The 72,089-nt window shown below is 35.7% G+C and overlaps 2 protein-coding genes across 2 annotated transcripts; both read left to right on the forward strand.

Annotated features, from left to right (window-relative positions):
• Positions 1-29,984: 29,984 nt before the first annotated feature.
• On the forward strand, positions 29,985-30,389 carry LOC139842085 (uncharacterized mitochondrial protein AtMg00810-like). Its single transcript, XM_071832262.1, has one exon. The coding sequence runs from the start codon at positions 29,985-29,987 to the stop codon at positions 30,387-30,389; it is 405 nt and encodes a 134-aa protein (XP_071688363.1).
• An 18,332-nt stretch (positions 30,390-48,721) lies between these two features.
• Positions 48,722-51,986, forward strand: LOC139842087 (uncharacterized). The gene is made up of 6 exons (XM_071832263.1): positions 48,722-48,893; positions 50,740-50,940; positions 51,124-51,310; positions 51,385-51,590; positions 51,693-51,791; positions 51,923-51,986. The coding sequence occupies exons 3-6, from the start codon at positions 51,158-51,160 to the stop codon at positions 51,984-51,986; spliced, it is 522 nt and encodes a 173-aa protein (XP_071688364.1). The 5' UTR covers positions 48,722-48,893; positions 50,740-50,940; positions 51,124-51,157.
• The last annotated feature ends 20,103 nt before the right edge of the window (positions 51,987-72,089 follow it).

Here is a 72,089-nt window from a genome sequence, read left to right on the forward strand (position 1 = left end):
AAAATATTGCTTTCATTTTTTTTTTAAATACTTTCTATACATAGAAAGTTTACCAAAATATAGACATATCCCAAATATATATGACAACTTATACAAAATGACTAAATCATCAATTTATTTAATAACAGATTATAACAATAATATTTGAATGCAATGTCTTTTTGAAAATATGGCATAAAAGACTCCATGCAGCACCTTGAGCAAATAGCAAGCAGACAGCGGAAGCACTTTTGAAAAACCTGAGAATAAACATGCTAAAAGTGTCAACCAAAAGGTTGGTGAGTTCATTAGTTTATCATAAACAATCATTTTCATTATTTTAATAGACCACAAGATTTCCGTCTATAAATATATGTACACTCGCAAGTGTATAAAAGTATTCTATAAGTTGTAGGCACCAGGTAACAAGCCTTAACGTTCATGTTTTACCCTCTGAAGTACACCAGATCAGGTGTGTTTAAAATAACCTCGAAGTACTAAAGCATCCCTGTGACGAGCCGGAAATTTTCGATCAAATTTAAACTTTAATCTTTATATTATTCCAACACGATAAGCAAAGTTTGTTAAGTTAAATCTCAAGAATTTTAAACTGTGTTCATACATTCATTATAACCTCGACCAAATTCCGACAATTCACGAACCGTTATTTATAAATAGATATGTATATGTATATATATATATATATTATAACTTGAGAATATTAATAAAGTATTAAACGTATAATACTTTACACGAACGTATTTGTTTCAATATAATTTTCGACGAAATTAAAAAATATATATTAAATGATTGAATTATCAGAAACATTGAATTATGATTACAAGTCTCTGTTGAGAGGTCCACTATGATTTGAGAAAATCTATTCCTCTTAACGATATTCAGAATAATTTATAAAGCTATTTATAAATAAAAACAAAAAGTGTCATTTACGAAAGTTAGACAAAAGTTAGTGGAGAATTGGTTTCCATAATATTCTATTAATCTATTTTCAAACGTACAAAGACGTTTTCAGTTTAAAAAGAACTTTATTATTAAAACGTATATAACTTTTATAAATATCTAGAATCACTTTTGACAACTCACTACTTAACCAGTATAATAAATATAACGATATTTATATTTTATTTCATTAAATATATATAACGATTTAAATTAATATTATATATATTTATACGCGTATTATACATACATAGTTTTTATACTTTTACTTTACCTTTACTTTACTTTTATTTTACTTTAACTTTAATAATTCATACTTTAATAATTCACTTTAATAATTCATACTTTAATAATTCACTTTAATAATTCATACTTTAATAATTCACTTTAATAATTCACTTTAATAATTCATACTTTAATAATTCACTTTAATAATTCATACTTTAATAATTCACTTTAATAATTCACTTTAATAATTCATACTTTAATAATTCACTTTAATAATTCATACTTTAATAATTCACTTTAATAATTCAAAAATCTATTATAAATAGAATTCAATAGGTTTCATTATTTTATAGAAACTTGAAAATATATTTCTCTAAACTCTCTCAATCGAATTACATATATATATTTTCTTTGTATTATTTCAAGATATTATTAGTATACATAAAATACTACGACGGAGTTATACTCAGACGATTTCAAAATAAGTTTTCAAATGGGATAGAGCTAAGGAAATTATGGGTTATAGCTATGGAGGTTATGGGTATTGATCGAGGGTATTGCTCGTGAGGTAAACCTAACGTTTATCATTTTCGTTGCGTCTACGTACTTTCCTGCAATATTGAATCACAATATTGATACGTTCGTGAATCTGAGACAAACCCTGCACTTGTTCAATGCCGTCATATACATAATTGCTACGAAATACAGTATTGTGAGTTTCATTTGCTCCCTTTTATATATATTTTTGGGACTGAGAATACATGCGCTGTTTTTATAAATGTTTTACGAAATAGGCACAAGTACTAAAACCAATTCTACGTGGGTTTAAACCAGAAATATACCCTTAGCTTGGTAACATTAAACTACTTGTCTATGTACGGTAGGCGCGAATCCTAAAGATAGATCTATTGGGCCTGACAAACCCCATCCTGACTATGGGATGCTTTAGTACTTCGAGGTTATTTTAAACACACCTGATCTGGTGTACTTCAGAGGGTAAAACATGAACGTTAAGGCTTGTTACCGGGTGCCTACAACTTATAGAATACTTTTATACACTTGCGAGTGTACATATATTTATAAACGGAAATCTTGTGGTCTATTAATATATTGAAATGATTGTTATGATAAACCTATGAACTCACCCACCTTTTGGTTGACACTTTAAAGCATGTTTATTCTCAGGTATTAAAGAAATCTTCCGCTGTGCATTAACTCATTTTAAGGATATTACTTGGAGTCATTCATGGCATATTTTGAAAGACGTTGCATTCGAGTCATTGAGTTCATCAAGATTATTATTAAGCCAATTATAGTTGGATGTATTATGAAATGGTGTGCATGCCGTCAACTTTCGTTGTAAAGAAAGTTTGTCTTTTAAAAATGAATGCAATGTTTGTAAAATGTATCATATAGAGGTCAAATACCTCGCGATGTAATCAACTATTGTGAATCGTTTATAATGTATATGAACGGATCCTTTCAGTTGGTATCAGAGCGGTGGTCTTAGCGAACCAGGTCTGCATTAGTGTGTCTAACTGATAGTGGTTAGGATGCATTAGTGAGTCTGGACTTCGACCGTGTCTGCATGTCAAAAGTTTTGCTCATCATTTTTGTCGAAAATTACCTGCTTATCATTCTTAGTCTAGACACATCTTATTGCATTGATAGCATGAATAGTGTATAGACAAAATTCATATCTTAACGCATCTGCTAATTCATATCTTAGCGTATCTGTTACTGTAAACTTTGCCTGACATATTTCGTAAATTCCTCCGTAATCTACGAAACTTTTTGCTCTATATAATTAGAATACCACCCGATAGCCGAAAAATCATTTCATATCGAAAAATTCTTTATTCAATTGTACGAAATGGAATTCGTCATTAGTTCAAGTCCCTCGGATTCCGAAATGGAATCCCACTCAAGTTCCGAAAGCAGTGTGACCGGAATGGATCAACCAATTAGTCATCATCTATTCTGGATGAATTGGGGATGGGTTCGTAGCCTCCTTAATCATTGGAGACAAGAAGAAGGTGATCCCTTCCATCCACCACATTGCCCTCTTGGTGAAGAACCTGAAGCACTTACCGGCGAACCTATCCGAAACACCATTTTCTCTCTTATTTCTAGAGTATCTCGTCACGATTACATACTACACCAAATTCTAGATTTTATTTATCCGCTCATCCAAACCGACAATCACCCCGGTGTAATAGAAGAAGTCAACGAGCTTCGCGCTCGGGTAGTGGCTTTGGAGAATATGCTGCAAAGGTTACAAACACCAGCAGCATAAACAGTACCACCATCAGCAACACCAACAGTACCATCACCACCACCACCAACAACATCCACATCCCACACCGCAACATCATAATCTGTATCTCAAACATCAACGTTATACGCCCTGTAAATATCTAGGAATATCAACAACAACAAACGATGAAGTATTAATTCATAAACTTCATTGAAGAGATATCTCTGCGGCAGTTATGTAATCTCCAAAATCTTAGAGATTATTTAATTCTGACCGTAAATCGGATGAGTGAACGGAGATGGTAGAGTAGAAACTTTGATCAAAAATGGTGTACGATTTACAAGCTAGAATTGTTTTACCAACAGCATCAACAGGACCGTAGCATCATCAACACAGTCAGTGCCGTCAGTATCGTCAGAATCAACAGCACCTGTAACATCACAAACTCTGTCAGTTCAAGATTTATTGTGGACATCATTACGAATCAACAACAAATATATTGTATCAACGAGTTATGAAGTATTAACTCATTTCCAATCGAAAGATTTATATGTATATTTTATATGTATAAATTTTTAAACCATAATAAATCTTCCCGTACTAAGCTATTATGTGTGAATCTTAACTACTCAGTTAATTCATATTACAAATATGCAATGATGTACGTCCTTCGTCCGTAACTTAACCATCGTTAATTACAATCTCTGTCTCAATTCAATAAAAATCCAATTCATAATAAATCAAGTGTATTATTCGAATATATGTTTGATTTTACACTTTCATTATCGATGTACTCGAAACTTTTCAAATAACATCATTCGTACCTTGCGAAGTTCACAAGAATTTCACGAAAACCAACAAATAACAAAGTAATGATTCATAATTTCAATATTATTGAAGAAATACTTATGCAATTTATAAAGTTTTAGGGATTACTCAATTCTAGTTCCAACCATAAAATAAATGAGTTTAATTTAATATTAACTCATTAAATCTATATTACATCTAAAGAAAATATACACATATATTTTCATAAAGACTGTAATAAACTTCTTTTGTACAAAATATTAATTGTGAAAATTTTTTAACGGGTAGGTAATATCCGAGAGATATATAAATTCACAATTAATATATTACATTTTTCGAAACTGATTCAGCAATCATCAACTATACTCCCTACTTTCACAACAATATCCATTCTTTCATATAAATCAAAACAATCATACTCATTCAAATTCAATTACATATTCTGATTTTGAAATCGCATAATTCAATTCGAAATATAACCAGTATCATCACTCTTAGATTCCTATATCTTTCAAAGCTATACTTTGACTTCAAAACTGTGTTAGAACATCATATGTATTAACGATTACAATATGTGCTCAAACCCTACGAAATTCCTGGAGACACTTCAACTAAGGAACAATCGAGATGATGATCCAACCACATGTTACCCACAGTTATACACCTGAAAAACTCTCAAAACCCAAGTCATAGTTCGACACGTATCCGTGTTAGACCCTTTGGCATTTACTAGCTAAAATAACTTTTCAATTCCGTTTCAAAATAGACAGTTTTGTCACAGCTCCAGCAAGTCAACTTCGACTTCTCAATCAAAACAGTCTTATTATAACCTCGATAGATACGTTGCCCTTTCGCCAACGTTACCGGGGGAATCGTTTATATTCACCACATTAGCAATAAACTTACCAACAACTTCACTGATATTTGACTTTCCAAAAAAAAAAATCATTATAATTATCGAAACCCTATCATATACTCATTCGTACCTTATAACAAGAATTGCCATACCAATTATTGAGAATCAGCAATCAGTATTTTGAAACCTCGCAGCATGTCTACATCAACAATTACATATACACACAATGTCTACCTCCAAGACTTACATTCTTTGAATGAGAAATTTCTGAAAAACACCCTAAACTGTGAACTAGTTCTCAAAATTTTGAAAAATGCTGATGAAGCAACAAAAACTGTAAACGACCTTAACAGTAAAAAGTTGGATGAAAAAGGATAGTATATTGGCAAAGCTTAGAAAAAGAGAAGCTTTGGAACTGGAAAACGGATTGAGCAAAGTATGAAGGAGGCTGTGGACAAATCACAAAGGCTGAACCTGCCTTCAAAGAATCCAAATGATTCAGTACTTGCTGAAGTCATTAACGAATACCTTGCTCCTGAGTCTAAACCCCTGTGGACAATATCCTTCATCATCCTTCATCATCCTCTGATATTAGACATTCTAAGATATCATCGTATCTTTCATTATAAATATCATCCATACTTCTGAAGATATTTTTATAATTATTCTTATCTGAAATCATTTACCTCTTCGCGCTATCTATATTATATCATAAAATAAACTATTTTAGTTTCTAAATTCTGAAACATTCAAGTTTAAAATAGGAATATTCTTGAAGAAGTGTTGGGAGCTGAAGCATGAGTTAGTATAATATAATGACACTTGATCAACGTGATTATATTACAGTAATTCATGCTGAGTTTCTAAATGGAACATGATGATTCACAGATCATAACGTCATCATGTGCTATGTTACACGACTCTTGTATTCTCTTTGATCTCTAAATATCAAGAAAATATTTCTTGATGATTCGGCCTTTTCCGAGGTATTCTGGTAATTTGACAAGTCAAGATCGTGCCATTACAATTTCCTTCCTAGAACATTAACAATGTTCATTCTGAAATTTATATCTGCGAATTCTGGATCATTACAAGCGGTGCTTAATCGCAAGAAGAAGAAACGAAAGGACAAAGCTCCGAACTAGAAATGGGAGTATAAATCATAGCAAATAGAATAGAGCATTAACTGTGGATGACAATGATTATAGAAGAAGCAAGGACTTTGAAATATAAGGGAAGATATAAAAACAACAACCCAGAAATCACAAACCGTATATATCAATGCATATAGCAATATAAAGACACGGGAGAACTAAAAACACTATAAAACCAAGAGTATAGTAGAAGTAAATAGATTCTTCCGGAGGCAGATGAAAAAGAAGAGCGACAGATATGAAAGTGAGGAGTATATCAAGAATCAGCACTGGATGAAGCATATTGACAAATACTTTAAAATATGAGTTGAGAAGGTGTGAGTTGTAAGAAAACAAATGAGGTGGATTTATAGTGAAATATCCGACAGAGAAATCAAAATGGATTATCGCATTAATTCGAAGAGGATCATAATTTCCTTAATCGCCAAATAATCAAATCCAATATAGATTACAAAGATTTTCTTTTCGGAGATCAATCGTGATGACGTCAAAAGATACGACGAATCACTATTATCTTATTTCATTCATTTACGATAACTTCACTAACACGCTTCGAGTAATCGAATTATTTTATCCATTCTTCTTGAACATGATAAAACTCTATAATCATTATAATAACATTCTCATTGTTAGTCATGACGACCTCTATCAAATTTCGGGGACGAAATTTCTTTAACGGGTAGGTACTGTGACGACCCGGAAATTTTCGATCAAATTTAAACTTTAATCTTTATATTATTCCAACACGATAAGCAAAGTTTGTTAAGTTAAATCTCAAGAATTTTAAACTGTGTTCATACATTCATTATAACCTCGACCAAATTTCGACAATTCACGAACCGTTATATATAAATAGATATGTATATGTATATATTATAACTTGAGAATATTAATAAAGTATTAAACGTATAATACTTTACACGAACGTATTTGTTTCAATATGATTTTCGACGAAATTAAAAAAAATATATTAAATGATTGAATTATCAGAAACATTGAATTATGATTACAAGTCTCTGTTGAGAGGTCCACTATGATTTGAGAAAATCTATTCCTCTTAACGATATTCAGAATAATTTGTAAAGCTATTTATAAATAAAAACAAAAAGTGTCATTTACGAAAGTTAGACAAAAGTTAGTGGAGAATTGGTTTTCATAATATTCTATTAATCTATTTTCAAACGTACAAAGACTTTTTCAGTTTAAAAGAACTTTATTATTAAAACGTATATAACTTTTATAAATATCTAGAATCACTTTTGACAACTCACTACTTAACCAATATAATAAATATAACGATATTTATATTTTATTTCATTAAATATATATAACGATTTAAATTAATATTATATATTTTATACGCGTATTATACATACATAGTTTTTATACTTTTACTTTACCTTTACTTTACTTTTATTTTACTTTAACTTTAATAATTCATACTTTAATAATTCACTTTAATAATTCATACTTTAATAATTCACTTTAATAATTCATACTTTAATAATTCACTTTAATAATTCACTTTAATAATTCATACTTTAATAATTCACTTTAATAATTCATACTTTAATAATTCACTTTAATAATTCACTTTAATAATTCATACTTTAATAATTCACTTTAATAATTCATACTTTAATAATTCACTTTAATAATTCAAAAATCTATTATAAATAGAATTCAATAGGTTTCATTATTTCATAGAAACTTGAAAATATATTTCTCTAAACTCTCTCAATCGAATTACATATATATATTTTCTTTGTATTATTTCAAGATATTATTAGTATACATAAAATACTACGACGGAGTTATACTCAGACGATTTCAAAATAAGTTTTCAAACGGGATAGAGCTAAGGAAATTATGGGTTATAGCTATGGAGGTTATGGGTATTGATCGAGGGTATTGCTCGTGAGGTCAACCTAACGTTTATCATTTTCGTTGCGTCTACGTACTTTCCTGCAATATTGAATCACAATATTGATACGTTCGTGAATCTGAGACAAACCCTGCACTTGTTCAATGCCGTCATATACATAATTGCTACGAAATACAGTATTGTGAGTTTCATTTGCTCCCTTTTATATATATTTTTGGGACTGAGAATACATGCGCTATTTTTATAAATGTTTTACGAAATAGGCACAAGTACTAAAACCAATTCTACGTGGGTTTAAACCAGAAATATACCCTTAGCTTGGTAACATTAAACTACTTGTCTATGTACGGTAGGCGCGAATCCTAAAGATAGATCTATTGGGCCTGACAAACCCCATCCTGACTATGGGATGCTTTAGTACTTCGAGGTTATTTTAAACACACCTGATCTGGTGTACTTCAGAGGGTAAAACATGAACGTTAAGGCTTGTTACCGGGTGCCTACAACTTATAGAATACTTTTATACACTTGCGAGTGTACATATATTTATAAACGGAAATCTTGTGGTCTATTAATATATTGAAATGATTGTTATGATAAACCTATGAACTCACCAACCTTTTGGTTGACACTTTAAAGCATGTTTATTCTCAGGTATTAAAGAAATCTTCCGCTGTGCATTAACTCATTTTAAGGATATTACTTGGAGTCATTCATGGCATATTTTGAAAGACGTTGCATTCGAATCATTGAGTTCATCAAGATTATTATTAAGCCAATTATAGTTGGATGTATTATGAAATGGTGTGCATGCCGTCAACTTTCGTTGTAAAGAAAGTTTGTCTTTTAAAAACGAATGCAATGTTTGTAAAATGTATCATATAGAGGTCAAATACCTCGCGATGTAATCAACTATTGTGAATCGTTTATAATGTATATGAATGGATCCTTTCAATCCCATAGTCAGGATGGGATTTGTCAGGCCCAATAGATCTATCTTTAGGATTCGCGCCTACCGTACATAGACAAGTAGTTTAATGTTACCAAGCTAAGGGTATATTTCTGGTTAAAACCACGTAGAATTAGTTTTAGTACTTGTGCCTATTTCGTAAAATATTTATAAAACAGCGCATGTATTCTCAGCCCAAAAATATATATTGCAAAAGCAATTAAAAAGGGAGCAAATGAAACTCACCTTTGTAGCCCAATAAACAATTCACGTAGATGTAACCAATACTCGGAATGCAAGTAACAGTAGACCTCATCCTAAAGAATATATGTTGGTTAATAAATATCTAACAAGCTAGGTCAGGTCATAGGGTTCGTATAGTCCTATTGCTCAAGTCCGACTCATAAATTTAGCAAAATTTAGCAAAAGTCAACAAAAGTCAACGCAAGTCAAAGTAAGTCAAATGTAAGTCAAACGCAAGTCAACATGGTTAACACAAGTCAACAACCGCATAAAATTACACAAGTTGGTCAAGTAGTCAAATATAGGTCAAACTTAAGTTATTCATTTTTACTTAGAAAAATTTATATTATTTACGTATATGTATTTTTTAGTATTTTGCAGCTGATTCTAGGTCCCACCAAATTTGATATAATACCTTAGGTCGTGACCATTGGAAAGTATGTCATCCCACCTTTCTATAGACAGTTTATTTGACAAAAATGGAGTTACGGTTTTAAAGTTATGACCTCGCGAAAACAGCAACGATTGCCCATTTTCTCGCTTGTTTTATACCTGTTTAGACTCAACAAAATTATACAAATAATATATCGTTTTAAAGCTTGTCGCAAATACTTTCAATACCAAATAATATTTTTTATCTAAACTTAACTGATTTCAACTTGCGAGTCCTCATAGTAGGTCCGAGAGTCATTTTGACAATTTTGTTAAAATACTAAAATTTTCGGTTGATGATCCAAATTTGAATCCGGCTGACCTGACTTAACCAAATTTTTATCACAGCTCAAAAATGACATTTTAGATGTGTTGGTGACTTTCGTTTTCCAAAATTATGCATATGGGTCAATTTATGCACGTTTGACCCGAATGAGTCATAAAACTTTCTTTAAACCAAATTTGACCCAAACTCATTTTTAAAGCACCAAAACTTGCACACATACTTAAATCAATATACGGGATGTGTTATATACCTTTGGTTCTCAAAATTTCGCATATGGGTCAAAGTAGGCTCGTATGACCCAAATGGGTCATAAACACCCATTTTGACCAAAACATGCCACAACTTATTTTTTTTTAAACACCACAACCATTAAATTTACTTAAATCGACGTTTGGGACTTTTCTACACTGACCGTTACTCATTTTGACCCATTAAACCCATTTGGTCAAACAAAGTCAATTGCACATAATATTTAGCTTAAATAATGTAGTCAACTTCCAGAATTTTTATAAAAATAAGTACAGGTCCGTTTGACTTGAAATACGCGTCAAAATCTCCATAACTCAAAGTCCTAAAATATATCTAGAGATCAGACTCTAAGTCCTAATAGAAAAATCGCAGCAGTCTCAAATGCGCCCGATAGTTTTTTCAGAAAATTTTTAGCGCGCGCCAGTTTTGTAAATTCTGCCATTTATTCTAGAAGAATGAAAACGACGAACGGCCAATTGAAGATGGCCACAAACATCTCAAATAATCACTGGTAAATAAATCTAAGCAATTCATATTGCCAATTCGTACAGTTTTACAAAATACTAAGGACTTCCTGATTTGGATAGAATTTAGACATGTTGTTTTTTAACACATATAACGTATAGCAAACAATGGTTTCAGAAGCTAACATACAAATGACATATGTGTACCAACATGTAAATAACCACATACCAGAAGCACAAGTCCTAAGTCCATCTACAAATCAAGTTATGTCATTCGCTGCAAATTTTTGAACAGATTCAATTCGTTTCAGGAGGTCATATTCGAACGCATATAGCCGGACATCTAGGAACAATTAGCATGCATAATCTACATAAAAAGTGAAGTACTAATCATATACTTTTCAAAAATCCTCAGCTCATAATCCAAAAATCAATTTAAATGGCGTTTTTCATCTGTTTAAAACGTTGATCAACAAAAGTCGGGTCTAATAATCAATTAAGCATAACGGGAGTTCTAAAAATCCAATTAACATGATATACGAGTCTATCTCGAGTGTTTTTCACTTGTCTTTCCAACCATGTAACATACATAAACCAATTCATCACCAATCAATACCAGTTTTCAGATTAATGCATAAAACACAACGATAATTCAATTGATCATATCTTGAGCTATACATAACGAAAATATGCGATTCAAAAGAGCAAACTTAGTAATTTTTCACAAGGATTTTGTAACACCCGTTTTCAGTTACGGGTTATTTCGAACGACATTCGAAATACGAGGCATGTAAGTGTATATTTGGATCCCAAATAAAGTTGGAGTTGATGTTCTAAAACCTTACCATTGGATAGTAAATCTCATTACGTTTCCAACGATATTTGATTCGTCAAAAACGGAGTTACGGTTTGAAAGTTACGACCAAAACAAGTTCAGTTTCAGACTCAGTTCATTGGGACTCCGTCCAGACTTTGGGACGCCGTCCAAAAATGAAGGTTAGGACGCCGTCCAAGCTTTTTGGATGCCGTCCAGAAGGCCTGACGGGCCAGCAACTCTATTTTACTCAAATTAAAAGGGGTATTTGGGTCTTTTCACTTGGGGTCGGTTTGGGATCATCAAAAATGATCTAGAACTCCATTTGGAGCTCATTCTCACCCACACAAAACACTCTCATCTTATTTTAGAGAGATAGGGTTAATTTAGAGTGAGAAAGCTTGGTTTGGTGAAGAAGATGAGCGTTTCGGGTCAAAGCTCGAGAGTTAAAGTTGTTCCTTTCATTCACGGCTACATTTTGGTAGTATTGGTAAGTCTCAACTCCGAATTTCATTGTTAAGATTCTTGTGTACATTTAGGGTTTGAGCTTGTTATTTGTAAAACCCTTTTAGATGATGAAGAGGGTTTATGGAAACCCACTATTTTGATATTTTGCGGGTTTTGGGTTGGTTAATGATTTAAGCATGTTTAAGGTTTGTAAGTGGGGTATAATCACTAGTATTAGTGATTTTAGGAGTGTTGGAACTTGTAAGACCCATTTGGGGGTAAAATGGGTGAATTTGGGTTATGTTGAGTTAAGGAAAACCCTAATAGCTATGATCTAGGGTTTGGCCATGTGAATTAAAGTTGTAAGTGTTAAATTGTGTTGATTAGTCATTAATACACTTGTAAATGATGGAAGAATTGTAAATGGGTCATGTTTGGCTAAAATGGTATGTATAAGTGTTGAAATGGGTCAAATGAGTTAAGGTTGACCTAATTGGGTGAAATGGGTATGAAACACCCTAAGTTTGTGCTAATTGGTGTTAGTAGACTTACATCACTAGTTTTAGTAATTAAAGATGAGTCTTGGCCATTTTATGGGCGGTTTTGGGTGTAAGTGAGTATTGTGGTTAATTCCACAAGTTGTGTATTGAATGTGTACTTATGTATTAGGTACCTTGCTCGAAGCATACGGAAGTGCTAAATCACCACCGACGTGATAAGGTGAGTGGAATAATTATATGTGTAGGTATATAATGTATCTATTTGTTGTAGCGTGAAATGTGTAGTGTCGAGGTGCTAAGACACCATGTTTCACGTGAAGAGTGTAGCATCGAGGTGTTAAGATGCCACTCGGGTGTAGCATCGAGGTGTTAAGATGCCACCTAGGAGTGTAGTGTCGAGGTGTTAAGACACCACTCCATAAAATAATGAGTGTTGCATCGAGGTGTTAAGATGCCACTCGGGGTGATGTGCCGAGGTGTTAAGGTGCCACCCTAGGGGTTAGTGGTGCGAGGTGTTAAGTGCCCTGACGGATGTTGTGAACACCGATGGCGTTTTTGCGAGCGCCGTTCCCTTGTACTATTGGTTAACCATGGTTATTTGTGTTGTAGCGTAAGCATATTATATTTGTTCATATTATATATGCTTTTGTTATGCTAGCTTGATTATTGGAGGTTATAGCTTGTAATTGTGATGATAAGCTAATTGTGTTGCTAGCATGTATGCGGTATGTGAGTAAGTGTTTGCAAGTAGGTATATTATATATGTATGTGTATAATTATTGCATTCACTAAGCCTCGGCTTACCCCTCTCGTTGTTTACCTTTTTACAGGTATTGTGTTATTGATGCTAGCTAGTTGTTAGACTAGACGTGCAGGAGCGGTTGGGCTTGATGGGGTAGCTTTCGGATAATTGGACGCGGATGGGGGTTTTGGTAGTCCCCGGGATTATGCTCTTGGTATCGGGTTGGGTTGTAGAGTTCTAATCCGTCTAAAGAGATAAATGGGTCGAAACTGCTACCTTATTTGTAAAACGGGTCATTGTGAGCCCGGGGTTGTAAAACTTGTTTTTATGGTGGCAATATCTTAGTTTTACTTAATATGTCATATTGTGAAAATGGTTTCGTTGAAAAATGTCGGGGAGCGAGTTTTTCGCTCGCGTGTAAACAAAAACTGATCAGTACTTTTTAGTTCATTGGGATGCCGTCCCAAATCCTTGGATGCCGTCCTAGTTGTAAAGGCTGGACGCCTTCCCGATTTCTGGACGCCGTCCAGATGGGCAGTCACAGAAATTTTTTTTTGTGTCGTGTTTTTGGTAAATCAATGTTGGGTTGTTACAAGTGGTATCAGAGCATAGTCTAAGGGAATTAGGTGACCTTGGAATAGGTGCCTAGTCTTAGACTTATTGGCGGTTGTGCGTTATTTGCGGGACTTGTAGGATTACGGATCGGATTGAGATTTGTTAGTGCCTTAGAGTAGGTGACTAACTATGACTTGTTTTTGTCCAAAGTGTGATGATGTGGGGCCTTATTTCGCGTGTAAAATAGTGCCTTAGATTGCTAGTTCCTAAGGTAAGTAGGCGAACTTGGACGTTGTTTTAGTGATAGTCACCTAGGTTGTAGGTTGACTTGTCGTTGTTGTGTACTTGTGTACGTTTATTACTATTGTATATTGGTGTATATATATATACAGGTATCTAATTGGTGCGTTGTCTTAGAGATGAATCTATTGGAGAGATTCAAAGGTTTGGCGGTTTTGATTGATCGAGTTCACGGTAAGGACTTTGGTCATTCGGGTACTAGGAGTTATCGCGTGTTATTTTGTGTGAATGTTGCGTCAGTCCGGGTAAAGTACTTTGCGTGACCATGTGGAAATGGTAAGGTACGCATTTGTAATAGTAACCGATCACCATTATTACGAAAGTGTATCTTGACATCAAGCATGACATGACGAGTATCGAACGGAGGAAACGTGGCATGGTTGGGGTAGATTCGGGATAAATGAGGAATCTTTATTGGTTCCTAAGTGATAGTTTTCTCGGGTGATGTGCTTGTAGTCGCATCGGGTTTGTTGCGAGTCGTGAAGTGTTACGATGGATTCGGTTAATTAAGTGAGTGAGCCAACTCACAAGTTTGGTGCGTGCTTAACCACCCTAAGTAGTGGGTGCATTATTGAGATTGTTATTGGTTTTATTTACCCATCGTAACAAGGAAGATCGATTTACGTTTGCGTGTGTGCGACGAGGACTTGAATTCTGTAATGGAATGCGACAAGTCTAATGATTGTAGTTTTGAGTTACACTCGGTAGAGTGTGTGGTTAGAGAATCGTGTTAGGATTCTTGTTGTGAGTTGCCTTGGAATTGGCGAATCGAGGAGTCTTCGGGTCGTTAAACTCATGGGAGTGGGACCCGTGTAATGTTGATTGCGTTAGTGTGTTGTAGATTATAGGGCAACATTCCTAATTTAATATCCCTTGTAGTAGTGGTTTTATCGAGATGTGGAAGGGTGTAAGACTTGGTGTTCTCAAGCATCTCCTTAGTGTTAGATGAAGGGTTTCGTTAGGCTATATCGTTTTGGCCTTGTGAAAATTGCGGGTAGCGTGTGATCGCTTGGGACTTTCGATAAGACAATAGGCCGTAAGGTTGTCGGGTAGGTATGACTTCGGGTCATTATTATAGAGAGATGGGTGACATCGGGTGTATGGAACCTAAAGATCGATTTTCTAAAATTCATTTGATTGTGGTGGGAGTCTGCATGACACTGCGTCAGGTGCCTTTTTATACCTGCTAGTGTAATGTTCAACTCCGGTAGTGGTGTGATCACTTTGTGCTTAGGGTGCCCGTGAGATACCCTTGGAAGCATCGGAGATTATAATAGTGATCGACGGGTGATGGTAATTCGACGGTTGCGAAAGTCAAAGTTTAAGAGCATTGTGACGAATACTTCTTATGAAGTGACGGGTGAGCGAATCTTGTTGCTCTTAAGTGATAGACGGGTAGAGATGACCGATGAGCCGGTGACGGACTTAATGGTCGGTTAGTCCGAAGGATATGATGAAGTGTTGACATTGTGGTGGACGCAATTATGGTGTCGGAATTGGTCACTCTTCTCCATGAGAGTGAGCAATTGTTGAAAAAGTTCGTTGAGTGGAAGGTCGGGTGATCTCGACTGAGAATCACGACTAAGTAAGCGGCGTGACATATGCCTAGGCTTAGAGGCATATGTAAGACTTTGGTGGAGTTTGCTTTTCGAACGATTAAGGTAGTTAGTTGTGAATTGTGGTATGAAGGTGCGATTTCATCGCGTGTACGACGTCTCAAGTAATTGTGCATGTCGGCTCTGAGAGCCTAAAGCGAATTTGCGGTGAATTGATGTTTATGACCAACGGTGAGAATGGTCAGGTGTGACGTGGAATTACAATTCCGCGGGATGTTATCATCTTGGCGGTGAGAATAGGGAGATAAATCCTAAGTGGGGGAGTTTTTACTGCCGCCCGAGGAAAACTCCAATGGTGTTATGTATAGTGAAATGTTGGAGCGTACCATGCTAAGCCGCAATGGGTATTCGAAGCTCCTAACGAGGAAGAGTGACGGGTTGCTAATGTCGACTCGAGATCGTGCTTTACGATTGTGAGTTACAACTTGAGAATGTTATGCGTGAAGATTGTGATGATGGGATCGAAGGAAGTGTAAGACTTCCTATGTAAGGTGGTCGTGTAGTACCAATGTGCGGTATGAGACCAAATGTGAAGTTTGAGATCCCGGAGTGAGAAAATGAAGTGTCGTTGCGGGTGCTCCCGTAGTGAAAAATCTGGGTTGTCGTGAAACCCGGACAGTATAATTGAATGAGAACGAGTTCGATATCGTGGCGAATATCGTATTTTTCCTGTCGGGAAATGCAATCGTGAAGATTGTCAGTGGATTATTCCACTTTATGGACGAATGTGAGGCGGAGAGTGTCGATTTTATTATTCCACTTTATGGACGAATGTGAGGCGGAGAGTGTCGATTTTGACTGTCTCACATCGAGACACGCATATGTTGTTTGTTTGCGAGAGTGTGCTCCCTAGTGATGCGACTGTTAGTTGCATTGAAATGTTGAGACCATCCTTAACGGACGGTCTAGGTAGGAAAGTTCACCCGGCGTGGTGAATATTTTTGTAGATCGTGTGGCGAATTGCGGAATTTTGTGATGATAATTCGCCTCGACGGGATTCTAGTATATGATTAGTCTCCATGCTAGTACTAGGAAGCCGTCTGGTGTGGTTGTGTCGTAGGGTTTAGAGGAGGAACCCTCATCGAGTGTTGATGTTTTGCTCAGCACATGGTGTATTATTGTTGTCCTGGATTAATCCAGTGACGGATTGGTCGTGTGCGGATTGACTGATTGAGTGATATTGTTACGGATGTAGCTTGTGGCGAGTTGTAGCCGAGAGAACTTGAAGGTATATGTAGTGATTTTCGTATTTTCCTATATGGAAACTCTGGACGTTGAGTGTATGAGTTATCGTTTGTTGCGGTAGTGCACGCTAGTGATTATTAGCGCGTGGTTAGATCTTCGGATTTGTAGAAGATGTTATGGATGTCGGGCTTGGTTGTGTTTCGTAAGATCGTGAGACGTGACGACGATGTTTGTCGGCAAATTGTTCTACTCTTAGGACGATTGTGAAGTGTATGGTATGAGTTTGGATACTCGGCGTAGGAGCAACGGTTACGGTTGTTTCGACTCGTGGGTTGATTACCCAATATTGTTGTATTATGATGCATTAGTGCACGAAGCGAGAGTGCGGATGCAAGTACTACTTGTGTGACTCCACATTGGAAGCGGAGATGTTCGAGGGAGAACTGCTTAACTTCTATTATAGGTGCGGATCACGAGGACGTGATCCAGTTTAAGTGGGGAAGAGTTGTAACACCCGTTTTCAGTTACGAGTTATTTCGAACGACATTCGAAATACGAGGCATGTAAGTGTATATTTGGATCCCAAATAAAGTTAGAGTTGATGTTCTAAAACCTTACCATTGGATAGTAAATCTCATTACGTTTCCAACGATATTTGATTCGTCAAAAACGGAGTTACGGTTTGAAAGTTACGACCAAAACAAGTTTAGTTTCAGACTCAGTTCATTGGGACTCCTTCCAGACTTTGGGACGCCATCCAAAAATGAAAGTTAGGACGCCGTCCAAGCTTTTTGGATGCCGTCCAGAAGGCCTGACGGGCCAGCAACTCTATTTTACTCAAATTAAAAGGGGTATTTGGGTCTTTTCACTTGGGGTCGGTTTGGGATCATCAAAAATGATCTAGAACTCCATTTGGAGCTCATTCTCACCCACACAAAACACTCTCATCTTATTTTAGAGAGAGAGGGTTAATTTAGAGTGAGAAAGATTGGTTTGGTGAAGAAGATGAGCGTTTCGGGTCAAAGCTCGAGAGTTAAAGTTGTTCCTTTCATTCACGGCTACATTTTGGTAGTATTGGTAAGTCTCAACTCCGAATTTCATTGTTAAGATTCTTGTGTACATTTAGGGTTTGAGCTTGTTATTTGTAAAACCCTTTTAGATGATGAAGAGGGTTTATGGAAACCCACTATTTTGATATTTTGCGGGTTTTAGGTTGGTTAATGATTTAAGCATGCTTAAGGTTTGTAAGTGGGGTATAATCACTAGTATTAGTGATTTTAGGAGTGTTGGAACTTGTAAGACCCATTTTGGGGTAAAATGGGTGAATTTGGGTTATGTTGAGATAAGGAAAACCCTAATAGCTATGATCTAGGGTTTGGCCATGTGAATTGAAGTTGTAAGTGTTAAATTGTGTTGATTAGTCATTAATACACTTGTAAATGATGGAAGAATTGTAAATGGGTCATGTTTGGCTAAAATGGTATGTATAAGTGTTGAAATGGGTCAAATGAGTTAAGTTTGACCTAATTGGGTGAAATGGGTATGAAACACCCTAAGTTTGTGCTGATTGGTGTTAGTAGACTTACATCACTAGTTTTAGTAATTAAAGATGAGTCTTGGCCATTTTATGGGCGGTTTTGGGTGTGAGTGAGTATTGTGGTTAATTCCACAAGTTGTGTATTGAATGTGTACTTATGTATTAGGTACCTTGCTCGAAGCATACGGAAGTGCTAAATCACCACTGACGTGATAAGGTGAGTGGAATAATTATATGTGTAGGTATATAATGTATCTATTTGTTGTAGCGTGAAATGTGTAGTGTCGAGGTGCTAAGACACCATGTTTCACGTGAAGAGTGTAGCATCGAGGTGTTAAGATGCCACTCGGGTGTAGCATCGAGGTGTTAAGATGCCACCTAGGAGTGTAGTGTCGAGGTGTTAAGACACCACTCCGTAAAATAATGAGTGTTGCATCGAGGTGTTAAGATGCCACTCGGGGTGATGTGCCGAGGTGTTAAGGTGCCACCCTAGGGGTTAGTGGTGCGAGGTGTTAAGTGCCCTAAAGGATGTTGTGAACACCGATGGCGTTTTCGGGAGCGTCGTTCCCTTGTACTATTGGTTAACCATGGTTATTTGTGTTGTAGCGTAAGCATATTATATTTGTTCATATTATATATGCTTTTGTTATGCTAGCTTGATTATTGGAGGTTATAGCTTGTAATTGTGATGATAAGCTAATTGTATTGCTAGCATGTATGCGGTATGTGAGTAAGTGTTTGCAAGTAGGTATATTATATATGTATGTGTATAATTATTGCATTCACTAAGCCTCGGCTTACCCCTCTCGTTGTTTACCTTTTTACAGGTATTGTGTTATTGATGCTAGCTAGTTGTTAGACTAGACGTGCAGGAGCGGTTGGGCTTGATGGGGTAGCTTTCAGATAATTGGACGCGGATGGGGGTTTTGGTAGTCCCCGGGATTATGCTCTTGGTATCGGGTTGGGTTGTAGAGTTCTAATCCGTCTAAAGAGATAAATGGGTCGAAACTGCTACTTTATTTGTAAAACGGGTCATTGTGAGCCCGGGGTTGTAAAACTTGTTTTTATGGTGGCAATATCTTAGTTTTACTTAATATGTCATATTGTGAAAATGGTTTCGTTGAAAAGTGTCGGGGAGCGAGTTTTTCGCTCGCGTGTAAACAAAAACTGATCAGTACTTTTTAGTTCATTGGGACGCCGTCCCAAATCCTTGGACGCCGTCCCAGTTGTAAAGGCTGGACGCCGTCCCGATTTCTGGACGCCGTCCAGATGGGCAGTCACAGAAATTTTTTTTTGTGTCGTGTTTTTGGTAAATCAATGTTGGGTTGTTACAGATTTCATTTATAATTATTTCATAAACTGAAAATATCATTTTCATATCAGTAGCATATTAATCAAAAACGTGATCATTCATAAAAACGAGTTAAAACTTCAATTAAGCATAACATGAGCATACGGTAACGAAAATTCGAAATTCCAAAGTCCAAAATTATTAGTTTTTCAAGAGGATTCTGATTATCTCATAATATTATACATTCAACAAGTTCAAGTTTCTGACCTCACACAAAACAAATTCGTGATTCATCAAAAAGTCATCAAACAATCAAATTAACGAATACTATCATGCATACATACAAGGACTTGAGCACTAGACACTATATCTACCCTAAAATGTAACAAAAACATGAAAACCCAAAAATTAGAGTTTTTAAAACTTACCCTAATCAAGAAATTGTTGGTATAGATGTGTAGAGCTCTTCGAGAGGAGTCCGAATATGTAAACGATTTTATGATCAAGTGATTATTGAAGGTGTTCTTGAGGATGAAAGATTGATGATGATGATGAATAGTAGTGGGTGTTCTTGAGGAGGGGAAGAATATGTACGTATGTGTGTGTTTCATGAAATGAATTAGGGTTATAAATAGATAGATATGTCAAGGGTATATTTCTATCTCAATAATAGATATCACGGATGTAATAATTAATATACACTGGTATTAATGTGTAGTCACAGGTAAATAGATATATCACGGGTATAATAATTAGATAAACACGGGTATTACTGTATAGTCACATGTTATAATTAAATTTTTATCCTTTAGCTAAGATCCAATGTATTTTATCTTAATATGATTAAATCTTAATATGATCCAATATATATATATATATATATATATATATATATATATATATATATATATATATATATATATATATATATATATATATATATATCGATATTGTTTGAAACCTTTTAAACTCTTGACGTCATACCTGGTTTGTGTGTTTCATAAAATACTTATTTATTATATTTTTAAATTAGATACTGAAAACATGAATGTTTAAACTAATTTTCTCGGGTTTAGTTTAAGAATATCCTAATTAATAAATTTGATTTTTCAAAACTCAATTATTATATAACATAATAATTATTAAAATTAATAATCATACTTTTTGTTGTCTTAAAATATATTTTTCTCGTTTTCACTAACCTTAGTGTTTTTTTTTAAAAAAAATCTTATCAATATTAATAATAGTATATTTAAAAAAACATACAAAATTGTAGATTTTAAGTACTGGTTGTTAAGTTTTCAACGAAAAGTTAACGAAACAAAGTCGGGTTATTACACTTGTAACCTGTATTTCCGACTATAAACTTATAATTTTTCTGTATACATTCATAAACTTAAGTTTAATATGAAACCATAGCAATTGGATTCACTCAAAACGGATTTAAAACGAAGAAGTTATGGGTAAAACAAGATTGGATATTTTTGCTTGTTGTAGCTACGTGAAAATTGGTAACAACTCTATATTAATCATATCCTAGCTAACTTGTATTGTATTATACATGTATTCTAATATATTATGTAATCTTGGGATACCATAAACACGTATGCAAATGTTTTGACATATCATATCGACCCATCTATATATATTATTTGGAACAACCATAGACACTCTATATGCAGTAATGTTGGAGTTAGCTATACAGGGTTGAGGTTGATTCCAAAAATATATATACTTTGAGTTGTGATCTAGCCTGAGACGTGTATACACTGGGTCGTGGATTGGGTCAAGATAATATATATCAATTTATTTTTTGTACATCTAACTATGGACAACTAGTTGTATACTAACGAGGACAGCTGACTTAATAAACTAAAAACATTAAAACTTATAAAAAATGTTGTAAATATATTTTGAAAATACTTTGATATATATGTACATATTTGTTATAGGTTCGTGAATCGACCAGTGGCCAAGTCTTACTTCCCGACGAAGTAAAAATCTGTGAAATTGAGTTATAGTCCCACTTTTAAAATCTAATATTTTGGAATGAGAATACATGCAAATTTATAAATGTTTTATGAAATAGACACAAGTAAATAAACTACTTTATATGGGTGAATGATCGAAGCCGAATATGCCCCTTTTTAGCTTGGTAGCCTAAGAATTTGGGAACAGACCCCCAAATTGACGCGAATCCTAAAGATAGATCTATCGGGCCCAACAAGCCCCATTCTGGAATTTGGAATGCTTTAGTACTTCGAAATTATCATGTCCGATGGGTGTCTCGGAATGGTGGGGATATTCTATATGCATCTTGTAATGTCGGTTACCAGGTGTTCACCGTATGAATGATTTTTATCTCTATGTATGGGATGTATTGAAATATGAAATCTTGTGGTCTATTATTTCGATTGATAAATATATAGGTTAAACATATAACTCACCAACATTTTTGTTGACGTTTAAAGCATGTTTATTCTCAGGTGATTATTAAGAGCTTCCGCTGTTGCATACTAAAATAAGGACAAGATTTGGAGTCCATGCTTGTATGATATTATGTAAAAACTGCATTCAAGAAACTTATTTTTGATGTAATATATTCTTATTGTAAACCATTATGTAATGGTCGTGTGTAAACGGTATATTTTAGATTATCTTTATTTGATAATCTACGTAATGCTTTTTAAACCTTTATCTATAAAATAAAGGTTATGGTTGTTTTAAAAATGAATGCAGTCTTTGAAAAACGTCTCATATAGAGATCAAAACCTCGCTACGAAATCAATTAATATGGTACATTTATAATAAATATGAACGGGACATTTCACTTGCCAGGGTGATAACGAAGTTCACAATCATAGTCGTTCAGCGTCTCGATCCATCGACGCTGTCTCATATTCAGTTACTTCTGATCGAATATGTGTTGGAGGCTTTTATGATCGGTGAAAATAGTGCTCTTAGTTCCATAAAGATAGTGTCTCCACAGTTTTAATGCAAAGACAATGGCTCCAAGCTCGAGATCGTGCGTTGTGTAATTTCGCTCGTGAATCTTCAGTTGTCGGGAGGCGTAAGCGATAAACTTTGTGCGTTGCATCAGTACACAAGCAAAACCACTTTTCGAAGCATCGCAATAAACGACGAAATCATCACTGCCTTCAGGAACTGATAAGATAGGTGCGGTGGTTAACTTCTTTTTCAAGGTTTGAAATGCTAATTCCTGTTCGGGTTCCCAAATGAACTTCTTCCCTTTGTGAGTCAGCGCGGTCAAAGGATGCGCAATCAGAGAGAAACCTTCAATAAATCTTTGGTAGTAACCGGCGAGGCCTAAAAATTGGCAGATATGAGTCGGAGTAGTGGGGGTTTTCCACTTGCTGATAGCTTCAATCTTTGCGGGGTCTACTTTGATACCTTGATCACTCACAACGTGACTTATAAATTGGACTTCCTTCAACCAAAACTCACACTTGGAGAATTTTGCATAAAGTTGCTCTTGTCTCAAGAGTTCCAACACTAGACGAAGATGTTGCGCATGTTCTTCTTCGCTTTTGGAGTAGATGAGGATATCATCTATGAAGACGATAACGAACTTATCCAGGTATGGCTTTCAGACACGATTCATGATATCCATAAATACGGCAGGTGCGTTGGTTAAATCGAATGGCATCACGAAAAACTCATAATGACCATAACGAGTTCTGAATGCAGTCTTCATCAGATTGCTCTCTTTCACCCTCAACTGGTGATAACCGGATCGCAAATCGATCTTAGAGTAAACGCTTAATCCTTGTAGTTGATCAAAAAGATTGTCAATTCGGGGAAGAGGATACCGATTCTTGATCGTCAATTTGTTGAGTTCACGGTAGTCGATACACATGCGGAATGATCCATCCTTCTTCTTCATAAACAAAATAGGTGCGCCCCAAGGTGAGAAACTTGGTTGGATAAATCCACGGTCTAGCAGTTCTTGTAGTTGCCTCTGCAACTCTTGCATTTCGGAAGGTGCGAGTCGATAAGGTGCGCGAGCTACAGGTGCAACTCCTGGCACTAAATTGGTCTGAAACTCTACTACTCTTGGTGGCGGTAATCCAGGAAATTCCTCTGGAAAGACGTCGGGAAATTTGTTCACAATTCTTACATAATCCACGCTCTTCACCTCAGTTTCTAATGTTTTCACATGTGCCAAAATAGTAAGACGTCCTTTCTTCATGATATTTTGCGCTTTCATGCAACTAATGAGATTCAGTTTCGAGCTACATCTCTCTCCGTAAATAATCAGTGGCTCACCGTCTCCGTGTGGTATACGAAGAGCTTTATCTCCACAGATAATGTCAGCCCTTATCTTGGTCAACCAGTCCATACCGACAATAACATCAAAGCTTCCCAATTTAATGGGTATCAAGTCAATCTCGAAATCCACACCAGCTATGTTGATAATAGCTCCTCAGCTAACTTAGTCAACTTTCTCAAGTTTTCCATTGGCTACCTCTACAAGCATACTCTCCTTTAAAGGAACTAACGACCAATTTATCTTAGAGCAAAAGTGTCTACATACATAACTTCTATCGGCACCAGCATCAAACAGAACAGAAGTTAATAGATTGTTGATAGTGAACATACCTGTCACCAAGTCAGGGTTCTCACGGGCATCCCTTGCGTTTACATTTAATGCTCTTCCACGCGGTGGTCCGCCGTCCTTTCACTTATTGGGACACTCATTTCTGAAGTGGCCCGTCTGTCCGCATTCATAGCACTTTCTCGGTCCCGTGGGGTTCGGCTTCCCAGTCATGGTGGTGATCTTGCAGTCCTTGCCAATATGTCCGGTCCTTTTGCACTTTTCACAGACAACATTACAGTACCCGGTATGGTGCTTGTAGCACCTCTTGCACTGTGGCAGACTAGCCTTATAGTTGGGGTTCGAGTTAGTGTTCGGATTGGGGTTCCTCCCATCGTTGTGCCTCTTAGCGGGGGTTTAATCATAGGCTCTCCCCTTGTTGTTGTCCCACTTACGCTTCTCACTGCTAACCCCCGATTCGGATTTTACCTTTTTCGGTTCATCGATGATAATTTGGTTCATTAAGGTGTGCGCCATGCGCATTGCTTCCGGGACATCAGCTGGCTTAGAAGAGGTGACATTTCCCTTAATGGTCTTAGGAAGTCCCCACAAGTACATTTCCATTTGCTTAAACTCCGGGGTAACCATCGTGGGACACATTAGAGCTAATTCCAGATACCTACGGTTGTAACCATCAAGATCGTTTCCCACAACCTTCAACTGCCAAAACTCAGTTTCCATTTTCTGGATCTCTGTTAGGGGACAGTACTCTTCAATCATGACCGCCTTGAATTCTTCCCACGGCGTAGCATACGCCTTATCAATACCCTTGGCTTGAGTAAGTGTGTTCCACCAGGTTAGTGCGCCGTCCAACAGCGTACATGAGGCATACTTGGTTTTGTTCGTCTCTGAGCAGTTGCTTACACGTAACACAGATTCTAATTTCTCAAACCACCTAGTGAGACCAACTGGCCCCTCAGTACTACTAAAGTTGTGGGGCTTGCAGCTTTGGAATTCATTATAAGTACACCCATTACGAATGGGCTGGTTAACTGGTGGGGCTTGGGGGTTCATTTTCGCTAAAGCTGCGGCTACTCGTTCAGTGATCATTTCTTCGATCTGTGCTGCTGTGGGCGTTGATCTTCCGTTGGCCATTGATGTTCTAAACAAAAATTTTGACTCAAGTCAAAATCGAGTATTCAATAAATAATAATACAGTATATGGTAACCAACATGGAGTCAACACATCACATGTTTATTAAGTAATGCAACTAGGTACAAATACCACAGAATCATCATACAATAATGTAAATAGAACACCGTACGAAAACTAAACAACACAAAGTTCCATTCATTGATAAAAGTTACATACATTCACATAAGATTCGTACAATACATGAGTGAAACATGAAACTACAAATGGGATTACATAAAGAAATCTAATACAAAAGCCCTATGGTGACGGTGGGTGAAGGATGTCCATTATGTGGGACATCTGGTCCTCGAGCTCAGTGACCCGAGCATGGAGGATCTCCACTTCCCTCGTCAGTTCCTCGACAGAGGGAGATGGTGGGGCAGGCGGTGCAGTCGGTACCGGTGGTGCAGATGGTCTGGCTCCAAAAGTAGATGGCGTATAGCGGTAAGGCTTACGGATGAAGGGATCAGCAGAATACGGCACAAGCCGCTTACGGGCAGTAACTCTAGTCCTCATTCCATGTGTGTTAACGGACGATCTCCCTCCGTTATCCTTAGGAATAACAGTACCGTTGAAATGATACTGCTTATTCGACGGGGTAGAGGGTGGCTGCACGAGTGCTTCCTCGGGATCCTCGTAGAAATCCTCGTCACTGGAGTCATCAGAGGATGAGTCGTCGGGTGATGAGTCATCGGAATCATCTGGGGGTGGCTGCACGGGTGGCTCTACTCGGTCGGCTATCATCAGTCGGTATCTTAAAGGCGGGATCGGCACGAGACGTCCATCAGGAAGGCGTCGGCACCAATGGTTATGCTCATTATGGAACGGACCTTCCCCAAGTTCCACGGGAATCACAGCACCACCGGAATGGTGCTGTGGCTCCGAGGGTCCTGGGACAAGTGGAGCTGGAATCTCCTGTAGGTCGTCAGCTCCATCATAGGTGATCACTGGGTCGGGTGCATGGCTACTGGCTCCAGAGGATGAAGTGCCAGAGTCACTGGAGGGTGTCGACGACGGGATCTGAGAATCGACAACAATGGCAGGCGAGGTGGAGGATGAGTCTGAGTCACTCTCCAAAATGATAACAGGCGGGACATCCGACATCTGAACAAGGAAAAATAACTTTTTCCATGTCAGTAAGTCATATAGCAAGCACGTATTAGGCAAAGTAACTACGACAGTCTAGATCATCTATAGCAGTAAGTAGCATGGCAATAACGACAAGTATCATGCAATCGAAAGCAGGTAATAGCATGCAGTAGTGAAAGCAGGTAACAGTATACGGCATATAGCAGTAAAAGTAAGCAGCAGCATGCAGCAAGTTTCGCAGAAACAGGTAAACTAGCAAGTTGTAGATTAGTCCTAGTAGTGAATCCTACTCGGTCGGGTCTTAACTCACTAATGCAACCTAATTCCCTACAACCAACGCTCTGATACCAAATGTGATGCCCCGTACAAAACCATCGTGTACGAATCATCAAAAACAGGATCATTACAAGGTCAAATACTATATGCGGTTTCAAAATAAGTTTGCATTCATGATAAAAGGTGACGTTTTAACCAACGTCAAATGTTTAGCATCCGAAAGTATACTTCTACGAATAGCAAGCAAAGATAATAGTACATGACCCATAGGTCGTTACAAATACATTGTTTCAAAAATAACATTGTTTGAATGCAAATTAAATGTTTCATGCGGTGACATATCTAATAAGCGCAGCGGGAGTCTACAAAGCATGGCAACTACAGCGGAAGCAAGCAAACCTTAAGCACCTGAGAAAAACATGCTTAAAAACGTCAACACAAAGGTTGGTGAGCTATATTTTAAGTATAACAGTAATGTAAGGTAGGCCATAAGATTTCAGTGCTTCAAACAGCGTTTCAAAACAGTATGATAAAGTATATGTTTAACCGTGGGCACTTGGTAACTAACTTAACGTTTATAACACCCCCTAAAAGTACACTTGGCGAGTGCGTAAGTTTACGAAGTATTAAACACCCGTTAAATGCTAGCGCTACTAGCCTGAGTGGGGATGTCAAACCCTATGGATCCATATCTAAGATTCGCATTCACCGGTTCAAAGACCAATGACTAAACATTACCGAGCTAAGGGGAAAATTTATGCCGTTGTATAACCCACACATAAATAAAGTTTAAGTACTCGTGTCTAGTATGTAAAACGTAAAATGTGCATGTATTCTCAATTCCCAAAATAGTTAAAGTAAAAAGGGATGCTATAACTCATAGTGGAAAGTAGTAAAAGTCGATACACGGGAATAGTAAGCAAGTGGTTGGTCCGGAAGGTCCACAACCTAAGCCAAAAGTTACTAATTCAGTAAATCGTTCCCAAAGGTTTAAATGTATGTAAATTAGGTCTTAATTACCATCATCATTCATCATTAAACAAAAAGTGTAAAGTAAGTTTTAAGTCAAGACTAGGGTTTGAAATAAAGGCTGACTTCTTTCAGTAGCCACGACCTCTATACAAACTGAAATGAGGTGAGACCAGTGGCCATGGCTCCATATATAAGTCCCCTAGAGGCTGACCAATTTCCAAAAATATGTGCCAAACTCGTCTTCGTTTGACCGTGGTGACGGTTTAAGTGCGAGTAGGTCAGAAATTTCAGCACAGCGTTAATAGGGTGTAGTGACTTTCGGGAGGCCATAGATCCTAAACTGTAACTCGGATTAAGACGAGGTCTAAACGGAAAATCATATAATTGAACCAAACTAACTAAAAATCAGCTTTCCAGTAGCCCAGGTAGTCTTATAAGTTCTAGAAACAGTAGCTAAAGGTGTTCCGATGGGTTCTTGGTGCTTGATGCGCATCACGGTTCTCATCCTTGATGCGTATAGCCTCAAGTGTACCACTCGTTGATGGGTTTGCGTCAACTTAACCAAGATTTGACTATCATAACACTAGTGTAAGTCTAAGATATGTAGCACAACTCACTTAAGAGTTGTATGTAGTTTGATGAACCAAAGTTACATCAAGATATTAGATCCGACACATACATGAGTTATAAAAGTAATATTAAGCTACAAACTTGAAAGTAAACTAAATAAACAAGATCTTAAGTTGTAGAACTTAGATCTTAGCTAGATCTTAATGATCCTAGACTAGAAAGTCCATATCTAGTGTTCTTAAGTTAGATCCTAAGTTATAGAACTTGGATCTTCACTTTAATGAAACCATAAGTTATGAAACTTAGATTTTCAACTTGAAAAATGTATGTAAGCTTGTAAGCTCTTATTTACAACAAAATTAGAAGACCATAAGTTATATAAACTTAGATCCAACATAAGTATATGAAGTTATAACTAGAAAGTTATACTTTCATGTTCTTGAACTTATAAAGTTAACTTTAGTTCAAGAAAAATGAGATCAAGATTAACTAGTAAAACTTGACCAACAAAACAAGAATCACTAATTTAAAACATGTACAAAGGAAGAAATAAGTTAAATCTACAAGTAATAAGTTCATGGCTGTTCATACTTTGGAAGATTCAAGCCAAGGCTTTGATCTTTAAGAAAGTAAACCTTAAGTTTACAAACATGAACACATGTATGATAATGAAACTTATGAACTTTAAATCTTTAAGACATTTAAGTGTAGAACCATAAACTAGAAAGTTTAGATTCTTGTTCTTGGTTCTTTACAAACAAAAGATGGAAGTAGCCAAGATTACATGTAGATACAAGTTAGAGAACTTGATCTTTAACAACAATAAACAACAAGTAAGTAAACAACAAACAAGAACAAGTAAATTAATGATGATGGTGGCGGTTTTGTTAAAGGAAAAAGAAGAGGAATTAAAGCTTTGTTACTTACAAGTTAGAGAGAAAAATGAGAGAAAAGTGTAAGTATTTTGTGTGTGTGTGTGTGAAAAGTGAAGTGAAAGGCTAGTAAATAAGTAACAAAATTTTGAAAATGGAACTCCCCCACACACAATATGGTGGACGGTTTTTGGAGCTCAAAGAGGAAGGGTCTAAATCTACTTTCATGCATGGGAGAATGGTGTGAGCTTGAAGTGGTATTAAAGTTAAATGGTATGGGAATGTGGTGTAAGTATACATGTAACAAGTCTCCAACTAAATCTTAATTAATCAAACTTTATCTTAATGAAATACTTGCATAATAATGGGCTAACTAGTCCATCAAGAAAGTAGGGTGAGCTTCTAAGTCCATGTACATTAATAAAGGCCCAAGTCCAAGTATGTAACAATTAATTAAATAAAGCCCAAGTAGTTAACTACTAACATTAGTTAATTAAAAATGATTAATAATAATTAATCATGAACGTTTCGAAATATTATTCGTGTAAAGTACGTGTGTCACAAAGACAAGTCGGGCCATGAAAAGTTAAATACGGGAACAAGTAATACTTATAAGAACACGTTTATTAAAACACAAGCATTAATAATAAATTATTAATAATTAAACGTTGGAAAAATCCAGGGTCGTTACATATGCAGTTCAGCAGATTTGTCTTTTTATGCATGATCCTCGAGAGCAACATTTACACGCTCTCAAACAGATACTTCGTTATATTCAGGGAACTACCGATCTTGGCCTGCAACTCTATGCGTCATCTCCTACCACTTTAGTTGCATATTCTGATGCATATTGGGCTGGTTGCCCGACCACCAGACGCTCCACGTCTGGTTATTGTGTTTTTCTCGGCAGCAATCTTCTTTCCTGGTCTTCCAAGCGGCAGCTCACGCCATCCCGATCCAGTGGCAAAGCGGAATATCGCGGAGTTGCTAATGCTGTTGCCGAAACATGTTGGATTCGTAATCTACTACGTGAGCTTCACTGCCCGCTCACCTCGGCTACTTTGGTTTACTGTGATAATGTCATCTCCGTCTATCTCTCCACTAATCCGGTTCAACACCAGTGAACCAAACACATAGAGATTGATATACATTTTGTTCGCTACTTAGCCGCCCAGGGACAAGTTTGGGTATTGCACGTTCCGTCGAGATATCAGTTTGCAGACATCTTTACCAAAGGCCTCCCGTATGCTCTGTTTAACGAGTTTCGTTCCAGTTTGAGTATCCGCCGCACTCCCACTCAAACTGCGGGGGGATGTTAGCATATAGATTATATTAGCCCATGTCTTATATATTGTAATGGGTTTAGCCCACTTATATTTAGGGCTTTAGTATTGTTTAGGCTTTATATAATGGCATGTATGCACTATCAAATCATCAAGCAATAATATTATGTCTATCTTCTTTTAAGAGAAAATTCATGGCAGTGATGAAATTGTGTTTTTAATATGTAGCCAACGGGGGTCGAACTCCTGACCTCTCATAAAGGAGACATGCCACCAACCGTTGAACCACATCACAACTTTTAAAATCCCCTTAAATGGCTAAATCTTTCAATTTTAAATCTAGATTATAGCTTAAATAATATAGTTTGCAAAGTCACTTATGGCACACTGATTATTTTAGAGAATAGTAAACACATATACATAATTTTTATTACCTGACTTGAGTTGACCTTATTTAATCTAAACCAGTTTTATACAAAGTTCCTTTATCGACAACTCTTATGAAATTACATTGAACTTTGGTGAAGTCATGGTCTGCCCCGAATATAAATGGCACTGGTGAAGGTACCGAGTATCGATTTGATTCAGTTGGCCAGATAAGCTACACGATTTGATCTAAAAGCATGATTTGAATAATTTATATTGTAGGAGTCACAACCAAAAAACTGTGTTGTAGTTTGTTTCATCTTATAAATTACATATGTGCAGGACACACATGTGTTGTTATGGGATCTTGAAGTTAACTAACAAGCGGCATTAACTAAATAGAAATTTGTGATGCAAAGCAAATACAATATTTAGAACCAACACTAACTATTTTAGATAGCTGGATACCTGTTGGCTCATTTTTTAGGTTTGTAATGAGCCTGCTGTAAGCATACAATTGATTAAAAACTATGATATTGTTAAAATACAATGCAAATTTAGAATAATATGGAATTAGTAAATGTATATGGGTAAAATATCTATATATTAATATGTATAAGAAAATATCTAGATATTAGAATATGAGAGAAAAATCTAGAAATTGAAATGTAAAAGAAAAATCTAGATATTTGTAGGTTGTAGAAATATCTAGATATTTATATATCCATGGAAATATCTAGGTTCTAGAATGTTCCATGGAGTAGTATAAATATGGGAGGAGATTTCATTTGTGTTGTGTGAAGTTGTGAGAGTGAAATAAGAAGTGAGTTGTGAAGAAGAGAAGAAGAGTGTGAGTTAGCAAAAGTAGAGAAGATAAAGCTTGTAAGTAATATTGTAATTGTAATTTAATATAAGTGTTTTTGTTAAGTTTCCCGATCAAGCCTTAGTTTGTGTTTAAGTTCTTAGTGCACTTTTGTTGTTCTTATTATATGGTCGGCTCAGCCGCCTAAGTAATACATGGTCGGTTATACCGCCTAAAGATATATGGTCGACACTGTCGCCTAAGTACATTGTGCACTAAGGATTTATAAAATTAAAGGCTAACCAACGTCAAAGTGTTGGTGTAGTGAGTCTAGTATAGTCTAGATCCTCTATAGTGGTGTGTTGGGCTCGTCGAAGCTTCCAACAATTGGTATCAGAGCGGGTCGTTTGGGACCATTTCTAGTGGAGGAAATTGGTAAACGTTGGACGTTTACAACGGCTTGTTTTCACCAAGGCTCTAAGGAAGATTCTGTCGGAGCACAGTTAGGAACTGTGAAAGCTCATCGGTCAGGGACCAAGCTTATTGGACGTTGGACGTCATGATGGCAGATCTTGCAAGTACGAGCAGTGGAATCAAGAGTCTCAATAACCACAACTATGGTTATTGGCGGACTTGCATAGAATCCTACCTACAAGGACAGGATTTATGGGAAATAGTTGCTGGCAGTGACACAACGCCTCCACCGAAAGAAAATGCTGAAGCCTTGAGAAAATGGAACATCAAGGCCGGGAAGGCTTTATTTATATTGAAGACTACAATCGAGGAGGATCTATTGGAGCACATCCGTGACGAGAAAACACCAAAGGCAGCTTGGGAAACTTTTGAAAAATTATTTTCAAAGAAGAATGAAGCACGCCTCCAGCTCTTGGAAAATGAGCTCGCGGGTATCTCACAAGGAAGTCTGTCTATTTCTCAGTATTTCACCAAGGTGAAATCAATTTGCTGTGAGATATCTCAACTTGCTCCTGAAGAGAAAGTGAGTGATGCAAGGATGAAGAGAATTATCATCCACGGCTTAAGATCCGAGTATAATGGATTTATAGCCGCTGTGAGAGGATGGCCTACTCAACCATCATTAATAGAGCTGGAGAATCTATTGGCAAATCAAGAGGCATTAGCCAAGCAGATGAAAGAAGTAACCGTAAAAGACGAAGAAGATGCACTCTTCACCAATAAAAAGAAAGCAACATCTCGAAGACAAGAGGCGATGAAAGAAAGTAAGACATATGGGTGGAAGGGTCACCCAAAATCAAAAGGCAACGCTTCAGGGGAAGCTCAACAAGGAAGAAGAGATCATCGCCAACAATACGGGGAAAATGATAAGAGAAAGAATGGTGAATGCTTCAATTGTGGCAAGAAGGGTCATTTTGCTCGAGAATGTAGATTCCCCAGAAGGCGAACTTTCGAAGAAAATGTGGCCGCCGCAAGAGATGAGAAGAAAGAGGTCACATTCGAAGCAACCATTAATGAGGAAACATGGGATGCAGAAGCAGGACTCTCCGTTGAAGCTGACATGGATGATCAAGCTCTTGCAGCAACCTTAAAGTCAAAAATAAACGACAAAGATGATTGGATCATTGATTCTGGGTGCTCAAATCATATGGCCAATGATGAGACGAAGCTGCAAGAAATGGAGGATTACAAAGGAAAGAGAGTCGTGTTGACAGTCGACAATTCAAGGTTGTCTATTTCTCACATTGGAAAGACAATAATTCCAAATGAAGGCGACTCTCATAAGCTCCAACTCGAGAAGGTGTATCTTGTCCCTGGCCTAAAGAAGAATTTACTGTCAGTACCACAATTGACAGCAGAAGGGAACTATGTGCTCTTTGGACCAGAAGATGTGTCCGTATTCAAGAGAGTAAAGGTGGTTGGCAATCCAGTTATGCATGGAAGAAGAATAGAATCGGTCTATGTATTATCTGGTGAAACAGCTTATGTGGATAAGACTCGAAAAAATGAGACGGCTGATCTTTGGCATGAACGTCTTGGGCATGTGGGCTACAACAAGTAAAAGGAGATGATGGTAAAACGCATAGTAAATGGGCTTCCTCAAATTGATATTCGAACAGATACAATATGTGCTGGATGTCAATTTGGCAAAGCTCACCAATTGCCATTCAAGGAGTCAGCGCATCAGTCCAAGACACCACTAGAGCTCATACACTCAGATGTTTTCGGCCCAGTGAAACAAACATCACTTGGAGGTATGAAATATATGGTGACATTCATTGATGACTTCTCAAGATATGTGTGGGTTTATTTCATGAAGGAGAAGTCGGAGACTTTTCTGAAGTTTAAAGAGTTCAAGAACAAGGTAGAAAGTGAGCTCAATACTAAGATTCGATGCTTACGCACAGATAATGGAGGAGAATATTTATCAACTGAGTTCAATATCTATCTTAAGAAGCACAAGATCAGAAGGCAATTAACTTGCCCTAATACTCCACAACAGAATGGAGTGGCAGAACGTAAGAATCGTCATCTTGCTGAAACCTGTCGAAGTATGCTTCATGGTAAGAATGTACCAGGAAAATTTTGGGCCGAATGCATGAGGACGGCTTCATACGTGATTAACAGACTCCCACAAACAAAGTTGGGATATATTTCACCATATGAAAGATTATGGAAGATCAAGCCAACCATCAACCATCTCAAGGTTTTTGGATGTGTATGCTACGTCTTCGTACCAGATCATCTACGAAGCAAATTTGATAAGAAGGCAATTCGGTGCATTTTTGTCGGTTATGATGAATCAAGAAAAGGATGGAGATGTTGTGATCCAAATACTGGGAAGTGTCATACTTCAAGAAATGTGGTATTTGATGAAGCTTCTTCATGGTGGTCACCTCAAAAGATAGAGATTCCAGAATCTCATGGATTAGAAGAAGTTCCAGAAGAGAAAGAAGAACATAAAGAGCACATATCGTATCCAATTAAAGAAGGAGATGGATCGTACTCTAAGGAAACGAGTCCATGGAAAATAGGGGTACATCAATCTACATTCGAAGAGGTTCGTCCAAGCCAAATGGATGCCGAGGAGCATGTGCAAGAATTACGGAGATCAACAAGGCCGAGGCAACCTAATCCGAGGTATGCCAATGCTGCTCATGTGGATGAATTAATACATATTGAGCCTTCCACTTATGAAGAAGTAGCACAAAGTCAAGAATGGCATAAAGCGATGGAAGAAGAAATTAATGCACTAAAAGAAAACCAGACATGGAGTTTAGTTCCAAAGCCAAAAGATGTAAAACCAATATCTTGTAAATGGGTTTACAAGGTGAAGACTCGATCAGATGGCTCCATTGAAAGGTATAAAGCTCGACTTGTTGCTAGAGGTTTTTCTCAACAATATGGGCTAGATTATGAAGAAACGTTTAGTCCAGTGGCGAAGATCACAACAATTCGAGCTCTACTAGCTTTAGCCGCTAGCAAATCTTGGAAGCTGTGGCAGATGGATGTCAAGAACGCTTTCTTACATGGAGAACTTGACAAAGAAATTTATATGGAGCAACCAAGAGGCTTTGAGAACAAGTCCCATCCTGACCATGTCTGCAAATTAAAGAAAGCACTATACGGCTTGAAGCAGGCTCCAAGAGCTTGGTACGGGAAGATTGGCGAGTTTTTAGTAAAAAGTGGTTTCACAGTTGCTCCTTCAGATTCTAGTTTATTTGTGAAACAAGATCAAGGAAAACTAGCCATAGTGCTAGTATATGTGGATGACTTAATCATCACGGGAGATCACTATGAGGAGATTCAAAGAACAAGAGAGAATCTGTCTATCAGATTTCATATGAAGGAGCTTGGAGAACTCAAACATTTTCTTGGACTCGAAATAGAGCAGAAAAGAGAAGGATTGTTTTTGGGACAACATAAATATGCGCGAGATCTTTTACAAAAGTACGGAATGCTTAATTGCAAACCTATCTCAACTCCGATGGATCCGAATACAAAACTACGAGCAGATGAAGGAAAAAGTCTTCAAGATGTTACCATGTATCGAAAGATGGTCGGAAGTCTTATTTATCTCACACTAAGCCGGCCAGACATATCTTATGCAGTTGGAGTGGTTAGTCGATACATGAGCAATTCGAAGAAGCCTCACCTTGATGTTGTACGACGCATCTTAAGGTATGTTAAAGGCACTATTAACTTTGGCATTTTGTACAAGAAAACAAAAGAATGTCACGTGACTGGATATTGTGACGCCGATTACGCTGGAGACTATGATACACGACGGTCAACAACTGGATACATGTTTAGTCTTGGATCAGGAGTAATATCATGGTGCAGCAAGAGACAACCAACAGTGTCCTTGTCAAGCACTGAAGCAGAATATCGATCGGCATCGTCAGCAACACAAGAAATTACATGGTTGAAAAAACTAATGGAAGATCTTCATCAATCAACAGACTATCAAGTAGAGCTTTTCTGCGATAACCTATCAGCTATATGTCTAGCAGAGAATCCAGTCTTTCACGCAAGAACAAAACATATAGAAGTACACTATCACTATGTTCGCGAGAAGGTCCTTGAAGGGGAGATCAAGATGGTGCCAACAAAGACAGATGAACAGGTAGCAGATATATTCACCAAGAGCCTAAGTAAACCGAAGTTTACAAAATTCAGAGAAGCACTTGGAATGGTCTGCAAGACATCGTTGGAAGAAAATTTGCATTGAGGGGGAGTGTTAAAATACAATGCAAATTTAGAATAATATGAAATTAGTAAATGTATATGGGTAAAATATCTAGATATTAATATGTATAAGAAAATATCTAGATATTAGAATATGAGAGAAAAATCTAGAAATTGAAATGTAAAAGAAAAATCTAGATATTTGTAGGTTGTAGAAATATCTAGATATTTATATATCCATGGAAATATCTAGGTTCTAGAATGTTCCATGGAGTAGTATAAATATGGGAGGAGATTTCATTTGTGTTGTGTGAAGTTGTGAGAGTGAAATAAGAAGTGAGTTGTGAAGAAGAGAAGAAGAGTGTGAGTTAGCGAAAGTAGAGAAGATAAAGCTTGTAAGTAATATTGTAATTGTAATTTAATATAAGTGTTTTTGTTAAGTTTCCCGATCAAGCCTTAGTTTGTGTTTAAGTTCTTAGTGCACTTTTGTTGTTCTTATTATATGGTCGGCTCTGCCGCCTAAGTAATACATGGTCGGTTATACCGCCTAAAGATATATGGTCGACACTATCGCCTAAGTACATTGTGCACTAAGGATTTATAAAATTAAAGGCTAACCAACGTCAAAGTGTTGGTGTAGTGAGTCTAGTATAGTCTAGATCCTCTATAGTGGTGTGTTGGGCTCGTCGAAGCTTCCAACAGATATAATTGAATAAATCATAAGACTAATTGAATTATAACGCAAGATTAGATAGCTAAAAAGACCGAGTTTTTGACTTGCTAATTCAGAGTCTTGAAAGAAACTTAACTAATAATGATGATACAATGAATTTATCTATGAACAACTTGGTTCAATCCACCCATGAGGGCGCAGAAGTCGTTTATGCATGAATAAATCCCCGCAACTTCCTTTCATGTTGTCATCGTCAAATGCATGAAACCTCCCCGTTTCAAGAGAATAGAAAAGTATGGTGTTATTTTCAGAATATGACTGATGAAAGTAGATTTTGTTCTCCATTTTTGGTGTTGTAGCTTCAATGCATAAACATGTTGTTTCACTAACATAAATCACATCTTTTCCCAAGCTCTTTAGTTTCTCAAGTTTCGATGTAGATTGATTCAACTTGTGTACTTCAACCGATTTTTCAAACACATCTACGAAAACTAGTAAAAGATGTTGATCAGATTTTGTTAGGTAATAATTTGTAAGATGTTCAATGTACTTATATGGAACGTCCCTCTCAACAGACCGCCATAAATAATCATCTTCTTCTGTGTGTCTGAAAACAAAAAGTCTTCCACGAATCAAAGTATAAATATCTAGGCCATAGAAAGTTGGAAAACAAAGCAAACTTGAATAAAAATCGTTAGAACTCAGTCTACGCCATGATTGTTCTCGACTAACAAGATGAATGTAAATATTCAATCGACCTATCGTTTTGATTACAACAACCATACAATCAGAGGAAGTAGGGGCAGCAGAAAAACAACATTTGTCTATTACATGATTGTCTAGATGCGGAAGCTTACGTATATCACTTGTGAAGGGGTTAAAGAACATTAACTCTAATGTGTTTTTAGACATCAACAACCAACCATTTTTCGAACAATGAATTTGAAGATCACCAACAAGTTCTTGTGATCTTTGTAGGAAGTACTTGTTACCCAACATCGGATCTGTATTAGTTATAATGCCCCGATCAGTGTCTAAAACCATGGACCATGGTGATACTAAGGAATATGTCTGTAATCTCGGTATTTCTGTTATGTTGCTCCATCGAATGACAGGTAGTAGCATTGCAAACTGTTTGCATGTTGCAAGAAAATTTAGGTAGTCGACATCATCACAAAACTTCAAAATCAACTCCAAGATATGAAATGGAAATCTAAATAAGAGCTCATCATTGACTACCATATCATATTCATTGTCCTCTTCTTGTTTAGATTTAACACTGCACTTCATTTCTCCATAATCACCCTGTAACCTGCAGAAATTATGACATGATACAATTTTTTTTTATTTTTTTTATTTTGCTACATATGAAACATGTTAGAGAAGGAGGTACAAATTAATGAAAAGCAATACCTGCATTCAGGCATGGACCAAAGTGCATAGTTTGTAGGTGATAGACCTGTCTGTGGCATATGAAAGATGGTGGTAGTTCTACTTCGAACATTGTACGAATTTATAATTTTGTTCATCTGGTCAAGAATGTGTATATAACCCTTTAACTCACAGGGAATTGCAGGACTGCAATTCACATAGTTATTATCAAATAGATCAACGATAAACATAGCGTCTTTGAGGTCTTCCATTTTTTCCCACAACTTACTCGCCATATCCAATTTATACAAATACACAGAAACAATCTCCCACCTTTTCTTAATTAAATAAATGAAAAACAGATGGTCACACGAACCTTTTAGAAAACAAGAACTTTTAGAGTAAGGAATCTCGGGTTCGGGTCGTGGAGGTAGTTTCACTAAAGGTATTAGATTGATACAAACTATCTTATCCCGCATGCCAATCTCGACATGAATGACAAAATTTTCACAACAACCTCTAACCCGAGAACTCAAAACATATATTTTACCATCAACATAAGTTGGAGAAACTAGTAAACCATGGTAGGATCCTGTGATGTTCCATAGTTGTTTATCATATGACATTTCAGTCCAGTTTAACTTCTTCTTACTCTTGTGGCCTAATATGCAAAAAATAAATTTAGGTTCCTTTGATGTGGTTAGAAAAAAAATAGAGTTTGGATCATTAGGAGGGGACGACAAACAACATTCAAATTCGTGTATCTGTCCTCCAGTACGAACCACCAAAGGCGGGAGTTGTATGATCTTAGATGTTTGTGGGTTCCAAAGTGACCACATGATGTTATAAAATTTTAGGTTGGACAGAACCACCCAACCATGAAAACATGCTTGGATATGTTTCCCAATCAACTCAGGGATTCGACATCGATGTGGAGATGACGGGTTGTGTATGTTGTAGAAAATCTGCTCCTCTGCCTCCACTCCTCCTTTGTAGTTGGTGGGCTGAGCAACCAACCATGGATACTTTGTATGCTGCGGAGGTAACTCATCAGATACTGAATCGCTATTAATCTGCTTCTTATTCATCTAACATGTTCATAATAATTATAACAACAATAACAATATTACATAACATGCATGATTAACGATTAAACAATATTAATAAAATTAAACTACAATGGACAATAAAAAAGATCACGCATACATATTTACAAGCAGTCTAAACAGTACTACGAGAAACAATTCAATGAAAAATATATGTGCTGTATATAATTTGATATTTTGATATTTGATATATAAACAGTGGCAGAACCAGGATTCAAAATGATTGGTGTATCAAACTAATAACGAAATCTACCAAATTACATAAATTTGTCAGGATTTAAGATTATTGATGTCACAAAATAATAGCAAAATCTACCAAGTTACAATAATTGGATTAGCGGACTAAGATTAAATATAAACATGAAAAACAAATTTATCTTCTAACACAAATGTTATGTGAAATGTTTTTTCATTAAGAAATAAACCTTCATCAAACTTTAAAACATCTTTCTGACATATGTCATATATTGGGTCAGGGTGGACCCTAAATAAATGGGAAGAACTAAAAAATAGAGAATACGTATGTTTAGGGTTTGAACCTGCGTGTGGAAATCGAAGGAACAATTAAACAGCCAGTGGACTAACAATATATTTATGTTTTAGTTTATTAAATATCATATATATATTTAGTTAATTAAATATCATATATATATTCTTCCAATATCAAATATCAAATATCATATATATATATATGGTTTTTTCGATGGTGTCATATGACCCCATCCCTTTGTACATGGCTCCGCCACTGTATATAAATCGCGGTGGTTAGCATTATTAAGAACCTGGTTGTACAATATTATGAAGAATATAATGCGACTAAATTGCTTTTGCTTTTCAGAGAGAAAAAAAAAATGTATATGCACCAAAACTTTACCTCGAGAGCTCGTAATCGGCAGGTTGTGAATAACCCTGATAATTGTTTACGGTGTGTTCTACAAAGAGAAAAAAGTTTAATATATTTAACAGATTGTTTATATCAGCTAATAAAGGATTTTAGGGTTTTTAGTTTAAGTTGTCGGGGTGTACCTATTAATTAATTAAAATTACATATACGATTCGGATTCTGTTTGGTGTATATATTTATTATATGCATGTATATTTTAAGAAAATTATTTGAAAATCAACATTGTACAGAAAAAGAAAGAAAGAATTACCTTTGATTTTGATGTCTCCATTGTACTTACGAACACGAATAAGCGGACTTTGAATCAAGACTTAATTACGGTATATTTTTTTTATAGATTTTTTGTAATATATATATATATATATATATATATATATATATATATATATATATATATATATATATATATATATATAAACTTAATAATAATATTATTTACGGTATATAAAATTTTATATTATTATAATTATATTATATAGGCTATACTTATCTTTTATTTGAAGAATACACTCCTAGATCAAATTATTTTCTAATTCAAACTCTTCTCCTCATTAACTAACTTCATATTATTTTGGTCTATTAGTGTTAATATGCAATTAGACGTGTTTGGTTATTTAGGACTTTTCTTCACATAGGTTTTAAATTAGAGGTGTTCTGTTAATTTACTATAAGGGTTAGGTTAATTAAACGTGAGCTCGTTAACTTATTTAATCGGTTAACTTATTTAGACGTGTTCCAGTTAAAAGGCTTCCTCTAACTAATTGGACGTGTGTTGCAAACTAATTAGGCGTGTTCTTTGTAACTTATTAGACGTGTTCGTCATTTAGACGCGTTTCTTGCAAAACTTATTAGACGTGTTTCCAATTAGACGTGTTGTTTTTTCAATCGTGTTCCTAGTAAAAGTTATTAGACATGTTGTTAACTAGACGTGTTCCTTGCAAAACTTGTTAGACGTGTTGTCAATTAGACGTGTTCCTGGTAAAATTTATTAGACGTGATTACCAATTAGAGTTGTTATACTTATTTAGACGTGTTGCAAGTTTCTAATTAGACGTGTTGCTTCTATTATTTAAACGTGTTCCTTTTTTTTTGTAAAAACCTTAATTAGACGTGTTCCTTTTGTTAAATTAGACGTGTTATCTGAGGAACAAGTCTATATGAGGGGCACTGTTGAAAAGTGCAATCAAATACCAATACACCAAATTATAGAAGTTAATCATCAACCAAATCACCAAGAAACCAAATCTTTACAAGAATCTTTTACAGAAAACAGAAATTCAGAAATCTCAACCACTACAATTAATATCACAATTACTTAAACTCTATATGAATCAGAAACTCTATCATCAAGATGATGTAGAGCCAAGAACACCGAAAACTCTAGGGTTGAGAACAAAAAACGAATACAGAGAAAAACTTGAGAAAGAACAAAATACGAATGAATAAATTAATTAAAAATAACTTAATGACTTGCTTTTATACTCCTCTCTCAATAACATGGGTTGGACTCAAATAAGCCCACTTGAGAACATAAAAGCCCACTAAACTGCTGCAATCCACTAGCATCACTTAGCCCATGACAAGATGTTTCTGTTCAGCCCTTCAACTTCTGCAATCTACAAGACCAACCTCTTGACTATCAACTAGCAGCAACAACAACCTGAAATTGGCTAGAAAATCACAAATGAGAATAATCATAAAACCTATGTTTTAAACTAAGCTTGTTTGATGCTATAATTTTAACATCCCTCTCGAGCTTAGTTTGGAACAGGTCTAAAAGACCTAATTTATTTGTCAACTGTTTATGTTACTTATAGGTAACCCCTTTGTAAGAATGTCACTTAAATTTATTTAAAGAATGAATTTTAGTAACTTGAACAATTCCAGTTGAAATTTTATCTCTTAAGAAATGCAAATCAATATCAAAATGTTTGGTTTTTTCATGAAACACAGGATTTGCAGCTATTTGGATTGCAGAACTGTTATCACAAAATATTTCAACTGGAAGCTTAACTTTAATATTAAAGTCTAACAACAGATTTTTAATCCAAATAATTTCACAAGCAGTTGTTGCCATAGCTCTATACTCTACTTCAGCAGAAGACCTTGAAACAACTGATTGTTTTTTACTTTTCCATGACACAAGAGTATCACAAAAGTAAATAAGATAACCTGTTACAGACTTCCTATTAAGTCTGCACTTTCCCCAATCAGAATCACAGAAAGCATGAAGTGAAAACTTATCTGACTTAACAAAGTTGATTCCTTTTCCAGGAGCATTTTTTAAATATTTCAAAGTTCTGAATGCAAGTTTAAAATGTGACTGAAGAGGAGCATGCATATATTGACTTAGAACATGTACAGCAAAAGATATATCTGGTCTGGTTAGAGTCAAGTATATAAGTCTACCAACTAATTTTTGGTATTCTGTAACATTTGAAAGTAAAGTATCCTTTTCATTAGGCTCACAATTAATACAAGCATTAGATTCTATTGGTGTATATATTGGTTTGCAACCAAGTAAGCCATAATCATTTAATAACTCAATACAATACTTTCTTTGAGAAAGACACAAACCATGATCAGACTTAAGAATTTCAATTCCTAAAAAATACTTTAATTCTCCAAGATCTTTGATTAAAAACTTTGACTTTAAGAAAGTTTTGAAACTATTTATCTCAGTCAAGCTATTTCCTGTTATAACAATATCATCTAGATAAACTAAAAGAGCAATAAACAAGTCATCTTAGTTTTTAACATATAAAGAATAATCAGACTTACTTTGTTTAAACCCATGTTCAATTAAAGCAGAATTAAGTTTAGCATTCCATTGTCTTGGTGCTTGCTTTAAACCATATAATGACTTTGTTAATTTGCACACTTTTGAATTAGAAGAATCTGTATAATATCCTTTTGGTAAAGTCATATAAATTTCTTCTTTTAACTCACCATACAGAAAGGCATTATTAATGTCCAATTGATACAAAGGCCAATCATTTTGAAGAGCAATAGAAATAAAACATCTAACTATAACATGCTTTACAACAGGGCTAAAAGTTTCTTCATAATCAATCTCATCCTTTTGACTAAAACCTTTAGCCACAAGCCTTGCTTTATATCTTTCAACCTCACCATTAGATTTATATTTAACTCTGTATACCCACTTATTTCCAATTGGTTTTCTATTATCAGGAAGATCAGTAATCTCCCAAGTAGTATTTCTGTTTAAAGCTTCTATTTCAAGATTCATTGCTTCAACCCATTTAGGATCTTTACAAGCTTGTTCATATGTGTAGTGACCCGAACTTTTCCATATTTATATATTTTATTATATTAATTGAGATTGATATTTACATGATTAAATGTTTCCAACATGATAAGCAATCAAACTTGTTAAGACTTGATTATTTGAAATGAGTTTCATATAGACAATTGACCACCCAAGTTGACCGGCGATTCACGAACGTTAAAAACTTGTAAAAACTACATGATGTTATATAAATGGATATATATATGGTTAACATGAGATTATGATAAGTAAGTATCTCCATAAATATGTTAACAATGAGTTATATACAAACAAATGAGATTATTGATTTAGAAAACTCGAAAATGATATATATATATATATATATATATATATATATATATATATATATATATATATATATATATATATATATATATATATATATATATATATATATATATATATAACGATTATCGTTATAACAACGTCTTACTAAATACATATGTATCATATTAAGATATTGTTACACTATATTTAACATGATAAAATGATAATTAAGTAAATCATTAAGTGTGTTAACAATGAACTACATATGTAAAAACAAGACTACTAACTTAAGGATTTCGAAACGAGACATATATGTAACGAGTATCGTTGTAATAGTATTTTAACATATATATATATATGATGTTAAGATATATTTATACACCATGTTATTATGATAACTTAACAATTTAACATCTTATTTAAGTATTATAACAATGGATTAATTACATTTAACAAGATCGTTAACTTAAAGGTTTCAAAACAACACTTACATGTAACGACTAACGGTGACTTAACAACTCAGTTAAAATGTATATACATGTAGTGTATTAATATGTATTAGTACCCTTTTGGAAGACTTCATGACATATATCAAAGTACTTCTACTTAATAAAAATGCTTACAATTACATCCTCATTCATTTTCATCAACAATTCTACTCGTATGCACCCGTATTCGTACTCGTGCAATACACAGCTTCTAAGATGTATATACTATTGGTATATACACTCAATCATTAGCTCCTTAGCAGCCCATGTGAGTCATTAAACATGTGGTAACCATCTTTTGGCAACTAGCATGAAATATCTCACAAAATTACAAAAAATATTATAAATCATTCATGAATTATTTACATGAAAACAAACTTACACATCCTTTATATCTAATCCATATACCAACGACCAAAAACACCTACAAACACTTTCATTCTTAAATTTTCTTCATCTAATTGATCTCTCTCAAGTTCTATCTTCAAGTTCTAAGTGTTCTTCATAAATTCTATAAGTTCTAGTTTCATAAAATCAAGAATACTATCAAGTTTGCAAGATTACTTCCTAGCTTTCTAATCCAATCCAAGTAATCATCTAAGCTCAAGAAATCTTTCTTATTTACAGTAAGATATCTTTCTAATACAAGAACTTTCAAGCCATCCAAGAATCCTTTGAAGCTAGATCAATTTTTGTCACTTCCAGTAGGTTTACCTACTAAACTTGAGGTTCGTGAATCGACCAGTGGCCAAGTCTTACTTTCCGATGAAGTAAAAATCTGTGAAAGTGAGTTATAGTCCCATTTTTAAAATCTATTATTTTGGGATGAGAATACATGCAGTTTATAAATGTTTTACAAAATAGACACAAGTAATCAAAACTACTTTCTATGTTGGATTATCGAACTGAATATGCCCCTTTTTAGCTTGGTAGCCTAAGAATTAGGGAAATGGCCCCTAATTGATGCGAATCCTAAAGATAGATCTATTTGACCCAACAAGCCTCATCCGAGTACGGATGCTTTAGTACTTCGAATTATCATATCCGATGAGAGTCCCGGAATGATGGGGATATTCTATATGCATCCTGTTAAGGTCGGTTACCGGGTGTTCAACATATGAATGAATTTTTATCTCTATGCAGTTTGCGAAATGCCTGATATGAGATGTATATTTATGGAAAAAATGAAATCTTGTGGTCTATTATTATGATTTGATAATATATAGGTTAAACCTATAACTCACCAACATTTTTGTTGACGTTTTAAGCATGTTTATTCTCAGGTGATTATTAAGAGCTTCCGTTGTTGCATATTAAATTAAGGACAAGATTTGGAGTCTATGATTGTATGATATTGTGTAAAAACTGCATTCAAGATCTTAGTTTGATGTAACATATTTTTATTGTAAACCATTAGGTAATGGTCGTGTGTAAACGGTATATTTTAGATTATCATGTCTTGATAATCTACGTAATTTTTTTTTTAAACCTTTATCGATAAAAATAAAGGTTATGGTTATTTTAAAAATTAATGCAGTCTTTGAAAAATGTCTCATATAGAGGTCAAAACCTCGCGACGAAATCAATTAATATGGAACGTTTATAGTCAATATGAACGGGACATTTCAGTTGGTATCCGAGCGTTGGTCTTAGAGAACCGGAAATTTGCATTAGTGTGTCTAACCGAATTTGTTAGGATGCATTAGTGAGTCTGGACTTCGACCGTGTTTTCTTTAAAAACGATTGCTTATTATTATTATTATTATTATTATTATTATTATTATTATTATTATTATTATTATTATTTATTATTATTATATTATATTATAAAGAAGAAAGAATGCAACTAAATAAATTATTGATCGGAAAATTACCTCTTCAAAGAGAGCTCGCAATCGGCAGTTTGTGTAATTTTCACAGAAATTTACATTTTGACCTAATACCAGATGGGCCACACTTTATGTAGTCCGGGTAGAGATGCAAATAAAACTCGGACACGAAATGTACCTGACGCAATACTCGAAACCAGGTCCAAAAAACTCGGTACCCGGTTCCAATACCCGGATCGGGTAGGACCGGGTTGCTATTTTTGAAATCAACGAGTTAAAAACCCAACGTTAGCATTTGCTTTCCACGTGTCCATCATTGTTTGGTTATCAGCAAAGGTGCTTCATTTGACCGATTCACTTTTATAGTATGTGACCAGAATCAATTTTTCATTATTACTTAAGTATTTAATTTAAATTTAAATAATAATCAATTTAGCTATATACATTAAGAGAGAGAGTCTTGATTAACTAATAAATGTTTTCAAAACCTCTTTAATTATCGTTAGATTATAAAATTACATTAGAATACTCCTTGATCCAACGATCAAAAAATTAGCTAATAAATCAAAACTTATTATAATATACCTAAAATACCCTTAAATTAAGAAAAAAACACGGTAGATTTGAACAAAATTAGGGGTTTCAATATCTATAACCTATTATAATTCTCATAGATATTCCACGTGGCTTCCCCCAGCTTTTCCCTGCCCCTTATTTCAAACTTATTCTCAAATCATGACATCTGTTCAATTGTAATTGGTTTATTCTCTGAAACCGATACAAATTAAACGGATCTTCATTTGCTTCTTCCCCACATATTTTTCTCATTCAATACCACGATTAACATAACATATACGATCTTCAGTTACACGCTCATATTCTCTTCTATCGGCCGATTCATGGATTCAATAGCATTTTTGTTTCCTAATTAGGGTTTATCAAATTTAATCTTCTGCAATTCTCATCTTCTAATAGGGTTTCATATTTTTAAAATCAGATAGCCGCATGACCTCCATCGATTTCAATTATGTAACGATGGATTTACAAATCGTTGAATTTTTGGGATGATTTTGATGAAGCCTCTCATCGGAAAGTACCAGGTACCGATTTCAATAGAAAGTTTACGTTTATAATTTTAACCATTAAGGGTGATTTGGAGTTTTGTAATCGGTAAATTTCAACGATATCATAGATGAATTTATGAAATCGATTAATTTTTGATTAAATTTCATTTGATAATTTATTTGTAACATGATAAAGTTGATTTAGATAATTAGTTAAATACTACATGTATGTGGTGAGTTTTTTTTGTTGTTGATTGAATAATTACTTGATTTTTTTGGTTGCTGATTGAATAATATCACAACTATGTCTTTATATGGTTGATCAGATTATCACATTTAGTAAGGTTTTGTACTTTATAATAAGTGACTTTAATCAGCATATAATCCATATTGTATATCAACAACAATTAAACTGTACACTAAAGCAATATAAGTAAACTGATTATATATGATACCATAAAAACATGGGTCACATACGAAGATGTTTGAAGAGTCTTAGAATAGTTTTGCTGTTTTTTGATGTTTTGAAGGTCAGTTTGACTTTTATAAGTCAAACTGTTACTACTGTATGCTGGCAATATGGATTTTAAGCAGTTAAAAAGTGTTTTGAGTTTATCTTCGTTCTCAAGTTGCTTAATAGGTTTATTCTGCGTGGGTTGGCATTTTTAAGTTAAGCTACACGTTTCGATTGTTAGTTCATCAGTGTTTGGTTATATATAAAGGTTGGGATTGGAAGTTAAAGAGCTTAATTAGGATTTAATTAGGATTTACAGATGGTATAATTTTGGATTTACAGATAGTATAATTTTGGTTTGAATAGTTTAATGGGTTTATTATGTGTAGTTCCACTTCTTGCTCTAAAAATTAGGATAGACTTCAGACTAACATTATAAATGGTATGCCTTTTGATGACTCATAAAGTAGCTTACATTAGGTTGAATACGATTGACATGTTGTTTATAGGTAATTGTTTGCTGACATATACAACAAGAGGTGTGTCGGGTTTGACAAATTATATCATGGAAAGTGGGATGTTAAAGCCAAGATTTTTGCTGTGATGTTGTCGTTGTTTGTAAAGGACATTATCCGGAGCCCTGAATAGAAGATATGTCGGGTATCTTTAGTTATGGATTAAGAATGTTAATGCTTCAAATAATTGACCGTGTTCAGCCCTTTAAATTTTGTTACCTTTTTAGTACTTTATGTATAATACATATAATATGTACGAATATTAACGTATTACTATACAAACTTTTTTAGCCACCGTGCAACGCACAGGCTATTAAAGCTAGTCTTCTCATAATTCTAATTCTATTTTAAGGTCGATTTCAACAAACCTAGCTTCTCAATATCTCCAATTACCACCTCTCCACCGTCGCCTCCTTCACCAGTCACCACTCACCACCTCCGTCACCGCCTCCGTCAACGTCAGCGTATTTGGTGCAAGCGGCCTCGAATTCTCCGCCTGTAACCTACTTCAAAAGCACTGCCATCGTCTATCAGGTAGTGTATTGCTTTTGTTACGAATTTTAGATTTTAGGGTTTGAATTTGGAATTTATATTTCAAAAAACAGAAGTAAAAATCAACCAATTTAGTTTATATAATTTAACTATTTAATCAATTAATAAGTTTTTGAAATTCATGACTTGATGTTTATGGTTTGAAAGTCGTCAAATGATTACTTGATTATTTATCTTTGACGATTTAGTTAGATTTTAACTTATTTTTTAGATGTCTGATGTGTTAATTTATTGTTATTATTTTCACTAATTAATAATTAACCGTGTTTAAATATTGAAAATCATGCGTGAGTTAAAAAAATGGGTGTATTTAAACTGTTTGATGATATGTTTGTATGAAAAGTTAGCTTAATTGTTTGATGAAAGAAGAACTGTTTGGTTTACACGATGACAGAAAAAAACGGCCTACAGCATCCGATATGAATTGTATTTATTAATTTTTTTTATTGTTTATTGTTTATGTGATTTAATTAAGATTAAAAAACTGCAATTGGGATCATCTGCAAGATTTATGCTTCAAATATTGGTATAGAGTTTAGGTGTAGGGTTTTAGGTTTAGATTTAGGGTTAGTGTTTAGATTTATAGTGTACGGTTTAGATTTTAGGGTTTAGATTTTAGGGTTTAGAGTTTAGGGTTTAGATTTAGGGTTTAGAGTTTAGGTGTATGGTTTTAGGTTTAGATTTAGGGTTTAGGGTTTAGATTAGGGTTTAGGGTTTAGATTCTAGGGTTTATATTTTAGGGCTTAGAGTTTAGGGTTAGGGTTAGGGTTAGGGTTCAGAGTTTTTAGGGTTTAGGGTTCAAATTTTAGGGTTTAGAGTTTAGTCTTAGGGTTTATGGTTGATTTTAGGGTTTAGGTTTAGGTTTAGGTTTAGGGTTGATTTTAGGGTTTAGGTTTAGGTTTAGGGTTGATTTTAGGGTTTAGGCTTTAGGTTAGGGTTTTGGGTTTAGATCTTAGGGTTTAGAGTTTAGGTTTAGGGTTTATGATTGATTTTAGGGTTTAGGTTTAGGTTTAGGGTTGATTTTAGGGTATGGGTTTAGGTTTAGGGTTGGTTTTAGGGTTTAGGCTTTAGGCTAGGGTTTTGGGTTTAGATCTTAGGGTTTAGAGTTTAGGTTTAGGGTTTATGGTTGATTTTAGGGTTTAAGTTTAGGTTTAGGGTTGATTTTAGGGTTTAGGTTTAGGTTTAGGGCTGATTTTAGGGTTTAGGCTTTAGGTTAGGGTTTTGGGTTTAGATTTTAGGGTTTAGAGTTTAGGTTTAGGGTTTATGATTGATTTTAGGGCTTAGGTTTAGGTTTAGGTTTGGGGTTTATGATTGATTTTAGGGTTTAGGTTTAGATTTAGGGTTGATTTTGGGGTTTAGGTTTAGGGTTGATTTTAGGGTTTAGGTTTAGGTTTAGGTTTAGGGTTGATTTTAGGGTTTAGGTTTAGGTTTAGGGTTGATTTTAGGGTTTAGGTTTTAGGCTTTAGGTTAGGGTTTTGGGTTTAGATTTAGGGTTTAGGCTTGAGGTTAGGGTTTAGGGTTTAGATTCTAGGGTTTAGATTTTAGGGTTAGGTTTAGTTTTTAAATCAAAGGATTTAGAAGAGTTTAACAAAATATTTTCAAAACCCCCTTAGTTATCGTTAGATTAGAAAATTACGTTACAATATCCCTAATCCAACGATCATTAATCATCCACAAAATTATTAAGTAATAAATCAATTTTAAATACACTCCATCCTGCATGCGAAACGTGATGATCATAATGAAAAGAAACAGATTTCAGGTACTTAAGTGCTCTCCAATCAAGCATATATACTCTGATTACATAATATTTCATAATGGTGTTCAGATCCATAACATAAAAAGAAGTTTGCAGTGGAATACCGAACGGAAGTCTCACTCCATGTTACAGGAGTCGTTTGCCAAAGTTGCATTCTTTGACGATGATATTGTGGAGTCAGAAAAGAATTATGTCTCTTTAAACTCATTCTTGGTGTAAGTATACCAGAAAAGAGTTGTCATACATTATGGTTATTCGTAAAGTAATCAAGTATGTTAATGTTAATTCTCTTTGTATGTTTAAATTTCTTCTTGAGATTATGAACTGTTTGAATGATAACAAGTTTAACTGTTTGATTCGTTTCTTACCAAAAATTGGCATGTTGTTTGAATGTTGCTTTAATTGTAGTACGTATAGAGCATAGCTGAAATATGAACTGTTGATAAATGACAGGGAGCATTTGAAGTGAAAGAATATCATTGAGATTATGGATGAATCTCCGGCACCAGACCTTGGTTCCATGAGAAAATTTCTCGAGGTCAGAACGATATCTTTCTGTACGAAAATGGGCCATAAAGAAGGTTGGGTAATGGTCAAAAGATCTTTCTGTACAAAAATCATAGTTGAATTTGCCAAAGGGGTATGCTATTCATTCTAATGTATTATTCTTTATTTATTAGCCATCGACTTCATTCGGTACCCGTTGACATACAGGTGCCACGTGGCAGTGGTGGTTATGTGGGCGGGTCACGTGAATATCTTGGCAGAGGTCCTCCTCCTGGTGCGGGTCGCTGCTTTAATTTTGGACTAGATGGTCAATGGTCTCGAGATTGTAAAGCTGGTGACTGGAAGAACAAATCTTATCGTTGTGGTGAGCGAGGCCATATAGAGAGACATTGTCAGAACAACCCGAAGAAGTTGTGAGTTTTTTTACACGTCTTTAAATTATTTTCCATCATTTGTGAAGCCATGTTTCTGTGATTTAGTTTTTTGTTTTTGTTTTTTGTTGTTGTTTTATTTAGTGTTGAGAGCAAGCGTGGGCGAAGTTACTCGAGGACTCCTTCTCCACCTCGACGAGGTAGAAGCCGCAGTCGTAGTTATAGCAGGTGCTGCAGCTACAGGTTACAAACTTTTTCATTTTTTTATGATTGAACTTTAGTTGATAGTCATCTATATGAGAGAAGCTTAATGTGATCTGTATAGCGTTCTGTAATTGAGTGTATTACCTAGGTTTTTTTTATTTATCATTCAGGCAATTTGGAACTCCTCAAGATCTATCTTTAGGATTCGCGTCATTTAGGGTGTCTGTTCCCTAATTCTTAGATTACCAGACTAAAAAGGGGCATATTCGGTTTAATAATCCAGCCATAGAATGTAGTTTCATTTACTTGTGTCTATTTTGTAAAACATTTATAAAACTGCATGTATTCTCATCCCAAAATATTAGATTTTAAAAGTGGGACTATAACTCACTTTCACAGATTTTTACTTCGTCGGGAAGTAAGACTTGGCCACTGGTCGATTCACGAACCTATAACAAATATGTACATATATATCAAAGTATGATCAAAATATATTTACAACATTTTTAATACGTTTTTGCTGTTTTAAGTTTATTCAGTCAGCTGTCCTTGTTAGTGACCTACAACTAGTTTTCCATAGTTAGATGTACAGAAATAAATTGATATATATTATCTTGACCCAATCCACAACCCAGTGTATACACGTCTCAGGCTAGATCACAACTCAAAGTATATATATTTTTGGAATCAACCTCAACCCTGTATAGCTAACTCAAACATTACTGCATATAGAGTGTCTATGGTTGTTCCAAATAATATATATACATGGGTCGATATGATATGTCAAAACATTTGCATACGTGTATATGGTATCCCAAGATTACATAATATATTAGAATACATGTATAATACAATATAAGTTAGCTAGGATATGATTTTTATAGAATTGTTACAATATTTCCCGTAGCTACAACAATCAAAAAATATCCAATCTTGTTTTACCCATAACTTCTTCGTTTTAAATCCGTTTTGAGTGAATCAAATTGCTATCGTTTCATATTGAACTCTATTTTATGAATCTAAACAGAAAAAGTATAGGTTTATAGTCGAAAATATAAGTTACAGGTCGTTTCGATAAGAGGTAGTCATTTCAGTCGAAAGAACGACGTCTTGATGACTATTTTGAAAAACATACTTCCACTTTGAGTTTAACCATGATTTTTGGATATAGTTTCATGTTCATAAGAAAAATTATTTTCCCAGAAGAAAAACTTTTAAATCAAAGTTTATCATAGTTTTTAATTAACTAATCCAAAATAGCCCGCGGTGTTACTACGACGGCGTATATCCGGTTTTACGGTGTTTTTCGCGTTTTCAGGTTTTTAATCATTAAGTTAGAATATCAGATAGATATAGAACATGTATTTAGTTGATTTTAAAAGTCAAGTTAGAAGGATTAACTTTTGTTTGCGAACAAGTTTAGAATTAACTAAACTATGTTCTAGTGATTTCAAGTTTAAACCTTCGAATAAGGTAGTTTTATATATATGAATCGAATGATGTTATGAACATCATTACTACCTCAGGTTTTGTGGATAAACCTATTGGAAATGAGAAAAATAGATCTAGCTTCAAAGGATCCTTGGATGGCTTGAAATTTCTTAAAGCAGAATCATGACACAAAAACAAGTTCAAGTAAGATTTCCCCTCGAAATAAGATTATTATAGTTATTGAAATTGAATCAAAGTTTGAATATGAGTATTACCTTATATTATAAAGATATCTTACTATAAATAAGAAAGATTTCTTGAGGTTGGATGATCACTTTACAAGATTGGAAGTAAGCTAGCAAACTTGGAAGTATTCTTGATTTTATGAAACTAGAACTTATGGAATTTATGAAGAACACTTAGAACTTGAAGATAGAACTTGAGAGAGATCAATTAGATGAAGAAAATTGAAGAATTAAAGTGTTTGTAGGTGTTTTTGGTCGTTGGTATATGGATTAGATATAAAGGATGTGTAATTTTGTTTACATGTAAATAAGTCATGAACGATTACTAATATTTTTGTAATTTTATGAGATATTTCAAGCTAGTTGCCAAATGATGGTTCCCACATGTGTTAGGTGACTCACTTGGGCTGCTAATAGCTGATCATTGGAGTGTATATACCAATAATACATGCATCTAAAAGCTGTGTATTGTACGAGTACGAATACGGGTGCATACGAGTAGAATTGTTGATGAAACTGAACGAGGATATAATTGTAAGCATTTTTGTTAAGTAGAAGTATTTTGATAAGTGTATTGAAGTCTTTAAAAAGTGTATGAATACATATTGTTAATGAATACATATTAAAACACTACATGTATATACATTTTAACTGAGTCGTTAAGTCATCGTTAGTCGTTACATGTAAATGTTGATTTGAAACCTTTAGGTTAACGATCTTGTTAAATGTTGTTAACCCAATGTTTATTATATCTAATGAGATGTTAAATTATTATATTATCATGATATTATGATATATTAATATATCTTAATATGATATATATACATTTAAATGTCGTTACAACGATAATCGTTACATATATGTCTCGTTTCGAAATCATTAAGTTAGTAGTCTTGTTTTTACATATGTAGTTCATTGTTAATATACTTAATGATATGTTTACTTATCATTATCATGTTTATATATAGTGTAACAATATCTTAAAATGATTCATATGTAATTTGTAAAACATTGTTATAACGATAATTGTTATATATATCGTTTTCAAGTTTCTTGATTCAATAGTCTCATTTTTATGTATATAACTCATTGTTAAAATATCTAATGAGATACTTACTTATCATAATATCATGTTAACTATATATATATCCATATATATGTCATCATATAGTTTTTACAAGTTTTAACGTTCATGAATTACCGGTCAACTTGGGTGGTCAACTGACTATATGAAACCTATTTCAATTAATCAAGTCTTAACAAGTTTGATTGCTTAACATGTTGGAAACACTTAATCATGTAAATAACCAATTTATTTAATATATATAAACATGGAAAAGTTCGGGTCACTACATAAAATTAATTATTATTAATTAAAATTAGGGTTTTAATTTAATATAATTAGTATAAGTTTAGTTTTAATTAATTTTAAGCTTTAATTAGTTTTATTAATATATAAAACTAATATTTTTATAAAATACTTAATATAAAAATAATATTTTTATAAAAATTTTATTTTAACAACATCAAGTTTTATTTTTAAAATTTCGTACCTTTTTAATCGTTTATTCCTAATATTTATATTTTTCGCTCGTAATTAGTTCGTAACTTAGTATTTTGCCGTAGTTATTTTTATTTCTAGATTTTTAGGCTTTGCCGTAAAATCCCTTAAGTGCTTTTTCTGTAGACTAAGACTTAGGCGCTTTAGAATTTTACGACGTCGCTTATCGCTTTAGTTTTTAATAGACTTTAGTATCTTTTTAAGTTATTGCCATTTTGGATATAGAATTCCTTTTAAGCTTTAATACCTTTAGACATAAGTTTTAATTTTTAGTTTTTAGACTTTTAAGTTTCGACGCTGCATTTTATTATTTTTCGACGCTTAATTTTTCGACCTTTTATTTTTCGACATTTTTCGACGCGCTCTTTTTCTTTCTTATTTCTCGACGCTCTAGTTTTTAGGATATAGAATTTTCTATTTCTTCTCTAAAATTTCAAAACGAAAAATTATTTTAAGCGGTTAAATTGATAGACATCCAAAATTTTCTGGTTCATAGTAATAGTTGGATTTGTTAGTGGCGAGTTGTGGGCTTCCGATTTAAAGGGTCCTGGCTACCTGCTGCATCTATTGGCTATTCGAAACGTGGGTAAAATCATAAAAGTCTATTAATTTGATAACTTATATAATTTTTATCTTTTATAACTAATAGGATATTCAGTGAATGCACCGAGCAAAACGTTCACCACCTTTCATACGTTCACCACCTGTAACTCGATCAAGAGATCTAGCCAATATTGTCGCCGTTAATTTTTCTTTAGAATCGTCATCTAGTCGACCAAGTACTCCAATTCAAATTTTTGATAATCCATTTTTTGAACCCGACCTCACAATTGAGAATCCGGAGGATATTCAGGGACAATTCAGAGATCCTGAACCACTAATCATTCCTCCTGAACCACAAATCACTCATCCAGAAATTGTCGAGGAAGAAACCATTAAGTCAGAATCCTCTAGCGATTCAGATTCAACAAATTCAATCATGGAAAATATGGAACCTCTATGTATGGAAGACCGAATGAGAGCTAAACGCACTGGCCAAGGTCACGCAATTACTCAACCAAACATTAATGCGCCAGATTATGAAATCAAAGGACAAATCCTACACATGGTAACTAATCAATGCCAATTTAGTGATGCGCCGAAGGAAGATCCAAACGAACATCTTCGTACCTTTAATAGGATTTGTACTCTATTTAAAATCTGAGAAGTGGAGGATGAACAGATATATCTCATGTTATTTCCCTGGACTTTAAAGGGAGGAGCCAAAGATTGGTTATAATCGCTACCTGAAGGGGCGATTGATACATGAGATGTTTTAGCTGAAAAATTTCTTAAACAATTCTTTCCGGCATCTAAAGCCGTGAAACTTCAAGGAGAAATTGTTACGTTCACACAGAAGCCAAATGAAACTCTGTATGAGGCATGGATAAGATTTGGAAAGTTATTGAGAGGATGTCCGCAACATGGTTTAGACACTTATCAAATAGTATAAATATTCTATCAAGGATGCGACATCACTACACGAAAAGACATCGATATAGCAGCTGGTGGTTCCATTATGAAGAAAACCACAACTGAAGCTTACAAAATTATTGATAACACTGCTTCCCACTCACATGAGTGGCATCAAGAAAAAGATATCGTTAGATCATCTAAAGCAGCTAGACCCGATTCTAGCCATGACTTTGATTCCATTTCCGCAAAGATAGATGCTGTCGAGAGACGAATGGAAAAGATGACTAAAGATATTCATGCAATACGAATTAGTTGTGAGCAGTGTAGAGGACCACATTTGACAAAAGATTGTCTCAGTATTGAACAAATAATGGAACAAAGAGGGAATGTTTCATACATGAACCAAAGGCCTGGAAATAATTATCAGAATAATTTTCAACCTCCAAGACCAAACTACAATCAAAATCAGAATTATAACCGAAATGTTCCATACAACAACCAACAAGGTCCTAGCAATCAACATGTAACGACCCTGGTTTTTCCAATGTTAATTAATAATAATTATTATTAATACTCATGATTAAACGAATGTATGTTATTACATTTACTTGTTGCCATAATTAACCGTACTTGACTTTTAAATGCCCAAAACGTCTTTGTGACACACGAAACTTACACGAATAATATTTTCAGATATTATTTACATTCATGATTAAGTTTTATTAATCATTTTAATTAACTAAGGTTATTAGTTAATTACTTGGGCTTTATTTGGATTTAGTTGTTAAATACTTGGACCTGGGCTTTATTTAGTGTTAATGGACTTAAAGAGCCCACCCTACTTCCTTAATGGACTCATTAGCCCAACTTAACATGTAAGTATTACATTTGGAACCTAACTAGTTAGTTTAGAGCATTTGGAATCTTGTTACATGATACTTACAACACCTTCCCATGCATATACCCCTTATTAACCAACTTTTTAAGACTTTGCACACAAGGAACTAGTAGACAACTCACCCCTCCCCTTTTTGCTTGTTGACCGTCGGCCTACATGGCCAAGGAGAGAGTTTTTGGTTTCACTTTTGTAGTACTAGTTCACTAGAATTCTCTCATTCAAAACACACTTCAAACTTACTTTCATTTTCCTCTCATCTTTTCTCTCTAATTATTGTAAGTAACCAAGATTTTCTCTCCTCTTTTCCTTTGCAAAACCGTGACCCTTGATGCATATATCATCATCATTTGATTGTTGTTTACTTGTTCTTTGTTGTTTAATTACTTACTAGTTGTTAATGTTGTTGTTTGTTACTTACTTACATGTTACAAGAATCAAACTCTTTAGTTTGATTCTCCATTTATCTTGTATTTACAAGAACACACAAGAACTTAACTTACTAGTTATGATTCTACATTTAATTTCTTAAAAGATTGTAAGTTCATGGTTGTAAATCATTACTTGTGTTCATGAAGTAAACTTAAAGTTTACTTTCTAAAGATCAAGACTTAGGCTTGAATCTTTAAAAGTATGAAACACATGAACTTATTACTAGTTTACTTAGTTTATTTCTTTATATTATGTACTTTAATTTCATGTTTGTTGGTTTAAATGGTCAAGTATTATAAGTTAGTCTTGATCTCATACTTTCTTGAATTAAAATTAACTTTAAAAGTTCAAGAACATGTAAGTAAGCTTTCTTTAACTATAACTTTGTACACTTATGTTAGATCTACACTTTTAGGTCTAGGATCTTCAAGATCTAACTAAGAACTATGTTCTACAACTCAAGATCTTGATTTCATAAGTTTACTTTTAAGTTTGTAACTTAATATTAGTTTTAAAGTTCATGTATGTGTTAGATCTAAGACCTTGATGTAACTTGGGTTCATCCAACTTCATACAACTCTTAAGTGAGTTGTGCTACATGTATTAGACTTACACAAATGTTATGATGGTGAAACCTTGGTTAAGATGATGTAAACACATCAACGAGTTGTACACTTGAAGCTATATGCATCAAGGATGAGAACCGTGATAAGCATCGAGCACCAAGAACCCACCGGACCTACTGTTTTACTATTTCTGTGTCTGACCCGTACGACTTGGGCTACTATAAAGATGATTTTCAGATATCTCTGTTCGATTAGATAACTTTTCATTTAGGACTCATCTTAATACGAGTTACAGTTTAGGATTTATGGCCTTCCGATCGTCACTATGTCTTTTAACGTTGTGCTGAAAAATTCTGACCTACTCGCACTTAGACCGTCGCCACGGTCAAACGAAGATGAGTTTACTTCTGGGATTTTTACCACAACTAAAGGACTCATATACGGAGCTATGGCCACTGGTCTCACCTTGTTTCAGTAGGTATTGAGGCCGTGGTGTCTGACCGAACTCAGCCTTTGTTTTAAACTCTTTTCATGAACGAAACTTGCTTTACACCTTTTGTTCGATGACGAATGATGATGAACTTTAAGACCTTATTTACATACATTTAAACCTATTGGTACGATTTACTGACTTAGTACTATTTGACTTAGGTTGAGGACTTTCCGGACCTACACACTTGCTTTTTTCCCGAGTCATACTTTACCGCTACTTTATCATTGTGAGTTATAGCATCCCTTTTTACTTTAACTATTTTGGGAACTGAGAATACATGCACATTTTACGTTTTACATACTAGGCACGAGTACTTAAACTTTATATATGTGTGGGTTATACAACGGCATAAAAATTCCCTTTAGCTCGGTAACGTTTAGTCATTTGGTTTTTGAACCGGTGAACGCGAATCTTAGATATGGATCCATAGGGTTTGATATCCCTACTCGGGCTAGTAGCGCTAGCATTTAACGGGTGTTTAATACTTCGTAAATATACGCACATGCCAAGTGTACTTTCAGGGGGTATAAATGTTAAGTTAGTTACCAAGTGCCCACGGTTAACATATACTTTATCATGCTGTTTTGAAACGCTCTTTGTAGCACTGAAATCTCGTGGCCTACCTTACATACTGTTATACTTAAACTATAGCTCACCAACCTTTGTGTTGACTTTTTTAAGCATGTTTTTCTTAGGTGCTTAAGGTTGCTTCCGCTGTGTACTAGTCTTGCTGTAGACACCCGCTGCTCTAGAGTTATCACCGCATGAACTGTTTATCTTGCATTCAAAACTTTAATACTTTTGAAACTATGATTTGTAACGACCATTGGGGTCACGTACTATTATATTTGATTCTGTTCATTGAAGCATACTTTTAATTGTAAAACATTTGACGTTAGTTATGACGTCACCTTTTATCTTGAATGCAAACCTGTTTTAAAAACGCATATAGTGTTTGACCTTGTAATGATCCTGTTGTTGATGATTCGTACACGATGGTTTTGTACGGGGCATCACATTTGGTATCAGAGCATTGGTTGTAGGGAATTAGGTTGCATTAGTGAGTCTAAGACCGACCCGAGTAGGATTCACTAATAGGACTAATCTACAACTTGCTAGTTTACTTGTTTCCGCTGAACTTACTGCATGCTGTTGCTTACTGTTACTGCTATATGCCGTATGCTATTACATGATTTCACTACTGCATGCTATTATCTGCTTTCGATTGCATGATACTTGTCGTTATTGCCATGCTACTTACTGTTATACATGATTTCGACTGTTGGCCTAATACGTGCTTGCTTTATGACTTACTGACATGGAAAATTTATTTTTCCTTATTCAGATGTCGGAGATTCCACCTGCTATCGTTTTGGTCAGTTCAGACACTTCAGCCACTACACCTGCCACTGTTGCCGATCCACCGATCCCGTTACCCACCAGTGATCCCGGCGCTTTGTCTTCCAGAGCTAGCAGTCATGCGCCTGCTCCAGTGGTTACTGTAGACGAAACCCAAGACCCTCCAGAGATTCCAGCTCCATCTGCCCCCTGACCCTCGGTGTCACAGCCCCGCTCCGGTGAGATTGTGATTCCCGTGGAATTTAGGGATGGTCCATTCCGTAACCGGTATCGCCATTGGTGCCGACGCGCCCCTGATGGACGTCTCATTCCGATCGAACCCACCCGTTACCGACAGATGATAGCCGCCCAAGGAGGGCTGCCCGTGCAGTTACCACCACATGATTCGGACGACCCATCATCCGCTGATTCTTCATCCGATGACTCATCCACAGACGACTTGAGTGACGATGACTCCGACGAGGAGGACCCTGATGCACCTGTACAGCCACCCTCCACCCTGCCGAAAAAGTGGTATCGCTTCGACGGTACTATTATTCCGGGGATCAACGGAGGACGAGCATTCACTGACGCATTTGGTCGGCGTCGTAGGGTTACTGCTCGTAAGCGGCTTGTGCCGTACCCTGCTTACCCACTCTTGCGTAAGGCACCCCGTTACGTACTGACTATTTCTGGAGCCAGACCGTCTACATATGCACCACCCGCACCACCTGCACCGCCTGCCCCACCATCTTCCACTGTCGAGGAATTGACAAGGGAGGTGGGGATCCTCCGAGCTCGAGTTACTGAGCTCGAGGACCAGATGTCCCATGTATTGGATATCCTACACCCACCTTCACCATAGGGCTTTTATATTTAGATTTCATTATGTAATCTAGTTGTAGTTTTATGTTTCACTTATGTATTGTACGAACTTATTCAGATGTATGCAACTTATTATTATTAATGGAACTTTGCGTTATTTAATTCTTGCACGACGTTCTATTTACATTACTGTACGATAATTCTGTAGTATTTGTACCTAGATGCGTTATTTAATAACATGTGATGTGTTGATTCCGTGTTGGTTACATATACTGTATTATTACTATTTGCATACTGGATTTTGACTTGAGTCAAAATTTTTGTTTAGAACACCATGGCCAACGGACGATCAACACCTACCACCGCCCAAATCGAGGAGATGATTGCCGAAAGGGTAGCAGCAGCCATTGCGGAAATGCAACCCCAAGCTCCACCGCCACCATCGCCGGTTATTCAGCCCATTTGTAATGGGTGTACGTACAAAGAGTTTCAGAGCTGCAAACCTCATAACTTCAGTGGAACAGAGGGGCCGGTTGGTCTCACTAGATGGTTTGAAAAACTTAAATCTGCGTTCCGAGTCAGCAACTGTTCAGAGGAGAATAAGACCAAGTTTGCTTCATGCACGCTGTCTGATGGCGCACTAACGTGGTGGAACACGTTGGCTCAAGCAAAAGGTATCGATGAGGCATTTACTACCCCATGGGAGGAATTCAAAGGGGCCCTGATTGAGGAATATTGCCCTAGGACCGAGATCCAGAGGATGGAGATTGAATTTATGCAGTTAAAGGCTGTTGGGAACGACCTTGATAGCTACAACCGGAGATTTTTGGAACTAGCCCTGATGTGTCCTACCATGGTTACACCGGAGTTTAAACGAATGGAAAAGTACTTCTGGGGACTTCCTAAGAACATTAAGGGAAACGTCACCTCGTCCAAGCCACCCAATGTCCCAGAAGCAATGCGCATGGCGCATACTTTAATGAACCAAATCATCATTGATGAACCGGAGAAGGCTAAGTCTGAAGCGGGTAGTAGCGAGAAGCGGAAATGGGATAACAACAGGGGAAGGACCTATGATCAAAACCCGGCGAAACGACATGAGGGTTTCAGAGGAAACAACAACGGTGAAAATCCCAATCCGAACACCAACTCAAACCCGAACTACAAAGGAACCTTACCACAATGCAAGCGATGCTACAAGCACCATACTGGGTATTGTAACGTTGTTTGTGAGAAGTGCCAACAGATTGGGCATATCGGGAAGGACTGCAAGGTCACCACTTTGAATGGGAAGCCGAACACCAATGGGCCGAAAAAGTGCTACGAATGCGGACAAACGAGTCATTTCAGAAATGCGTGCCCCAATAAAAGAAAAGACGGTGGACCACCCCGTGGTAGAGCTTTCAATGTTAATGCAAGGGACGCCCGAGAAAACCCCGACTTGGTGACAGGTATATTCACTATCAACAATCTATTAGCTTCTGTCTTATTTGATACTGGTGCCGATAGAAGTTATGTATGTAGACATTTTTGCGATAAGATTAATTGGTCATTAGTCCCTTTAAAAGAAAGTATGCTTGTCGAGGTCGCTAATGGAAAACTTGAGAAAGTTGACCATATTAGTCGAGGAGCTATTATCAACATAGCTGGTGCAGATTTCGAAATTGACTTGATACCTATCAAATTGGGAAGTTTTGACGTGATCATCGGCATGGATTGGTTGACCAAGATAAAGGCTGACATTATCTGTGGAGATAAAGCTCTACGTATACCACAAGGCGATGGTGAACCCCTGACTATTTACGGAGAGAGATGTACCTCGAAGCTGAACCTCATTAGTTGCGTGAAAGCATAAAAGATTATGAAGAAGGGATGTCTTGCTGTCCTAGCGCATGTGAAAACGGTAGAAACTGAGGTGAAGAGTGTGAACGACGTTCGAATTGTGAACGAATTTTCCGATGTCTTCCCTGAAGAATTGCCTGGATTACCGCCACCGAGAGCCGTAGAGTTTCAGATCGATTTAGTGCCAGGAGCAGCACCTGTAGCTCGCGCACCTTATAGACTCGCACCTTCCGAGATGCAAGAATTACAGAGTCAACTACAAGAGCTGTTAGACCGAGGGTTTATCCAACCAAGTTTCTCACCTTGGGACGCACCTGTGTTGTTTGTGAAGAAGAAGGATGGATCCTTCCGTATGTGTATCGACTACCTTGAACTCAACAAATTGACAATCAAGAATCAGTATCCTCTTCCCCGAATTGACGATCTTTTTGATCAATTACAAGGATCGAGTGTTTACTCTAAGATCGATTTGCGGTCCGGTTATCACCAGTTGAGGGTGAAGGAAAGTGATGTGATGAAAATTGCATTCGTCATTGTGAGTTTCTCGTAATGCCATTCGAATTAACCAACGCACCTGCCATGTTCATGGACCTCATGAATCGTGTCTGCAAGCCGTACTTGGATAAGTTCGTTATCGTCTTCATAGATGATATCCTCATCTACTCTAAGAGTGAAGAAGAGCATGAGCAACACCTCCGATTAGTGCTTGAACTCTTGAGACAAGAGCAACTTTACACCAAATTCTCCAAGTGTGAATTTTGGTTGAAGGAAGTCCAATTTCTGGGTCATGTTGTGAGCGACCAGGGTATCAAAGTTGATCCCGCTAAGATTGAAGCTATCAGCAAGTGGGAGACCCCCACTACTCCGATGCACATTCACCAATTTTTAGGTCTCGCCGGTTACTACTGAAGGTTTATTGAAGGTTTCTCTTTGATTGCGCGTCCTTTGACCGCGCTGACTCACAAGGGCAAGAAGTTCATTTGGGAACCCGCATACGAATCAGCATTCCAAACCTTGAAGAAGAAGTTGACCACCGCACCTATCTTATCTCTTCCTGAAGGCAGTGACAAATTCGTTGTTTATTGCGATGCTTCGAAAAGTGGTTTTGGTTGTGTACTAATGCAACGATCAAAGGTTATTGCCTACGCCTCACTGAAGATTCACGAACGAAACTACACTACTCACGATCTTAAACTTGGAGCCGTTGTCTTTGCACTCAAATTGTGGAGACATTATTTGTATGGAACTAAGAGTACTATTTTCACCGATCACAAGAGTCTCCAGCACATCTTCGATCAGAAGCAACTGAACATGAGATAGCATCGATGGATCGAGACGCTAAACGACTATGATTGTGAACTTCATTATCATCCTGGCAAGGCCAATGTTGTAGCTGACGCTTTAAGCCGAAAGGAGAGGATGGCACCTCTTCGTTTTGGGGCTCTGAACATCACCATCCATTCGAACCTCAACAGCCAGATCAGAGTAGCCCAGGATGAGGCTCTCAAGGAGGAGAATATATCTCATGAACATTTGAACATACTCGTCTCTCGATTCAAGGTTAGGGAGTCTGGACTCCGATGTTATGCCGGAAGAATTTGGGTACCTTATTATGGAGATCTACGGAACCTTATACTTGATGAAGCCCACAAGTCGAGATATTCGATTCATCCCGGAGCGGGCAAAATGTACCACGATCTTAAAGAACAGTATTGGTGGCCGAATCTTAAGAAAGACGTTGCTACTTATGTTGGTAAGTGTTTGACTTGCTTGAAGGTTAAAGCCGAACATCAGAGACCTTTTGGGTTACTTCAGCAACCGGAAATCCCGCAATGGAAGTGGGAAAGGATAACTATGGATTTCATCACCAAGCTACCAAAGACGGTGGGCGGATACGATACCATCTGGGTTATTGTTGACCGCCTTACCAAATCTGCACACTTTTTGGCCATGAAGGAAACAGATACGATGGAAAGACTTGCTCAACTATACATCAAAGAGGTTGTATCTCATCATGGTGTACCTTTATCGATCATCTCAGATCGCGATCCCCGTTTTGCTTCTAGATTTTGGCGTTCTTTGCAAGAAGTCACGGGAACCCGTCTCGACATGAGTACAGCTTATCACCCACAGACCGACGGGCAAAGTGAACGAACGATTCAGACCTTGGAAGACATATTGCGTGCATGTGTTATTGATTTCAGAAAGGCCTGGGAAAGGCATTTGCCGTTAGCCGAATTCTCGTACAACAACAGTTATCACTCGAGCATTAATGCCGCACCTTTTGAAGCATTGTATGGCCGCAAGTGCTGATCTCCTATTTGTTGGGCCGAAGTAGGCGAAAAGCAAATCACCGGACCCGAGGTAGTCCATGAAACAACAGAGAAGATTGCTCAGATTCAATCTAGACTTAAGACTGCTCGCGATCGTCAAAAGAGTTATGCCGATCTTAAACGTAAAGACTTTGAATTCAATGTTGGTGATCATGTAATGTTAAAGGTTGCACCTTGGAAGGGTGTGATTCGTTTTGGAAAACGTGGAAAGTTGAACCCACGATACATTGGTCCTTTTGAAATTTTGGAACGTGTTGGACCCGTTGCTTACAGTTTGGATTTACCAGCACAATTGAGCTCAGTTCATCCTATCTTCCACGTGTCAAACTTGAAGAAGTGTCTTGCTGCACCCGAACTTATCATACCATTGGAAGAACTTACAATTGATGACAAACTCCACTTTGTGGAAGAGCCTGTTGAAATTATGGATCGTGAGATCAAAACTTTGAAACGCAACAAGATTCCGATCGTTCGAGTACGATGGAATGCCAAACGAGGACCTGAGTTTACTTGGGAGCGAGAGGATCAAATGATGCGGAAGTATCCTCACCTTTTCCCAACTCCTCCATCTACCTCAGCTTAAATTTCGGGATGAAATTTTCTTTAACAGGTGGGTAATGTAATGACCCTGGTTTTTCCAACGTTAATTAATAATTATTGTTATTAATACTCATGATTAAACGAATGTATGTTATTACATTTACTTGTTGCCATGATTAACCGTACTTGACTTTTAAATGCCCGAAACGTCTTTGTGACACACGAAACTTACACGAATAATATATTTAGATATTATTTACATTCATGATTAAGTTTTATTAATCATTTTAATTAACTAAGGTTATTAGTTAATTACTTGAGCTTTATTTGGATTTAGTTGTTAAATACTTGGACTTGGGCTTTAATTAGTGTTAATGGACCTAAAGAGCCCACCCTACTTCCTTAATGGACTCATTAGCCCAACTTAACATGTAAGTATTACATTTGGAACCTAACTAGTTAGTTTAGAGCATTTGGAATCTTGTTACATGATACTTACAACACCTTCCCATGCATACACCCCTTATTAACCAACTTTTTAAGACTTTGCACACAAGGAACTAGTAGACAACTCACCCCTCCCCTTTTTTGCTTGTTGACCGTCAGCCTACATGGCCAAGGAGAGAGTTTTTGGCTTCACTTTTGTATTACTAGTTCACTAGAATTCTCTCATTCAAAACACACTTCAAACTTACTTTCATTTTCCTCTCATCTTTTCTCTATAATTATTGTAAGTAACCAAGATTTTCTCTCCTCTTTTCCTTTGCAAAACCGTGACCTTGATGCACATATCATCATCATTTGATTGTTGTTTACTTGTTCTTTGTTGTTTAATTACTTACTAGTTGTTAATGTTGTGTTTGTTACTTACTTACATGTTACAAGAATCAAACTCTTTAGTTTGATTCTCCATTTATCTTGTATTTACAAGAACACACAAGAACTTAACTTACTAGTTATGATTCTACATTTAATTTCTTAAAAGACTGTAAGTTCATGGCTGTAAATCATTACTTGTGTTCATGAAGTAAACTTAAAGTTTACTTTCTAAAGATCAAGACTTAGGCTTAAATCTTTAAAAGTATGAAACACATAAACTTATTACTTGTTTACTTAGTTTATTTCTTTATATTATGTACTTTAATTTCATGTTTGTTGGTTTAAATTGTCAAGTATTATAAGTTAGTCTTGATCTCATACTTTCTTGAATTAAAATTAACTTTAAAAGTTCAAGAACATGTAAGTAAGCTTTCTTTAACTATAACTTTGTACACTTATGTTAGATCTAGACTTTTGGGTCTAGGATCTTCAAGATCTAACTAAGAACTATGTTCTACAACTCAAGATCTTGATTTCATAAGTTTACTTTCAAGTTTGTAACTTAATATTAGTTTTAAAGTTCATGTATGTGTTAGATCTAAGACCTTGATGTAACTTGGGTTCATCAAACTTCATACAACTCTTAAGTGAGTTGTGCTACATGTATTAGACTTACAAAAATGTTATGATAGTGAAACCTTGGTTAAGATGATGTAAACACATCAACGAGTTGTACACTTGAAGCTATATGCATCAAGGATGAGAACCGTGATAAGCATCGAGCACCAAGAACCCACCGGACCTACTGTTTTACTGTTTCTGTGTCTGACCCGTATGACCTGGGCTACTGTAAAGATGATTTTCAGATATCTCTGTTCGAGTAGATAACTTTTCATTTAGGACTCATCTTAATCCGAGTTATGGTTTAGGATTTATGGCCCTCCGATCGTCACTATGTCTTTTAACGTTGTGCTGAAAATTCTGACCTACTCGCACTTAGACCGTCACCACGGTCAAACGAAGACGAGTTTGCTTCTGAGATTTTTACCACAACTAAAGGACTCATTTACGGAGCCATGGCCATTGGTCTCACCTTATTTCAGTAGGTATTGAGGTCGTGGTGACTGACCGAACTCAGCCTTTGTTTTAAACTCTTTTCATGAACGAAACTTGCTTTACACCTTTCGTTCGATGATGAATGATGATGACCTTTAATACCTTATTTACATACATTTAAACCTATTAGGACGATTTACTGACTTAGTACTATTTGACTTAGGTTGTGGACTTTCCGGACCTACACACTTGCTTATTTCCCGAGTCATACTTTACCGCTACTTTATCATTGTGAGTTATAGCATACCTTTTTACTTTAACTATTTTGAGAACTGAGAATACATGCGCATTTTATGTTTTACATACTAGGCATGAGTACTTAAACTTTATATATGTGTGGGTTATACAACGGCATAAACATTCCCTTTAGCTCGATAACGTTTAGTCATTTGGTTTTTGAACCGGTGAACGCGAATCTTAGATATGGATCCATAGGGTTTGACATCCCCACTCGAGCTAGTAGCGCTAGCATTTAACGGGTGTTTAATACTTCGTAAACATACGCACTTGCCAAGTGTACTTTCAGGGGGTATAAACGTTAAGTTAGTTACCAAGTGCCCACGGTTAACATATACCTTATCATACTGTTTTGAAACGCTCTTTGTAGCACTGAAATCTTATGGCCTACCTTACATACTGTTATACTTAAACTATAGCTCACCAACCTTTGTGTTGATGTTTTTAAGCATGTTTTTCTCAGGTGCTTAAGGTTGCTTCCACTGTGTACTAGTCTTGCTGTAGACACCCGCTGCTCTAGAGTTATCACCGCATGAACTGTTTATCTTGCATTCATAACTTTAATACTTTTGAAACTATGATTTGTAACGACCATTAGGTTCACGTACTATTATATTTGCTTCTGTTCATTGAAGCATACCTTTAATTGTAAAACATTTGACGTTAGTTATGATGTCACCTTTTATCTTGAATGCAAACCTGTTTTGAAAACGCATATAGTGTTTGACCTTGTAATGATCCTGTTGTTGATGATTCGTACACGATGGTTTTGTACGGGGCATCACACAACATGTATCTAATAATACTTACAATCAGCAAAGACCTGTTTTTCAAAATAAACCAACACAACCCGATGATAAAAAGCCAAATTTAGAAGGCATGATGTCGAAGCTAGTTGAATCTCAAACACAATTTTTCACATCTCAGAAACAAACCAATGAACAAAATGCTCAAGCATTTAGAAATCAACAAGCTTCTATCCAAAATCTGAAACAAGAAGTAAGCAACCTAGCAGGGTTGATAGGTGAAAGAAAATCGAGAAGTCTACCTAGCGATACAAATGCTAACCCCCAGAATGAAACAGCTAAAGCCATTACCACAAGAAGTGGTATTACACTTAAACCACCTGAAATACCTGTAATTTCTGATGACGCTATTCCTACTACACAAGAACCACAACCCGAGCAAGATAAGGAAACAGAACCGGTAATTGAAAAGATTAATGAAGATAACACAGTTAAGGCGAAACCTTATGTTAAACCATACCAACCATCGCTTCCTTACCCGAGTAAAATAAGAAAAGAAAGACTTGAAGCCGAGCAATCCAAATTCTTGAATATGTTTAAATAAATAAATGTAAATCTTCCTTTCATTTATGTGATTTCAGGAATGCCAAGATATGCTAAATTCCTAAAAGATCTAATCACAATTAGAAAGAAAATGGAAGAACTTTCGGCTGTTATAATGAATGCTAATTGTTCTGCAGTACTGTTGAATAAGATACCAGAAAAATTATCAGATCCAGGAAGTTTCACAATTCCATGTTTTCTGGGTAGTCTTAGTTCAATAGAAGCATTGGCAGATTTAGGTGCTAGTATAAATTTAATGCTGTATTCACTATACGATAAACTAGACCTCGGAGAATTGAAACCAACAAGAATAAGCATACAACTAGCTGATCGATCAGTAAAATATCCTAGAGGGATAATGGAGAACATGCTAGTTAAAGTTGGTACTTTAGTATTTCCAGTAGATTTTGTTATTCTGGACATGGAAGAAGATTCTCGAGTTCCTCTCATATTAGGAAGACCATTCTTAAACACAGCTAAAGCAATAATAGACGTGTTCGGTAAGAAACTGACCTTAAGTATAGAGGACGAGAGTGTTATCTTTTCTATTGATAGATCCATGCAACAACCGCAATCTGCAGATGATACATGTTATTATATTCAAACTATAGATTCACATGCAGAATTGTTAGAAGAATTTCCAAAATTACAAGGAACGGGAGAATGTTCTTTAGGAGAAGGAATTGAACCAATTGATGAAGCTGAAATGTTAGCCGCACTCATGGCTAATGGATATGAACCAACAACAGAAGAACTTCAAATGCTAAAAGAAGAAGACAGATATCGATATAAATCATCGATAGAAGAACCACCGACATTAGAGTTAAAGCCACTTCCAAACCATTTGGAATATGCTTATTTACATGGTGAATCTGAATTACCTGTAATAATATCGTCTTCTCTTACTGAAAATGAAAAATCTCAACTCATTTCTGTGCTAAAAGCTCATAAAATAGCTATTGCATGGAAGATTCATGATATTAAAGGCATAAGTCCTTCGTATTGCACACATAAAATCCTTATGGAAGAAGGTCATAAAACGTATGTGCAACGCCAACGAAGACTAAATCCTAATATGCAAGATGTTGTTAAGAAAGAAATTATTAAACTGCTTGATGCAGGTTTAATTTATCCAATCTCTGATAGTCCATGGGTAAGCCCAGTTCAATGCGTACCTAAGAAGGGTGGCAGGATTGTCATCACAAATGAAAAAAATGAGCTTATTCCTACTAGGACTGTAACAGGATGGCGAGTTTGTATTGATTATAGAAAATTAAATGACGTCACCAAAAAAGATCACTTTCCCTTACCTTTCATTGATCAAATGTTGGAAAGGTTAGCCGGAAACAGTTACTATTGTTTTCTTGACGGTTTTTCCAGATATTTTCAAATTCCAATCACACTCAAGGACCAAGAGAAAACCACGTTCACGTGCCCTTATGGTACTTTTGCTTACAAACGCATGCCATTTGGACTTTGCAACGCCCCTGCAACCTTTCAAAGGTGCATGATGGCGATTTTTCACGACATGATAGAAGAATGCATGGAAGTTTTCATGGATGACTTTTCAGTCTTCGGTGATACATTTGAATCATGTCTAGTTAATCTTGAACGAATGCTTATTAGATGCGAACAATCAAATCTAGTACTTAATTGGGAGAAATGCCATTTCATGGTTAAAGAAGGCATCGTTCTTGGTCATAAAATTTCAAAGGAAGGAATTGAAGTGGATAGAGCTAAAGTAGATGTAATTGCTAAACTTCCACATCCCACCAATGTTAGAGGAGTTAGGAGTTTTCTAGGGCATGCCAGTTTTTACCGACGTTTCATAAAAGATTTTTCTAAAATTTCCACTCCTATGAATAAACTCCTAGAAAAGGATGCTCCATTCATCTTTTCGGATGAATGCATCAAATCTTTTAATATTATTAAAGAAAAACTCACTAATGCGCCGATCATGATAACTCCAAATTGGAATATACTATTTGAACTTATGTGCGATGCAAGTGATTTTGCAATGGGAGCCGTTTTAGGACAAAGGATTGAAAAACGATTTCAACCTATTTATTATGCTAGTAAGACGTTACAAGGAGCACAAACGAATTACACAACTACTAAAAAGAACTCCTTGCTATTGTCTTTACTTTTGACAAATTTCGTTCATATCTCGTTCTAGCTAAAACGGTGGTCTATACTGACCACTCTGCTCTTAGATACCTATTTTTGAAACAAGATGTCAAACCACGATTAATCCGTTGGATCTTACTCTTACAAGAGTTCCATATTGAAATCCGAGACAAAAAGGGAGCAGAAAATCTCACCGCTGATCATCTTTTTCGTCTTGAAAATCCTGAATTAGAAGTTCTAAATGAATCGGCCATACAAGATAACTTTCCTGATGAATATCTATTGAAGATAGATTATAGTGAAATTCCATGGTTTGCAGACTATGCAAACTACTTAGTATGTGGATTCCTTGAAAAAGGGTTGTCGTACCAAAAACGAAAGAAATTCTTTAGTGATATAAAACACTATTTCTGGGAAGATCCACATTTGTTTAAAAGTTGTCCCGATGGAATAATACGCCGATGTGTATTCGGAGATGAAGCTAGTCAAATCTTAAACCATTGTCACACAGGACCAACAGGAGGGCATTATGGGCCTCAACTTACAGTAAGAAAAGTTTACGATGCTGGATTCTATTGGCCTACAATTTTTAAAGACGCACACCTTCTTTGTAAATCCTGCGATGCTTGTCAAAGGGCCGGAAAAATAAGTCAACGTGATGAAATGCCGCAAAATGTCTTTCAAGTATGTGAAGTATTTGACGTTTGGGGTATTGACTTTATGGGTCCATTTC

This window comes from Rutidosis leptorrhynchoides, chromosome 4 (genome assembly GCF_046630445.1).
Source record: "Rutidosis leptorrhynchoides isolate AG116_Rl617_1_P2 chromosome 4, CSIRO_AGI_Rlap_v1, whole genome shotgun sequence".
Lineage (NCBI taxonomy): Eukaryota > Viridiplantae > Streptophyta > Magnoliopsida > Asterales > Asteraceae > Rutidosis > Rutidosis leptorrhynchoides.

Coding starts and splice junctions, on each gene's coding strand:
- LOC139842085 (XM_071832262.1), top strand. CDS start 29,985: ATGCATGATCCTCGAGAGCAACATTTACACGCTCTCAAACAGATACTT.
- LOC139842087 (XM_071832263.1), top strand. CDS start 51,158: ATGGATGAATCTCCGGCACCAGACCTTGGTTCCATGAGAAAATTTCTC. Junction 51,311..51,384: donor TAGTTGAATTTGCCAAAGGG/GTATGCTATTCA, acceptor GTTGACATACAG/GTGCCACGTGGCAGTGGTGG. Junction 51,792..51,922: donor AGCAGGTGCTGCAGCTACAG/GTTACAAACTTT, acceptor TTTATCATTCAG/GCAATTTGGAACTCCTCAAG.